The 72,089-nt window shown below is 38.1% G+C and overlaps 1 protein-coding gene across 1 annotated transcript; it reads right to left on the minus strand.

Annotated features, from left to right (window-relative positions):
- Positions 1-41,057: 41,057 nt before the first annotated feature.
- LOC141637422 (uncharacterized) lies at positions 41,058-47,887 on the minus strand. Its single transcript, XM_074446905.1, has 6 exons — positions 47,357-47,887; positions 44,252-46,044; positions 43,582-43,927; positions 42,830-43,514; positions 41,937-42,592; positions 41,058-41,084 (listed from the first exon to the last, which is right to left on the minus strand). The coding sequence occupies exons 1-6, from the start codon at positions 47,885-47,887 to the stop codon at positions 41,058-41,060; spliced, it is 4,038 nt and encodes a 1,345-aa protein (XP_074303006.1).
- Positions 47,888-72,089: the final 24,202 nt, after the last annotated feature.

The raw sequence follows: 72,089 nt of genomic DNA on the forward strand, positions 1-72,089 counted from the left end.
TCACTTGTCTATGTGACTCGTTGAGTGAACCATTTGTCCTCGTTCATTAGTCCTTGTGACTCGTTGTGTAAACCATTTGTCCTTGTTCTTTAGTCCTTGTGACTCGTAGTGTTAAAATAATTGTACTTGTTCATTAGCCCTTGTGACTCGTTGTGTGAACCGTTTGTCCTTATTCATTAGCTTTTGTGACTCATTGTGTGATCCATTTGTCCTTGTTTATTAGTAAATGTGAGTCGTTGTGTGAACCATTTGTTCTTGTTCATTAGTCCTTGTGACTCCGTGTGTTAAACAATTGTACTTGTTCATTAGTCCATGTGACTCGTTGTCTGAACTATTTGTCCTTGTTCATTAGCCCTTGTGACTCGTTGTGTGAACAATTTATCCTGGTTTATTAGTAAATGTGACTCGTTGTGTGAACCATTTGTCCTTGTTCTATAGTCTTTGTTACTCGTTGTGTTAAACAATTGTAATTGTTCATTAGTCCTTGTGACTCGTTGTGTGAACCATTTGTCCTTGTTCATTAGTCTTCGTGACTCGTTATGTTAAGCAATTGTAATTGTTCATTAGTCCATGTGACTCGTTGTGTGAACCATTTGTCCTTGTTCATTAGTCCTTGTGACTCGTTGTGTTAAACAATTGTACTTGTTCATTAGTCCATGTGACTCGTGGTGTGAACCATTTGTCCTTGTTCATTGGTCCTTGTGACTCGTTGTGTAAACCATTTATCCTTGTTCATTAGTCCTTGTGACTCGTTGTGTTAAACAATTATACTTGTTCATTAGTCCAAGTGCCTCGTGTGAACCATTTGTCCATGTTCGTCCTTGTGACATATTGTGTAAACCATTTGTCCTTGTTCATTAGTCCTTGTAACTCATTGTGTTAAACAATTGTACTTGTTCACTTGTCTATGTGACTCGTTGAGTGAACCATTTGTCCTCGTTCATTAGTCCTTGTGACTCGTTGTGTAAACCATTTGTCCTTGTGCCTTAGTCTTTGTGACTCGTTGTGTTAAAATAATTGTACTTGTTCATTAGCCCTTGTGACTCGTTGTGTGAACCGTTTGTCCTTATTCATTAGCTTTTGTGACTCATTGTGTGATCCATTTGTCCTTGTTTATTAGTAAATGTGAGTCGTTGTGTGAACCATTTGTTCTTGTTCATTAGTCCTTGTGACTCCGTGTGTTAAACAATTGTACTTGTTCATTAGTCCATGTGACTCGTTGTGTGAACTATTTGTCCTTGTTCATTAGCCCTTGTGACTCGTTGTGTGAACAATTTATCCTTGTCTATTAGTAAATGTGACTCGTTGTGTGAAACATTTGTCCTTGTTCATTAGTCTTCGTGACTCGTTATGTTAAGCAATTGTAATTGTTCATTAGTCCATGTGACTCGTTGTGTGAAACATTTGTCCTTGTTCATTAGTCTTCGTGACTCGTTATGTTAAGCAATTGTAATTGTTCATTAGTCCATGTGACTCGTTGTGTGAACCATTTGTCCTTGTTCATTAGTCCTTGTGACTCGTTGTGTTAAACAATTGTACTTGATCATTAGTCCATGTGACTCGTTTTGTGAACCATTTGTCCTTGTTCATTAGTCCTTGTGACTCGTTGTGTAACCATTTATCCTTGTTCATTAGTCCTTGTGACTCGTTGTGTTAAACAATTATACTTGTTCATTAGTCCAAGTGCCTCGTGTGAACCATTTGTCCATGTTCGTCCTTGTGACATGTTGTGTAAACCATTTGTCCTTGTTCATTAGTCCTTGTGACTCGTTGTGTTAAACAATTGTACTTGTTCACTTGTCCATGTGACTCGTTGAGTGAACCATTTGTCCTAGTTCATTAGTCCTTGTGACTCGTTGTGTAAACCATTTGTCCTTGTTCTTTAGTCCTTATGACTCGTTGTGTTAAAATAACTGTACTTGTTCACTAGTCCATGTGACTCGTTGTGTGAACTATTTGTCCTTGTTCATTAGCCCTTGTGACTCGTTGTGTGAACAATTTATCCTTGTTTATTAGTAAATGTGACTTGTTGTGTGAACCATTTGTCCTTGTTCATTAGTCTTCGTGACTCGTTATGTTAAGCAATTGTAATTGTTCATTAGTCCATGTGACTCGTTGTGTGAACCATTTGTCCTTGTTCATTAGTCCTTGTGACTCGTTGTGTTAAACAATTGTACTTGTTCATTAGTCCATGTGACTCGTGGAGTGAACCATTTGTCCTTGTTCATTGGTCCTTGTGACTCGTTGTGTAAACCATTTATCCTTGTTCATTAGACCTTGTGACTCGTTGTGTTAAACAATTATACTTGTTCATTAGTCCAAGTGCCTCGTGTGAACCATTTGTCCATGTTCGTCCTTGTGACATATTGTGTAAACCATTTCTCCTTGTTCATTAGTCCTTGTGACTCATTGTGTTAAACAATTGTACTTGTTCACTTGTCTATGTGACTCGTTGAGTGAACCATTTGTCCTCGTTCATTAGTCCTTGTGACTCGTTGTGTAAACCATTTGTCCTTGTTCTTTAGTCCATGTGACTCGTTGTGTTAAAATAATTGTACTTGTTCATTAGCCCTTGTGACTCGTTGTGTGAACCGTTTGTCCTTATTCATTAGCTTTTGTGACTCATTGTGTGATCCATTTGTCCTTGTTTATTAGTAAATGTGAGTCGTTGTGTGAACCATTTGTTCTTGTTCATTAGTCCTTGTGACTCCGTGTGTTAAACAATTGTACTTGTTCATTAGTCCATGTGACTCGTTGTGTGAACTATTTGTCCTTGTTCATTAGCCCTTGTGACTCGTTGTGTGAACAATTTATCCTGGTTTATTAGTAAATGTGACTCGTTGTGTGAACCATTTGTCCTTGTTCTATAGTCTTTGTTACTCGTTGTGTTAAACAATTGTAATTGTTCATTAGTCCTTGTGACTCGTTGTGTAAACCATTTGTCCTTGTTCTTTAGTCCTTGTGACTCGTTGTGTTAAAATAATTGTACTTGTTCACTAGTCCATGTGACTCGTTGTGTGAACTATTTGTCCTTGTTCATTAGCCCTTGTGACTCGTTGTGTGAACAATTTATCCTTGTTTATTAGTAAATGTGACTCGTTGTGTGAAACATTTGTCCTTGTTCATTAGTCTTCGTGACTCGTTATGTTAAGCAATTGTAATTGTTCATTAGTCCATGTGACTCGTTGTGTGAACCATTTGTCCTTGTTCATTAGTCCTTGTGACTCGTTGTGTTAAACAATTGTACTTGATCATTAGTCCATGTGACTCGTTGTGTGAACCATTTGTCCTTGTTTATTAGTCCTTGTGACTCGTTGTGTAAACCATTTATCCTTGTTCATTAGTCCTTGTGACTCGTTGTGTTAAACAGTTATACTTGTTCATTAGTCCAAGTGCCTCGTGTGAACCATTTGTCCATGTTCGTCCTTGTGACATGTTGTGTAAACCATTTGTCCTTGTTCATTAGTCCTTGTGACTCGTTGTGTTAAACAATTGTACTTGTTCACTTGTCCATGTGACTCGTTGAGTGAACCATTTGTCCTCGTTCATTAGTCCTTGTGATTCGTTGTGTAAACCAATTGTCCTTGTTCTTTAGTCTTTGTGACTCGTTGTGTTAAAATAATTGTACTTGTTCACTAGTCCATGTGACTCGTTGTGTGAACTATTTGTCCTTGTTCATTAGCCCTTGTGACTCGTTGTGTGAACAATTTATCCTTGTTTATTAGTAAATGTGACTCGTTGTGTGAACCATTTGTCCTTGTTCATTAGTCTTCGTGACTCGTTATGTTAAGCAATTGTAATTGTTCATTAGTCCATGTGACTCGTTGTGTGAACCATTTGTCCTTGTTCATTAGTCCTTGTGACTCGTTGTGTTAAACAATTGTACTTGTTCATTAGTCCATGTGACTCGTGGTGTGAACCATTTGTCCTTGTTCATTGGTCCTTGTGACTCGTTGTGTAAACCATTTATCCTTGTTCATTAGTCCTTGTGACTCGTTGTGTTAAACAATTATACTTGTTCATTAGTCCATGTGACTCGTTTTGTGAACCATTTGTCCTTGTTCATTAGTCCTTGTGACTCGTTGTGTAACCATTTATCCTTGTTCATTAGTCCTTGTGACTCGTTGTGTTAAACAATTATACTTGTTCATTAGTCCAAGTGCCTCGTGTGAACCATTTGTCCATGTTCGTCCTTGTGACATGTTGTGTAAACCATTTGTCCTTGTTCATTAGTCCTTGTGACTCGTTGTGTTAAACAATTGTACTTGTTCACTTGTCCATGTGACTCGTTGAGTGAACCATTTGTCCTCGTTCATTAGTCCTTGTGACTCGTTGTGTAAACCATTTGTCCTTGTTCTTTAGTCCTTATGACTCGTTGTGTTAAAATAATTGTACTTGTTCACTAGTCCATGTGACTCGTTGTGTGAACTATTTGTCCTTGTTCATTAGCCCTTGTGACTCGTTGTGTGAACAATTTATCCTTGTTTATTAGTAAATGTGACTTGTTGTGTGAACCATTTGTCCTTGTTCATTAGTCTTCGTGACTCGTTATGTTAAGCAATTGTAATTGTTCATTAGTCCATGTGACTCGTTGTGTGAACCATTTGTCCTTGTTCATTAGTCCTTGTGACTCGTTGTGTTAAACAATTGTACTTGTTCATTAGTCCATGTGACTCGTGGAGTGAACCATTTGTCCTTGTTCATTGGTCCTTGTGACTCGTTGTGTAAACCATTTATCCTTGTTCATTAGACCTTGTGACTCGTTGTGTTAAACAATTATACTTGTTCATTAGTCCAAGTGCCTCGTGTGAACCATTTGTCCATGTTCGTCCTTGTGACATATTGTGTAAACCATTTCTCCTTGTTCATTAGTCCTTGTGACTCATTGTGTTAAACAATTGTACTTGTTCACTTGTCTATGTGACTCGTTGAGTGAACCATTTGTCCTCGTTCATTAGTCCTTGTGACTCGTTGTGTAAACCATTTGTCCTTGTTCTTTAGTCCATGTGACTCGTTGTGTTAAAATAATTGTACTTGTTCATTAGCCCTTGTGACTCGTTGTGTGAACCGTTTGTCCTTATTCATTAGCTTTTGTGACTCATTGTGTGATCCATTTGTCCTTGTTTATTAGTAAATGTGAGTCGTTGTGTGAACCATTTGTTCTTGTTCATTAGTCCTTGTGACTCCGTGTGTTAAACAATTGTACTTGTTCATTAGTCCATGTGACTCGTTGTGTGAACTATTTGTCCTTGTTCATTAGCCCTTGTGACTCGTTGTGTGAACAATTTATCCTGGTTTATTAGTAAATGTGACTCGTTGTGTGAACCATTTGTCCTTGTTCTATAGTCTTTGTTACTCGTTGTGTTAAACAATTGTAATTGTTCATTAGTCCTTGTGACTCGTTGTGTAAACCATTTGTCCTTGTTCTTTAGTCCTTGTGACTCGTTGTGTTAAAATAATTGTACTTGTTCACTAGTCCATGTGACTCGTTGTGTGAACTATTTGTCCTTGTTCATTAGCCCTTGTGACTCGTTGTGTGAACAATTTATCCTTGTTTATTAGTAAATGTGACTCGTTGTGTGAAACATTTGTCCTTGTTCATTAGTCTTCGTGACTCGTTATGTTAAGCAATTGTAATTGTTCATTAGTCCATGTGACTCGTTGTGTGAACCATTTGTCCTTGTTCATTAGTCCTTGTGACTCGTTGTGTTAAACAATTGTACTTGATCATTAGTCCATGTGACTCGTTGTGTGAACCATTTGTCCTTGTTTATTAGTCCTTGTGACTCGTTGTGTAAACCATTTATCCTTGTTCATTAGTCCTTGTGACTCGTTGTGTTAAACAGTTATACTTGTTCATTAGTCCAAGTGCCTCGTGTGAACCATTTGTCCATGTTCGTCCTTGTGACATGTTGTGTAAACCATTTGTCCTTGTTCATTAGTCCTTGTGACTCGTTGTGTTAAACAATTGTACTTGTTCACTTGTCCATGTGACTCGTTGAGTGAACCATTTGTCCTCGTTCATTAGTCCTTGTGATTCGTTGTGTAAACCAATTGTCCTTGTTCTTTAGTCTTTGTGACTCGTTGTGTTAAAATAATTGTACTTGTTCACTAGTCCATGTGACTCGTTGTGTGAACTATTTGTCCTTGTTCATTAGCCCTTGTGACTCGTTGTGTGAACAATTTATCCTTGTTTATTAGTAAATGTGACTCGTTGTGTGAACCATTTGTCCTTGTTCATTAGTCTTCGTGACTCGTTATGTTAAGCAATTGTAATTGTTCATTAGTCCATGTGACTCGTTGTGTGAACCATTTGTCCTTGTTCATTAGTCCTTGTGACTCGTTGTGTTAAACAATTGTACTTGTTCATTAGTCCATGTGACTCGTGGTGTGAACCATTTGTCCTTGTTCATTGGTCCTTGTGACTCGTTGTGTAAACCATTTATCCTTGTTCATTAGTCCTTGTGACTCGTTGTGTTAAACAATTATACTTGTTCATTAGTCCATGTGACTCGTTTTGTGAACCATTTGTCCTTGTTCATTAGTCCTTGTGACTCGTTGTGTAACCATTTATCCTTGTTCATTAGTCCTTGTGACTCGTTGTGTTAAACAATTATACTTGTTCATTAGTCCAAGTGCCTCGTGTGAACCATTTGTCCATGTTCGTCCTTGTGACATGTTGTGTAAACCATTTGTCCTTGTTCATTAGTCCTTGTGACTCGTTGTGTTAAACAATTGTACTTGTTCACTTGTCCATGTGACTCGTTGAGTGAACCATTTGTCCTCGTTCATTAGTCCTTGTGACTCGTTGTGTAAACCATTTGTCCTTGTTCTTTAGTCCTTATGACTCGTTGTGTTAAAATAATTGTACTTGTTCACTAGTCCATGTGACTCGTTGTGTGAACTATTTGTCCTTGTTCATTAGCCCTTGTGACTCGTTGTGTGAACAATTTATCCTTGTTTATTAGTAAATGTGACTTGTTGTGTGAACCATTTGTCCTTGTTCATTAGTCTTCGTGACTCGTTATGTTAAGCAATTGTAATTGTTCATTAGTCCATGTGACTCGTTGTGTGAACCATTTGTCCTTGTTCATTAGTCCTTGTGACTCGTTGTGTTAAACAATTGTACTTGTTCATTAGTCCATGTGACTCGTGGAGTGAACCATTTGTCCTTGTTCATTGGTCCTTGTGACTCGTTGTGTAAACCATTTATCCTTGTTCATTAGACCTTGTGACTCGTTGTGTTAAACAATTATACTTGTTCATTAGTCCAAGTGCCTCGTGTGAACCATTTGTCCATGTTCGTCCTTGTGACATATTGTGTAAACCATTTCTCCTTGTTCATTAGTCCTTGTGACTCATTGTGTTAAACAATTGTACTTGTTCACTTGTCTATGTGACTCGTTGAGTGAACCATTTGTCCTCGTTCATTAGTCCTTGTGACTCGTTGTGTAAACCATTTGTCCTTGTTCTTTAGTCCATGTGACTCGTTGTGTTAAAATAATTGTACTTGTTCATTAGCCCTTGTGACTCGTTGTGTGAACCGTTTGTCCTTATTCATTAGCTTTTGTGACTCATTGTGTGATCCATTTGTCCTTGTTTATTAGTAAATGTGAGTCGTTGTGTGAACCATTTGTTCTTGTTCATTAGTCCTTGTGACTCCGTGTGTTAAACAATTGTACTTGTTCATTAGTCCATGTGACTCGTTGTGTGAACTATTTGTCCTTGTTCATTAGCCCTTGTGACTCGTTGTGTGAACAATTTATCCTGGTTTATTAGTAAATGTGACTCGTTGTGTGAACCATTTGTCCTTGTTCTATAGTCTTTGTTACTCGTTGTGTTAAACAATTGTAATTGTTCATTAGTCCTTGTGACTCGTTGTGTAAACCATTTGTCCTTGTTCTTTAGTCCTTGTGACTCGTTGTGTTAAAATAATTGTACTTGTTCACTAGTCCATGTGACTCGTTGTGTGAACTATTTGTCCTTGTTCATTAGCCCTTGTGACTCGTTGTGTGAACAATTTATCCTTGTTTATTAGTAAATGTGACTCGTTGTGTGAAACATTTGTCCTTGTTCATTAGTCTTCGTGACTCGTTATGTTAAGCAATTGTAATTGTTCATTAGTCCATGTGACTCGTTGTGTGAACCATTTGTCCTTGTTCATTAGTCCTTGTGACTCGTTGTGTTAAACAATTGTACTTGATCATTAGTCCATGTGACTCGTTGTGTGAACCATTTGTCCTTGTTTATTAGTCCTTGTGACTCGTTGTGTAAACCATTTATCCTTGTTCATTAGTCCTTGTGACTCGTTGTGTTAAATAATTATACTTGTTCATTAGTCCAAGTGCCTCGTGTGAACCATTTGTCCATGTTCGTCCTTGTGACATGTTGTGTAAACCATTTGTCCTTGTTCATTAGTCCTTGTGACTCGTTGTGTTAAACAATTGTACTTGTTCACTTGTCCATGTGACTCGTTGAGTGAACCATTTGTCCTCGTTCATTAGTCCTTGTGATTCGTTGTGTAAACCAATTGTCCTTGTTCTTTAGTCTTTGTGACTCGTTGTGTTAAAATAATTGTACTTGTTCACTAGTCCATGTGACTCGTTGTGTGAACTATTTGTCCTTGTTCATTAGCCCTTGTGACTCGTTGTGTGAACAATTTATCCTTGTTTATTAGTAAATGTGACTCGTTGTGTGAACCATTTGTCCTTGTTCATTAGTCTTCGTGACTCGTTATGTTAAGCAATTGTAATTGTTCATTAGTCCATGTGACTCGTTGTGTGAACCATTTGTCCTTGTTCATTAGTCCTTGTGACTCGTTGTGTTAAACAATTGTACTTGTTCATTAGTCCATGTGACTCGTGGTGTGAACCATTTGTCCTTGTTCATTGGTCCTTGTGACTCGTTGTGTAAACCATTTATCCTTGTTCATTAGTCCTTGTGACTCGTTGTGTTAAACAATTATACTTGTTCATTAGTCCAAATGCCTCGTGTGAACCATTTGTCCATGTTCGTCCTTGTGACATATTGTGTAAACCATTTGTCCTTGTTCATTAGTCCTTGTAACTCATTGTGTTAAACAATTGTACTTGTTCACTTGTCTATGTGACTCGTTGAGTGAACCATTTGTCCTCGTTCATTAGTCCTTGTGACTCGTTGTGTAAACCATTTGTCCTTGTTCTTTAGTCCTTGTGACTCGTTGTGTTAAAATAATTGTACTTGTTCATTAGCCCTTGTGACTCGTTGTGTGAACCGTTTGTCCTTATTCATTAGCTTTTGTGACTCATTGTGTGATCCATTTGTCCTTGTTTATTAGTAAATGTGAGTCGTTGTGTGAACCATTTGTTCTTGTTCATTAGTCCTTGTGACTCCGTGTGTTAAACAATTGTACTTGTTCATTAGTCCATGTGACTCGTTGTGTGAACTATTTGTCCTTGTTCATTAGCCCTTGTGACTCGTTGTGTAAACAATTTATCCTGGTTTATTAGTAAATGTGACTCGTTGTGTGAACCATTTGTCCTTGTTCTATAGTCTTTGATACTCGTTGTGTTAAACAATTGTAATTGTTCATTAGTCCTTGTGACACGTTGTGTGAACCGTCTGTCCTTGTTCATTAGTCCTTGTGACTCGTTGTGTTAAACAATTGTACTTGCTCATAAGTCCATTTGACTCGTTGGGTTAACCGTTTGTTCTCGTTCATTAGTCCTTGTGACTCGTTGTGTAAACCATTTGTCGTTGTTCATTAGGTCTTGTCACTCGTTGTGTTAAACAATTATACTTGTTCTTTAGTCTAAGTGACTCGTTGTGTGAACTATTTGTCCTTGTTCATTAGTCCTTGTGACTCGTTGTGTTAAACAATTATACTTGTTCATTAGTCCAAGTGCCTCGTTTGAACCATTTGTCCATGTTCATTAGTCCTTGTGACATGTTGTGTAAACCATTTGTCCTTGTTCATTAGTCCTTGTCACTTGTTGTGTTAAACAATTGTACTTGTTCACTTGTCCATGTGACTCGTTGGGTGAACCATTTGTCCTCGTTCATTAGTCCTTGTGACTCGTTGTGTAAACCATTTGTCCTCTTTCTTTAGTCCTTGTGACTCGTTGGGTTAAAATAATTGTACTTGTTCACTAGTCCATGTGACTCGTTGTGTAAACTATTTGTCCTTGTTCATTAGTCCTTGTGACTCGTTGTGTGAACAATTTATGCTTGTTTATTAGTAAATGTGACTCGTTGTGTGAACCATTTGTCCTTGTTCATTAGTCTTCGTGACTCGTTATGTTTAACAATTTTAATTGTTTATTAGTCCATGTGACTCGTTGTGTGAACCATTTGTCCTTGTTCATTAGTTCTTGTGACTTCTTGTTTTAAACAATTAGACTAGTTCATTAGTCCATGTGACTCGTTGTGTGAACTATTTGTCCTTGTTCATTAGTGCTTGTGACTCGTTGTGTTAAACAATTGTACTTGTTCATTAGTCCATGTGATTCGTTGTGTGAACCATTTGTCCTTATTCATTAGCTTTTGTGACTCATTGTGTGATCCATTTGTCCTTGTTTATTAGTAAATGTGACTTGTTGTGTGAACCATTTGTTATTGTTCATTAGTCCTTGTGACTCCGTGTGTTAAACAATTGTATTTGTTCATTAGTCCATGTGACTCGTGGTGTGAGCCATTTGTCCTTGTTCATTAGTCCTTGTGACTCGTTGTGTTAAACAATTGTAATTGTGCATTAGTCAATGTGACTCGTTGTGTGAACCATTTATCTTTGTTCATTAGTCCTTGAGACTCGTTGTGTTAAACAATTGTACTTATTCATTAGTCCATGTGACTCGTTGTGTGAACCATTTCTCCTTGTTCATTAGCCCTCGTGACTCTTTGTGTTAAACAATTGAATTTGTTCAATAGTCCATATGACTCGTGGTATGAGCCATTTGTCCTTGTTCATTAGCCCTTGTGACTCGTTGTGTTAAACAATTGTAATTGTGCATTAGTCCATGTGACTCGTTGTGTGAACCATTTATCTTTGTTCATTAGTCCTTGCGACTCTTTGTGTTAAACAATTGTACTTGTCAATTAGTCCTTGTGACTCGTTGTGTGAACTATTTGTCCTTGTTCATTAGTTTTCGTGACTCGTTATGTTAAACAGTTGTAATTGTCCATTAGTCCATGTGACTCATTGTGTGAACCATTTGTCCTTGTTCATTAGTTCTTGTGACTCCTTGTGTTAAACAATTGTACTTGTTCTTTAGTCCATGTGACTCGTTGTGTTAACCATTTGTCCTTGTTCATTAGCCCTTGTGACTCGTTGTGTGAACCATTTGTCCTTGTTTATTAGTAAATGTGACTCGTTGTGTGAACTATTTGTCCTTGTTCAATAGTCTTTTTGACTCGTTGTGTTAAACAATTGTAATTGTTCATTAGCCCTTGTGACTCGTTGTGTGAACAATTTATCCTTGTTTATTAGTAAATGTGACTCGTTGTGTGAAACATTTGTCCTTGTTCATTAGTCTTCGTGACTCGTTATGTTAAGCAATTGTAATTGTTCATTAGTCCATGTGACTCGTTGTGTGAACCATTTGTCCTTGTTCATTAGTCCTTGTGACTCGTTGTGTTAAACAATTGTACTTGATCATTAGTCCATGTGACTCGTTGTGTGAACCATTTGTCCTTGTTTATTAGTCCTTGTGACTCGTTGTGTAAACCATTTATCCTTGTTCATTAGTCCTTGTGACTCGTTGTGTTAAACAGTTATACTTGTTCATTAGTCCAAGTGCCTCGTGTGAACCATTTGTCCATGTTCGTCCTTGTGACATGTTGTGTAAACCATTTGTCCTTGTTCATTAGTCCTTGTGACTCGTTGTGTTAAACAATTGTACTTGTTCACTTGTCCATGTGACTCGTTGTGTTAACCATTTGTCCTTGTTCATTAGCCCTTGTGACTCGTTGTGTGAACCATTTGTCCTTGTTTATTAGTAAATGTGACTCGTTGTGTGAACTATTTGTCCTTGTTCAATAGTCTTTTTGACTCGTTGTGTTAAACAATTGTAATTGTTCATTAGTCCTTGTGACTCGTTGTGTGAACCGTTTGTCCTTGTTCATTAGTCCTTGTGACTCGTTGTGTTAAACAATTGTACTTGCTCATTAGTCCATTTGACTCGTTGGGTGAACCGTTTGTCCTCGTTCATTAGTCGTTGTGACTCGTTGTGTAAACCATTTGTCCTTGTTCTTTAGTCCTTGTGACTCGTTGTGTTAAAATAATTTTACTTGTTCACTAGTCCATGTGACTCATTGTGTGAACTATTTGTCCTTGTTCATTAGCCCTTGTGACTCGTTGTGTGAACAATTTATCCTTGTTTATTAGTAAATGTGACTCGTTGTGTGAACCATTTGTCCTTGTTCAATAGTCTTTTTGACTCGTTGTGTTAAACAATTGTAATTGTTCATTAGTCCTTGTGACACGTTGTGTGAACCGTCTGTCCTTGTTCATTAGTCCTTGTGACTCGTTGTGTTAAACAATTGTACTTGCTCATAAGTCCATTTGACTCGTTGGGTGAACCGTTTGTTCTCGTTCATTAGTCCTTGTGACTCGTTGTGTAAACCATTTGTCGTTGTTCATTAGGTCTTGTCACTCGTTGTGTTAAACAATTATACTTGTTCTTTAGTCTAAGTGACTCGTTGTGTGAACTATTTGTCCTTGTTCATTAGTCCTTATGACTCGTTGTGTTAAACAATTATACTTGTTCATTAGTCCAAGTGCCTCGTTTGAACCATTTGTCCATGTTCATTAGTCCTTGTGACATGTTGTGTAAACCATTTGTCCTTGTTCATTAGTCCTTGTCACTTGTTGTGTTAAACAATTGTACTTGTTCACTTGTCCATGTGACTCGTTGGGTGAACCATTTGTCCTCGTTCATTAGTCCTTGTGACTCGTTGTGTAAACCATTTGTCCTCTTTCTTTAGTCCATGTGACTCGTTGGGTTAAAATAATTGTACTTGTTCACTAGTCCATGTGACTCGTTGTGTAAACTATTTGTCCTTGTTCATTAGTCCTTGTGACTCGTTGTGTGAACAATTTATGCTTGTTTATTAGTAAATGTGACTCGTTGTGTGAACCATTTGTCCTTGTTCATTAGTCTTCGTGACTCGTTATGTTTAACAATTTTAATTGTTTATTAGTCCATGTGACTCGTTGTGTGAACCATTTGTCCTTGTTCATTAGTTCTTGTGACTTCTTGTTTTAAACAATTAGACTAGTTCATTAGTCCATGTGACTCGTTGTGTGAACTATTTGTCCTTGTTCATTAGTGCTTGTGACTCGTTGTGTTAAACAATTGTACTTGTTCATTAGTCCATGTGATTCGTTGTGTGAACCATTTGTCCTTATTCATTAGCTTTTGTGACTCATTGTGTGATCCATTTGTCCTTGTTTATTAGTAAATGTGACTTGTTGTGTGAACCATTTGTTATTGTTCATTAGTCCTTGTGACTCCGTGTGTTAAACAATTGTATTTGTTCATTAGTCCATGTGACTCGTGGTGTGAGCCATTTGTCCTTGTTCATTAGTCCTTGTGACTCGTTGTGTTAAACAATTGTAATTGTGCATTAGTCAATGTGACTCGTTGTGTGAACCATTTATCTTGGTTCATTAGTCCTTGAGACTCGTTGTGTTAAACAATTGTACTTATTCATTAGTCCATGTGACTCGTTGTGTGAACCATTTCTCCTTGTTCATTAGCCCTCGTGACTCGTTGTGTTAAACAATTGAATTTGTTCAATAGTCCATATGACTCGTGGTATGAGCCATTTGTCCTTGTTCATTAGCCCTTGTGACTCGTTGTGTTAAACAATTGTAATTGTGCATTAGTCCATGTGACTCGTTGTGTGAACCATTTATCTTTGTTCATTAGTCCTTGCGACTCTTTGTGTTAAACAATTGTACTTGTCAATTAGTCCTTGTGACTCGTTGTGTGAACTATTTGTCCTTGTTCATTAGTTTTCGTGACTCGTTATGTTAAACAATTGTAATTGTCCATTAGTCCATGTGACTCATTGTGTGAACCATTTGTCCTTGTTCATTAGTTCTTGTGACTCCTTGTGTTAAACAATTGTACTTGTTCTTTAGTCCATGTGACTCGTTGTGTTAACCATTTGTCCTTGTTCATTAGCCCTTGTGACTCGTTGTGTGAACCATTTGTCCTTGTTTATTAGTAAATGTGACTCGTTGTGTGAACTATTTGTCCTTGTTCAATAGTCTTTTTGACTCGTTGTGTTAAACAATTGTAATTGTTCATTAGTCCTTGTGACTCGTTGTGTGAACCGTTTGTCCTTGTTCATTAGTCCTTGTGACTCGTTGTGTTAAACAATTGTACTTGCTCATTAGTCCATTTGACTCGTTGGGTGAACCGTTTGTCCTCGTTCATTAGTCGTTGTGACTCGTTGTGTAAACCATTTGTCCTTGTTCTTTAGTCCTTGTGACTCGTTGTGTTAAAATAATTTTACTTGTTCACTAGTCCATGTGACTCATTGTGTGAACTATTTGTCCTTGTTCATTAGCCCTTGTGACTCGTTGTGTGAACAATTTATCCTTGTTTATTAGTAAATGTGACTCGTTGTGTGAACCATTTGTCCTTGTTCATTAGTTATTGTGACTTCTTGTGTTAAACAATTAGACTAGTTCATTAGTCCATGTGACTCGTTGTGTGAACCATTTGTCCTTGTTCAATAGTCTTTGTTACTCGTTGATTGTACTTGCTGATTAGTCCATGTGATTCGTTGTGTGAACCATTTGTCCTTATGACTCGTTGTGTGAACCGTTTGTCCTTGTTCATTAGTCCTTGTGACTCGTTGATTGTACTTGTTGATTAGTCCATGTGATTCGTTGTGTGAACCATTTGTCCTTATTCATTAGCTTTTGTGACTCATTGTGTGATCCATCTGTCCTTGTTTATTAGTAAATGTGACTCGTTGTGTGAACAATTTGTTCTTGTTCATTAGTCCTTGTGACTCCGTGTGTTAAACAATTGTACTTGTTCATTAGTCCATGTGACTCGTTGTGTGAACCATTTGTCCTTGTTCGTTAGCCCTTGTGACTCGTTGTGTTTAACAATTGTATTTGTTCATTAGTCCATGTGACTCGTTGTGCGAACCAATTGTCCTTGTTCATTACTCCTTGTGACTCGTTGTGTTAAACAATTGTACATGTTCATTACACCATGTGACTCGTTGTGTGATCCATTTGTCCTTGTTCATTTGGTCTTGTCACTAGTTGTGTTAAACAATTATACTTGTTCTTTAGTCCAAGTGACTCGTTGTGTGAACTATTTGTCCTTGTTCATTAGTCCTTGTGACTCGTTGTGTTAAACAATTATACTTGTTCATTAGTCCAAGTGCCTCGTGTGAACCATTTGTCCATGTTCATTAGTTCTTGTGACATGTTGTGTAAACCATTTGTCCTTGTTCATTAGGTCTTGTCACTCGTTGTGTTAAACAATTATACTTGTTCTTTAGTCCAAGTGACTCGTTGTGTGAACTATATGTCCTTGTTCATTAGTCCTTGTGACTCGTTGTGTTAAAAAATTATACTTGTTCATTAGTCCAAGTGCCTTGTGTGAACCATTTGTCCATGTTCATTAGTCCTTGTGACATGTTGTGTAAACCATTTGTCCTTGTTCATTAGTCCTTGTGACTTGTTGTGTTAAAAACCGTACTTGTTCACTTGTCCATGTGACTCGTTGGGTGAACCATTTGTCCTCGTTAATTAGTCCTTGTGACTAGTTGTGTAAACCATTTGTCCTTGTTCTTTAGTCCTTGTGACTCGTTGTGTTAAAATAATTGTACTTGTTCACTAGTCCATGTGCCTCGTTGTGTGAACTATTTGTCCTTGTTCATTAGCCCTTGTTACTCGTTGTGTGAACAATTTATCCTTGTTTATTAGTAAATGTGAGTCGTTGTGTGAACCATTTGTCCTTGTTCATTAGTTCTTGTGACTTCTTGTGTTAAACAATTAGACTAGTTCATTAGTCTATGTGACTCGTTGTGTGAACCATTTGTCCTTGTTCAATAGTCTTTGTTACTCGTTGTGTTAAACAATTGTAATTGTTCATTAGTCCTTGTGACTCGTTGTGTGAACCGTTTGTCCTTGTTCATTAGTCCTTGTGACTCGTTGATTGTACTTGCTGATTAGTCCATGTTATTCGTTGTGTGAACCATTTGTCCTTATTTATTAGCTTTTGTGACTCATTGTGTGATCCATTTGTCCTTGTTTATTAGTAAATGTGACTCGTTGTGTGAACCATTTGTTCTTGTTCATTAGTCCTTGTGACTCCGTGTGTTAAACAATTGTACTTGTTCATTAGTCCATGTGACTCGTTGTGTGAACCATTTGTCCTCGTTAATTAGTCCTTGTGACTAGTTGTGTAAACCATTTGTCCTTGTTCTTTAGTCCTTGTGACTCGTTGTGTTAAAATAATTGTACTTGTTCACTAGTCCATGTGCCTCGTTGTGTGAACTATTTGTCCTTGTTCATTAGCCCTTGTTACTCGTTGTGTGAACAATTTATCCTTGTTTATTAGTAAATGTGAGTCGTTGTGTGAACCATTTGTCCTTGTTCATTAGTTCTTGTGACTTCTTGTGTTAAACAATTAGACTAGTTCATTAGTCTATGTGACTCGTTGTGTGAACCATTTGTCCTTGTTCAATAGTCTTTGTTACTCGTTGTGTTAAACAATTGTAATTGTTCATTAGTCCTTGTGACTCGTTGTGTGAACCGTTTGTCCTTGTTCATTAGTCCTTGTGACTCGTTGATTGTACTTGCTGATTAGTCCATGTGATTCGTTGTGTGAACCATTTGTCCTTATTTATTAGCTTTTGTGACTCATTGTGTGATCCATTTGTCCTTGTTTATTAGTAAATGTGACTCGTTGTGTGAACCATTTGTTCTTGTTCATTAGTCCTTGTGACTCGTTGTGTTAAACAATTGTACTTGTTCATTAGTCCATGTGACTCGTTGTGTGAACCATTTGTCCTTGTTCGTTAGCCCTTGTGACTCGTTGTGTTTAACAATTGTATTTGTTCATTAGTCTATGTGACTCGTGGTGTGAGCCATTTGTCCTTGTTCATTAGTCCTTGTGACTCGTTGTGTTAAACAATTGTAATTGTGCATTAGTCCATGTGACTCGTTGTGTGAACCATTTATCTTTGTTCATTAGTCTTTGCGACTCGTTGTGTTAAACAATTGTACTTATTCATTAGTCCATGTGACTCGTTGTGTGAACCATTTCTCCTTCTTCATTAGCCCTTGTGACTCGTTGTGTTAAACAAATGCATTTGTTCATTAGTCCATATGACTCGTGGTATGAGCCATTTGTCCTTGTTCATTAGCCCTTGTGACTCGTTGTGTTAAAAAATTGTAATTGTGCATTAGTCCATGTGACTCGTTGTGTGAACCATTTATCTTTGTTCATTAGTCCTTGCGACTCGTTGTGTTAAACAATTGTACTTGTCAATTAGTCCTTGTGACTCGTTGTGTGAACTATTTGTTCTTGTTCATTAGTCTTCGTGACTCGTTATGTTAAACAATTGTAATTGTCCATTAGTCCATGTGACTCGTTGTATGAACCATTTGTCCTTGTTCATTAGTTCTTGTGACTCCTTGTGTTAAACAATTGTACTTGTTCTTTAGTCCATGTGACTCGTTGTGTGAACCATTTGTCCTTGTTCATTAGCCCTTGTGACTCGTTGTGTGAACCATTTGTCCTTGTTTATTAGTAAATGTGACTCGTTGTGTTAACTATTTGTCCTTGTTCATTAGTCCTTGTGACTCGTTGTGTTAAACAATTGTACTTGTTCATTTGTCCATGTGACTCGTTGTGCGAACCAATTGTCCTTGTTCATTACTCCTTGTGACTCGTTGTGTTAAACAATTGTACATGTTCATTACACCATGTGACTCGTTGTGTGATCCATTTGTCCTTGTTCATTTGGTCTTGTCACTAGTTGTGTTAAACAATTATACTTGTTCTTTAGTCCAAGTGACTCGTTGTGTGAACTATTTATCCTTGTTCATTAGTCCTTGTGACTCGTTGTGTTAAACAATTATACTTGTTCATTAGTCCAAGTGCCTCGTGTGAACCATTTGTCGATGTTCATTAGTCCTTGTGACATGTTGTGTAAACCATTTGTCCTTGTTCATTAGGTCTTGTCACTCGTTGTGTTAAACAATTATACTTGTTCTTTAGTCCAAGTGACTCGTTGTGTGAACTATATGTCCTTGTTCATTAGTCCTTGTGACTCGTTGTGTTAAAAAATTATACTTGTTCATTAGTCCAAGTGCCTTGTGTGAACCATTTGTCCATGTTCATTAGTCCTTGTGACATGTTTCGTAAACCATTTGTCTTTGTTCATTAGTCCTTGCGACTCTTTGTGTTAAACAATTGTACTTGTCAATTAGTCCTTGTGACTCGTTGTGTGAACTATTTGTCCTTGTTCATTAGTTTTCGTGACTCGTTATGTTAAACAGTTGTAATTGTCCATTAGTCCATGTGACTCATTGTGTGAACCATTTGTCCTTGTTCATTAGTTCTTGTGACTCCTTGTGTTAAACAATTGTACTTGTTCACTTGTCCATGTGACTCGTTGGGTGAACCATTTGTCCTCGTTCATTAGTCCTTGTGACTCGTTGTGTAAACCATTTGTCCTCTTTCTTTAGTCCTTGTGACTCGTTGGGTTAAAATAATTGTACTTGTTCACTAGTCCATGTGACTCGTTGTGTAAACTATTTGTCCTTGTTCATTAGTCCTTGTGACTCGTTGTGTGAACAATTTATGCTTGTTTATTAGTAAATGTGACTCGTTGTGTGAACCATTTGTCCTTGTTCATTAGTCTTCGTGACTCGTTATGTTTAACAATTTTAATTGTTTATTAGTCCATGTGACTCGTTGTGTGAACCATTTGTCCTTGTTCATTAGTTCTTGTGACTTCTTGTTTTAAACAATTAGACTAGTTCATTAGTCCATGTGACTCGTTGTGTGAACTATTTGTCCTTGTTCATTAGTGCTTGTGACTCGTTGTGTTAAACAATTGTACTTGTTCATTAGTCCATGTGATTCGTTGTGTGAACCATTTGTCCTTATTCATTAGCTTTTGTGACTCATTGTGTGATCCATTTGTCCTTGTTTATTAGTAAATGTGACTTGTTGTGTGAACCATTTGTTATTGTTCATTAGTCCTTGTGACTCCGTGTGTTAAACAATTGTATTTGTTCATTAGTCCATGTGACTCGTGGTGTGAGCCATTTGTCCTTGTTCATTAGTCCTTGTGACTCGTTGTGTTAAACAATTGTAATTGTGCATTAGTCAATGTGACTCGTTGTGTGAACCATTTATCTTTGTTCATTAGTCCTTGAGACTCGTTGTGTTAAACAATTGTACTTATTCATTAGTCCATGTGACTCGTTGTGTGAACCATTTCTCCTTGTTCATTAGCCCTCGTGACTCGTTGTGTTAAACAATTGAATTTGTTCAATAGTCCATATGACTCGTGGTATGAGCCATTTGTCCTTGTTCATTAGCCCTTGTGACTCGTTGTGTTAAAAAATTGTAATTGTGCATTAGTCCATGTGACTCGTTGTGTGAACCATTTATCTTTGTTCATTAGTCCTTGCGACTCTTTGTGTTAAACAATTGTACTTGTCAATTAGTCCTTGTGACTCGTTGTGTGAACTATTTGTCCTTGTTCATTAGTTTTCGTGACTCGTTATGTTAAACAGTTGTAATTGTCCATTAGTCCATGTGACTCATTGTGTGAACCATTTGTCCTTGTTCATTAGTTCTTGTGACTCCTTGTGTTAAACAATTGTACTTGTTCTTTAGTCCATGTGACTCGTTGTGTTAACCATTTGTCCTTGTTCATTAGCCCTTGTGACTCGTTGTGTGAACCATTTGTCCTTGTTTATTAGTAAATGTGACTCGTTGTGTGAACTATTTGTCCTTGTTCAATAGTCTTTTTGACTCGTTGTGTTAAACAATTGTAATTGTTCATTAGTCCTTGTGACTCGTTGTGTGAACCGTTTGTCCTTGTTCATTAGTCCTTGTGACTCGTTGTGTTAAACAATTGTACTTGCTCATTAGTCCATTTGACTCGTTGGGTGAACCGTTTGTCCTCGTTCATTAGTCGTTGTGACTCGTTGTGTAAACCATTTGTCCTTGTTCTTTAGTCCTTGTGACTCGTTGTGTTAAAATAATTTTACTTGTTCACTAGTCCATGTGACTCATTGTGTGAACTATTTGTCCTTGTTCATTAGCCCTTGTGACTCGTTGTGTGAACAATTTATCCTTGTTTATTAGTAAATGTGACTCGTTGTGTGAACCATTTGTCCTTGTTCAATAGTCTTTTTGACTCGTTGTGTTAAACAATTGTAATTGTTCATTAGTCCTTGTGACACGTTGTGTGAACCGTCTGTCCTTGTTCATTAGTCCTTGTGACTCGTTGTGTTAAACAATTGTACTTGCTCATAAGTCCATTTGACTCGTTGGGTGAACCGTTTGTTCTCGTTCATTAGTCCTTGTGACTCGTTGTGTAAACCATTTGTCGTTGTTCATTAGGTCTTGTCACTCGTTGTGTTAAACAATTATACTTGTTCTTTAGTCTAAGTGACTCGTTGTGTGAACTATTTGTCCTTGTTCATTAGTCCTTGTGACTCGTTGTGTTAAACAATTATACTTGTTCATTAGTCCAAGTGCCTCGTTTGAACCATTTGTCCATGTTCATTAGTCCTTGTGACATGTTGTGTAAACCATTTGTCCTTGTTCATTAGTCCTTGTCACTTGTTGTGTTAAACAATTGTACTTGTTCACTTGTCCATGTGACTCGTTGGGTGAACCATTTGTCCTCGTTCATTAGTCCTTGTGACTCGTTGTGTAAACCATTTGTCCTCTTTCTTTAGTCCATGTGACTCGTTGGGTTAAAATAATTGTACTTGTTCACTAGTCCATGTGACTCGTTGTGTAAACTATTTGTCCTTGTTCATTAGTCCTTGTGACTCGTTGTGTGAACAATTTATGCTTGTTTATTAGTAAATGTGACTCGTTGTGTGAACCATTTGTCCTTGTTCATTAGTCTTCGTGACTCGTTATGTTTAACAATTTTAATTGTTTATTAGTCCATGTGACTCGTTGTGTGAACCATTTGTCCTTGTTCATTAGTTCTTGTGACTTCTTGTTTTAAACAATTAGACTAGTTCATTAGTCCATGTGACTCGTTGTGTGAACTATTTGTCCTTGTTCATTAGTGCTTGTGACTCGTTGTGTTAAACAATTGTACTTGTTCATTAGTCCATGTGATTCGTTGTGTGAACCATTTGTCCTTATTCATTAGCTTTTGTGACTCATTGTGTGATCCATTTGTCCTTGTTTATTAGTAAATGTGACTTGTTGTGTGAACCATTTGTTATTGTTCATTAGTCCTTGTGACTCCGTGTGTTAAACAATTGTATTTGTTCATTAGTCCATGTGACTCGTGGTGTGAGCCATTTGTCCTTGTTCATTAGTCCTTGTGACTCGTTGTGTTAAACAATTGTAATTGTGCATTAGTCAATGTGACTCGTTGTGTGAACCATTTATCTTGGTTCATTAGTCCTTGAGACTCGTTGTGTTAAACAATTGTACTTATTCATTAGTCCATGTGACTCGTTGTGTGAACCATTTCTCCTTGTTCATTAGCCCTCGTGACTCGTTGTGTTAAACAATTGAATTTGTTCAATAGTCCATATGACTCGTGGTATGAGCCATTTGTCCTTGTTCATTAGCCCTTGTGACTCGTTGTGTTAAACAATTGTAATTGTGCATTAGTCCATGTGACTCGTTGTGTGAACCATTTATCTTTGTTCATTAGTCCTTGCGACTCTTTGTGTTAAACAATTGTACTTGTCAATTAGTCCTTGTGACTCGTTGTGTGAACTATTTGTCCTTGTTCATTAGTTTTCGTGACTCGTTATGTTAAATGGTTGTAATTGTCCATTAGTCCATGTGACTCATTGTGTGAACCATTTGTCCTTGTTCATTAGTTCTTGTGACTCCTTGTGTTAAACAATTGTACTTGTTCTTTAGTCCATGTGACTCGTTGTGTTAACCATTTGTCCTTGTTCATTAGCCCTTGTGACTCGTTGTGTGAACCATTTGTCCTTGTTTATTAGTAAATGTGACTCGTTGTGTGAACTATTTGTCCTTGTTCAATAGTCTTTTTGACTCGTTGTGTTAAACAATTGTAATTGTTCATTAGTCCTTGTGACTCGTTGTGTGAACCGTTTGTCCTTGTTCATTAGTCCTTGTGACTCGTTGTGTTAAACAATTGTACTTGCTCATTAGTCCATTTGACTCGTTGGGTGAACCGTTTGTCCTCGTTCATTAGTCGTTGTGACTCGTTGTGTAAACCATTTGTCCTTGTTTTTTAGTCCTTGTGACTCGTTGTGTTAAAATAATTTTACTTGTTCACTAGTCCATGTGACTCATTGTGTGAACTATTTGTCCTTGTTCATTAGCCCTTGTGACTCGTTGTGTGAACAATTTATCCTTGTTTATTAGTAAATGTGACTCGTTGTGTGAACCATTTGTCCTTGTTCAATAGTCTTTTTGACTCGTTGTGTTAAACAATTGTAATTGTTCATTAGTCCTTGTGACACGTTGTGTGAACCGTCTGTCCTTGTTCATTAGTCCTTGTGACTCGTTGTGTTAAACAATTGTACTTGCTCATAAGTCCATTTGACTCGTTGGGTGAACCGTTTGTTCTCGTTCATTAGTCCTTGTGACTCGTTGTGTAAACCATTTGTCGTTGTTCATTAGGTCTTGTCACTCGTTGTGTTAAACAATTATACTTGTTCTTTAGTCTAAGTGACTCGTTGTGTGAACTATTTGTCCTTGTTCATTAGTCCTTGTGACTCGTTGTGTTAAACAATTATACTTGTTCATTAGTCCAAGTGCCTCGTTTGAACCATTTGTCCATGTTCATTAGTCCTTGTGACATGTTGTGTAAACCATTTGTCCTTGTTCATTAGTCCTTGTCACTTGTTGTGTTAAACAATTGTACTTGTTCACTTGTCCATGTGACTCGTTGGGTGAACCATTTGTCCTCGTTCATTAGTCCTTGTGACTCGTTGTGTAAACCATTTGTCCTCTTTCTTTAGTCCATGTGACTCGTTGGGTTAAAATAATTGTACTTGTTCACTAGTCCATGTGACTCGTTGTGTAAACTATTTGTCCTTGTTCATTAGTCCTTGTGACTCGTTGTGTGAACAATTTATGCTTGTTTATTAGTAAATGTGACTCGTTGTGTGAACCATTTGTCCTTGTTCATTAGTCTTCGTGACTCGTTATGTTTAACAATTTTAATTGTTTATTAGTCCATGTGACTCGTTGTGTGAACCATTTGTCCTTGTTCATTAGTTCTTGTGACTTCTTGTTTTAAACAATTAGACTAGTTCATTAGTCCATGTGACTCGTTGTGTGAACTATTTGTCCTTGTTCATTAGTGCTTGTGACTCGTTGTGTTAAACAATTGTACTTGTTCATTAGTCCATGTGATTCGTTGTGTGAACCATTTGTCCTTATTCATTAGCTTTTGTGACTCATTGTGTGATCCATTTGTCCTTGTTTATTAGTAAATGTGACTTGTTGTGTGAACCATTTGTTATTGTTCATTAGTCCTTGTGACTCCGTGTGTTAAACAATTGTATTTGTTCATTAGTCCATGTGACTCGTGGTGTGAGCCATTTGTCCTTGTTCATTAGTCCTTGTGACTCGTTGTGTTAAACAATTGTAATTGTGCATTAGTCAATGTGACTCGTTGTGTGAACCATTTATCTTGGTTCATTAGTCCTTGAGACTCGTTGTGTTAAACAATTGTACTTATTCATTAGTCCATGTGACTCGTTGTGTGAACCATTTCTCCTTGTTCATTAGCCCTCGTGACTCGTTGTGTTAAACAATTGAATTTGTTCAATAGTCCATATGACTCGTGGTATGAGCCATTTGTCCTTGTTCATTAGCCCTTGTGACTCGTTGTGTTAAACAATTGTAATTGTGCATTAGTCCATGTGACTCGTTGTGTGAACCATTTATCTTTGTTCATTAGTCCTTGCGACTCTTTGTGTTAAACAATTGTACTTGTCAATTAGTCCTTGTGACTCGTTGTGTGAACTATTTGTCCTTGTTCATTAGTTTTCGTGACTCGTTATGTTAAACAGTTGTAATTGTCCATTAGTCCATGTGACTCATTGTGTGAACCATTTGTCCTTGTTCATTAGTTCTTGTGACTCCTTGTGTTAAACAATTGTACTTGTTCTTTAGTCCATGTGACTCGTTGTGTTAACCATTTGTCCTTGTTCATTAGCCCTTGTGACTCGTTGTGTGAACCATTTGTCCTTGTTTATTAGTAAATGTGACTCGTTGTGTGAACTATTTGTCCTTGTTCAATAGTCTTTTTGACTCGTTGTGTTAAACAATTGTAATTGTTCATTAGTCCTTGTGACTCGTTGTGTGAACCGTTTGTCCTTGTTCATTAGTCCTTGTGACTCGTTGTGTTAAACAATTGTACTTGCTCATTAGTCCATTTGACTCGTTGGGTGAACCGTTTGTCCTCGTTCATTAGTCGTTGTGACTCGTTGTGTAAACCATTTGTCCTTGTTCTTTAGTCCTTGTGACTCGTTGTGTTAAAATAATTTTACTTGTTCACTAGTCCATGTGACTCATTGTGTGAACTATTTGTCCTTGTTCATTAGCCCTTGTGACTCGTTGTGTGAACAATTTATCCTTGTTTATTAGTAAATGTGACTCGTTGTGTGAACCATTTGTCCTTGTTCATTAGTTATTGTGACTTCTTGTGTTAAACAATTAGACTAGTTCATTAGTCCATGTGACTCGTTGTGTGAACCATTTGTCCTTGTTCAATAGTCTTTGTTACTCGTTGATTGTACTTGCTGATTAGTCCATGTGATTCGTTGTGTGAACCATTTGTCCTTATGACTCGTTGTGTGAACCGTTTGTCCTTGTTCATTAGTCCTTGTGACTCGTTGATTGTACTTGTTGATTAGTCCATGTGATTCGTTGTGTGAACCATTTGTCCTTATTCATTAGCTTTTGTGACTCATTGTGTGATCCATCTGTCCTTGTTTATTAGTAAATGTGACTCGTTGTGTGAACAATTTGTTCTTGTTCATTAGTCCTTGTGACTCCGTGTGTTAAACAATTGTACTTGTTCATTAGTCCATGTGACTCGTTGTGTGAACCATTTGTCCTTGTTCGTTAGCCCTTGTGACTCGTTGTGTTTAACAATTGTATTTGTTCATTAGTCCATGTGACTCGTTGTGCGAACCAATTGTCCTTGTTCATTACTCCTTGTGACTCGTTGTGTTAAACAATTGTACATGTTCATTACACCATGTGACTCGTTGTGTGATCCATTTGTCCTTGTTCATTTGGTCTTGTCACTAGTTGTGTTAAACAATTATACTTGTTCTTTAGTCCAAGTGACTCGTTGTGTGAACTATTTGTCCTTGTTCATTAGTCCTTGTGACTCGTTGTGTTAAACAATTATACTTGTTCATTAGTCCAAGTGCCTCGTGTGAACCATTTGTCCATGTTCATTAGTTCTTGTGACATGTTGTGTAAACCATTTGTCCTTGTTCATTAGGTCTTGTCACTCGTTGTGTTAAACAATTATACTTGTTCTTTAGTCCAAGTGACTCGTTGTGTGAACTATATGTCCTTGTTCATTAGTCCTTGTGACTCGTTGTGTTAAAAAATTATACTTGTTCATTAGTCCAAGTGCCTTGTGTGAACCATTTGTCCATGTTCATTAGTCCTTGTGACATGTTGTGTAAACCATTTGTCCTTGTTCATTAGTCCTTGTGACTTGTTGTGTTAAAAACTACTTGTTCACTTGTCCATGTGACTCGTTGGGTGAACCATTTGTCCTCGTTAATTAGTCCATGTGACTAGTTGTGTAAACCATTTGTCCTTGTTCTTTAGTCCTTGTGACTCGTTGTGTTAAAATAATTGTACTTGTTCACTAGTCCATGTGCCTCGTTGTGTGAACTATTTGTCCTTGTTCATTAGCCCTTGTTACTCGTTGTGTGAACAATTTATCCTTGTTTATTAGTAAATGTGAGTCGTTGTGTGAACCATTTGTCCTTGTTCATTAGTTCTTGTGACTTCTTGTGTTAAACAATTAGACTAGTTCATTAGTCTATGTGACTCGTTGTGTGAACCATTTGTCCTTGTTCAATAGTCTTTGTTACTCGTTGTGTTAAACAATTGTAATTGTTCATTAGTCCTTGTGACTCGTTGTGTGAACCGTTTGTCCTTGTTCATTAGTCCTTGTGACTCGTTGATTGTACTTGCTGATTAGTCCTTGTGATTCGTTGTGTGAACCATTTGTCCTTATTTATTAGCTTTTGTGACTCATTGTGTGATCCATTTGTCCTTGTTTATTAGTAAATGTGACTCGTTGTGTGAACCATTTGTTCTTGTTCATTAGTCCTTGTGACTCCGTGTGTTAAACAATTGTACTTGTTCATTAGTCCATGTGACTCGTTGTGTGAACCATTTGTCCTTGTTCGTTAGCCCTTGTGACTCGTTGTGTTTAACAATTGTATTTGTTCATTAGTCCATGTGACTCGTGGTGTGAGCCATTTGTCCTTGTTCATTAGTCCTTGTGACTCGTTGTGTTAAACAATTGTAATTGTGCATTAGTCCATGTGACTCGTTGTGTGAACCATTTATCTTTGTTCATTAGTCTTTGCGACTCGTTGTGTTAAACAATTGTACTTATTCATTAGTCCATGTGACTCGTTGTGTGAACCATTTCTCCTTCTTCATTAGCCCTTGTGACTCGTTGTGTTAAACAAATGCATTTGTTCATTAGTCCATATGACTCGTGGTATGAGCCATTTGTCCTTGTTCATTAGCCCTTGTGACTCGTTGTGTTAAAAAATTGTAATTGTGCATTAGTCCATGTGACTCGTTGTGTGAACCATTTATCTTTGTTCATTAGTCCTTGCGACTCGTTGTGTTAAACAATTGTACTTGTCAATTAGTCCTTGTGACTCGTTGTGTGAACTATTTGTTCTTGTTCATTAGTCTTCGTGACTCGTTATGTTAAACAATTGTAATTGTCCATTAGTCCATGTGACTCGTTGTATGAACCATTTGTCCTTGTTCATTAGTTCTTGTGACTCCTTGTGTTAAACAATTGTACTTGTTCTTTAGTCCATGTGACTCGTTGTGTGAACCATTTGTCCTTGTTCATTAGCCCTTGTGACTCGTTGTGTGAACCATTTGTCCTTGTTTATTAGTAAATGTGACTCGTTGTGTTAACTATTTGTCCTTGTTCATTAGTCCTTGTGACTCGTTGTGTTAAACAATTGTACTTGTTCATTTGTCCATGTGACTCGTCATGCGAACCAATTGTCCTTGTTCATTACTCCTTGTGACTCGTTGTGTTAAACAATTGTACATGTTCATTACACCATGTGACTCGTTGTGTGATCCATTTGTCCTTGTTCATTTGGTCTTGTCACTAGTTGTGTTAAACAATTATACTTGTTCTTTAGTCCAAGTGACTCGTTGTGTGAACTATTTATCCTTGTTCATTAGTCCTTGTGACTCGTTGTGTTAAACAATTATACTTGTTCATTAGTCCAAGTGCCTCGTGTGAACCATTTGTCGATGTTCATTAGTCCTTGTGACATGTTGTGTAAACCATTTGTCCTTGTTCATTAGGTCTTGTCACTCGTTGTGTTAAACAATTATACTTGTTCTTTAGTCCAAGTGACTCGTTGTGTGAACTATATGTCCTTGTTCATTAGTCCTTGTGACTCGTTGTGTTAAAAAATTATACTTGTTCATTAGTCCAAGTGCCTTGTGTGAACCATTTGTCCATGTTCATTAGTCCTTGTGACATGTTGTGTAAACCATTTGTCTTTGTTCATTAGTCCTTGCGACTCTTTGTGTTAAACAATTGTACTTGTCAATTAGTCCTTGTGACTCGTTGTGTGAACTATTTGTCCTTGTTCATTAGTTTTCGTGACTCGTTATGTTAAAATTTTGTAATTGTCCATTAGTCCATGTGACTCATTGTGTGAACCATTTGTCCTTGTTCATTAGTTCTTGTGACTCCTTGTGTTAAACAATTGTACTTGTTCTTTAGTCCATGTGACTCGTTGTGTTAACCATTTGTCCTTGTTCATTAGCCCTTGTGACTCGTTGTGTGAACCATTTGTCCTTGTTTATTAGTAAATGTGACTCGTTGTGTGAACTATTTGTCCTTGTTCAATAGTCTTTTTGACTCGTTGTGTTAAACAATTGTAATTGTTCATTAGTCCTTGTGACTCGTTGTGTGAACCGTTTGTCCTTGTTCATTAGTCCTTGTGACTCGTTGTGTTAAACAATTGTACTTGCTCATTAGTCCATTTGACTCGTTGGGTGAACCGTTTGTCCTCGTTCATTAGTCGTTGTGACTCGTTGTGTAAACCATTTGTCCTTGTTCTTTAGTCCTTGTGACTCGTTGTGTTAAAATAATTTTACTTGTTCACTAGTCCATGTGACTCATTGTGTGAACTATTTGTCCTTGTTCATTAGCCCTTGTGACTCGTTGTGTGAACAATTTATCCTTGTTTATTAGTAAATGTGACTCGTTGTGTGAACCATTTGTCCTTGTTCAATAGTCTTTTTGACTCGTTGTGTTAAACAATTGTAATTGTTCATTAGTCCTTGTGACACGTTGTGTGAACTGTCTGTCCTTGTTCATTAGTCCTTGTGACTCGTTGTGTTAAACAATTGTACTTGCTCATAAGTCCATTTGACTCGTTGGGTGAACCGTTTGTTCTCGTTCATTAGTCCTTGTGACTCGTTGTGTAAACCATTTGTCGTTGTTCATTAGGTCTTGTCACTCGTTGTGTTAAACAATTATACTTGTTCTTTAGTCTAAGTGACTCGTTGTGTGAACTATTTGTCCTTGTTCATTAGTCCTTGTGACTCGTTGTGTTAAACAATTATACTTGTTCATTAGTCCAAGTGCCTCGTTTGAACCATTTGTCCATGTTCATTAGTCCTTGTGACATGTTGTGTAAACCATTTGTCCTTGTTCATTAGTCCTTGTCACTTGTTGTGTTAAACAATTGTACTTGTTCACTTGTCCATGTGACTCGTTGGGTGAACCATTTGTCCTCGTTCATTAGTCCTTGTGACTCGTTGTGTAAACCATTTGTCCTCTTTCTTTAGTCCATGTGACTCGTTGGGTTAAAATAATTGTACTTGTTCACTAGTCCATGTGACTCGTTGTGTAAACTATTTGTCCTTGTTCATTAGTCCTTGTGACTCGTTGTGTGAACAATTTATGCTTGTTTATTAGTAAATGTGACTCGTTGTGTGAACCATTTGTCCTTGTTCATTAGTCTTCGTGACTCGTTATGTTTAACAATTTTAATTGTTTATTAGTCCATGTGACTCGTTGTGTGAACCATTTGTCCTTGTTCATTAGTTCTTGTGACTTCTTGTTTTAAACAATTAGACTAGTTCATTAGTCCATGTGATTCGTTGTGTGAACTATTTGTCCTTGTTCATTAGTGCTTGTGACTCGTTGTGTTAAACAATTGTACTTGTTCATTAGTCCATGTGATTCGTTGTGTGAACCATTTGTCCTTATTCATTAGCTTTTGTGACTCATTGTGTGATCCATTTGTCCTTGTTTATTAGTAAATGTGACTTGTTGTGTGAACCAATTGTTATTGTTCATTAGTCCTTGTGACTCCGTGTGTTAAACAATTGTATTTGTTCATTAGTCCATGTGACTCGTGGTGTGAGCCATTTGTCCTTGTTCATTAGTCCTTGTGACTCGTTGTGTTAAACAATTGTAATTGTGCATTAGTCAATGTGACTCGTTGTGTGAACCATTTATCTTGGTTCATTAGTCCTTGAGACTCGTTGTGTTAAACAATTGTACTTATTCATTAGTCCATGTGACTCGTTGTGTGAACCATTTCTCCTTGTTCATTAGCCCTCGTGACTCGTTGTGTTAAACAATTGAATTTGTTCAATAGTCCATATGACTCGTGGTATGAGCCATTTGTCCTTGTTCATTAGCCCTTGTGACTCGTTGTGTTAAACAATTGTAATTGTGCATTAGTCCATGTGACTCGTTGTGTGAACCATTTATCTTTGTTCATTAGTCCTTGCGACTCTTTGTGTTAAACAATTGTACTTGTCAATTAGTCCTTGTGACTCGTTGTGTGAACTATTTGTCCTTGTTCATTAGTTTTCGTGACTCGTTATGTTAAACAGTTGTAATTGTCCATTAGTCCATGTGACTCATTGTGTGAACCATTTGTCCTTGTTCATTAGTTCTTGTGACTCCTTGTGTTAAACAATTGTACTTGTTCTTTAGTCCATGTGACTCGTTGTGTTAACCATTTGTCCTTGTTCATTAGCCCTTTGGACTCGTTGTGTGAACCATTTGTCCTTGTTTATTAGTAAATGTGACTCGTTGTGTGAACTATTTGTCCTTGTTCAATAGTCTTTTTGACTCGTTGTGTTAAACAATTGTAATTGTTCATTAGTCCTTGTGACTCGTTGTGTGAACCGTTTGTCCTTGTTCATTAGTCCTTGTGACTCGTTGTGTTAAACAATTGTACTTGCTCATTAGTCCATTTGACTCGTTGGGTGAACCGTTTGTCCTCGTTCATTAGTCGTTGTGACTCGTTGTGTAAACCATTTGTCCTTGTTCTTTAGTCCTTGTGACTCGTTGTGTTAAAATAATTTTACTTGTTCACTAGTCCATGTGACTCATTGTGTGAACTATTTGTCCTTGTTCATTAGCCCTTGTGACTCGTTGTGTGAACAATTTATCCTTGTTTATTAGTAAATGTGACTCGTTGTGTGAACCATTTGTCCTTGTTCATTAGTTATTGTGACTTCTTGTGTTAAACAATTAGACTAGTTCATTAGTCCATGTGACTCGTTGTGTGAACCATTTGTCCTTGTTCAATAGTCTTTGTTACTCGTTGATTGTACTTGCTGATTAGTCCATGTGATTCGTTGTGTGAACCATTTGTCCTTATGACTCGTTGTGTGAACCGTTTGTCCTTGTTCATTAGTCCTTGTGACTCGTTGATTGTACTTGTTGATTAGTCCATGTGATTCGTTGTGTGAACCATTTGTCCTTATTCATTAGCTTTTGTGACTCATTGTGTGATCCATTTGTCCTTGTTTATTAGTAAATGTGACTCGTTGTGTGAACAATTTGTTCTTGTTCATTAGTCCTTGTGACTCCGTGTGTTAAACAATTGTACTTGTTCATTAGTCCATGTGACTCGTTGTGTGAACCATTTGTCCTTGTTCGTTAGCCCTTGTGACTCGTTGTGTTTAACAATTGTATTTGTTCATTAGTCCATGTGACTCGTTGTGCGAACCAATTGTCCTTGTTCATTACTCCTTGTGACTCGTTGTGTTAAACAATTGTACATGTTCATTACACCATGTGACTCGTTGTGTGATCCATTTGTCCTTGTTCATTTGGTCTTGTCACTAGTTGTGTTAAACAATTATACTTGTTCTTTAGTCCAAGTGACTCGTTGTGTGAACTATTTGTCCTTGTTCATTAGTCCTTGTGACTCGTTGTGTTAAACAATTATACTTGTTCATTAGTCCAAGTGCCTCGTGTGAACCATTTGTCCATGTTCATTAGTTCTTGTGACATGTTGTGTAAACCATTTGTCCTTGTTCATTAGGTCTTGTCACTCGTTGTGTTAAACAATTATACTTGTTCTTTAGTCCAAGTGACTCGTTGTGTGAACTATATGTCCTTGTTCATTAGTCCTTGTGACTCGTTGTGTTAAAAAATTATACTTGTTCATTAGTCCAAGTGCCTTGTGTGAACCATTTGTCCATGTTCATTAGTCCTTGTGACATGTTGTGTAAACCATTTGTCCTTGTTCATTAGTCCTTGTGACTTGTTGTGTTAAAAAATTGTACTTGTTCACTTGTCCATGTGACTCGTTGGGTGAACCATTTGTCCTCGTTAATTAGTCCTTGTGACTAGTTGTGTAAACCATTTGTCCTTGTTCTTTAGTCCTTGTGACTCGTTGTGTTAAAATAATTGTACTTGTTCACTAGTCCATGTGCCTCGTTGTGTGAACTATTTGTCCTTGTTCATTAGCCCTTGTTACTCGTTGTGTGAACAATTTATCCTTGTTTATTAGTAAATGTGAGTCGTTGTGTGAACCATTTGTCCTTGTTCATTAGTTCTTGTGACTTCTTGTGTTAAACAATTAGACTAGTTCATTAGTCTATGTGACTCGTTGTGTGAACCATTTGTCCTTGTTCAATAGTCTTTGTTACTCGTTGTGTTAAACAATTGTAATTGTTCATTAGTCCTTGTGACTCGTTGTGTGAACCGTTTGTCCTTGTTCATTAGTCCTTGTGACTCGTTGATTGTACTTGCTGATTAGTCCATGTGATTCGTTGTGTGAACCATTTGTCCTTGTTTATTAGTAAATGTGACTCGTTGTGTGAACCATTTGTTCTTGTTCATTAGTCCTTGTGACTCCGTGTGTTAAACAATTGTACTTGTTCATTAGTCCATGTGACTCGTTGTGTGAACCATTTGTCCTTGTTCGTTAGCCCTTGTGACTCGTTGTGTTTAACAATTGTATTTGTTCATTAGTCCATGTGACTCGTGGTGTGAGCCATTTGTCCTTGTTCATTAGTCCTTGTGACTCGTTGTGTTAAACAATTGTAATTGTGCATTAGTCCATGTGACTCGTTGTGTGAACCATTTATCTTTGTTCATTAGTCTTTGCGACTCGTTGTGTTAAACAATTGTACTTATTCATTAGTCCATGTGACTCGTTGTGTGAACCATTTCTCCTTCTTCATTAGCCCTTGTGACTCGTTGTGTTAAACAAATGCATTTGTTCATTAGTCCATATGACTCGTGGTATGAGCCATTTGTCCTTGTTCATTAGCCCTTGTGACTCGTTGTGTTAAAAAATTGTAATTGTGCATTAGTCCATGTGACTCGTTGTGTGAACCATTTATCTTTGTTCATTAGTCCTTGCGACTCGTTGTGTTAAACAATTGTACTTGTCAATTAGTCCTTGTGACTCGTTGTGTGAACTATTTGTTCTTGTTCATTAGTCTTCGTGACTCGTTATGTTAAACAATTGTAATTGTCCATTAGTCCATGTGACTCGTTGTATGAACCATTTGTCCTTGTTCATTAGTTCTTGTGACTCCTTGTGTTAAACAATTGTACTTGTTCTTTAGTCCATGTGACTCGTTGTGTGAACCATTTGTCCTTGTTCATTAGCCCTTGTGACTCGTTGTGTGAACCATTTGTCCTTGTTTATTAGTAAATGTGACTCGTTGTGTTAACTATTTGTCCTTGTTCATTAGTCCTTGTGACTCGTTGTGTTAAACAATTGTACTTGTTCATTTGTCCATGTGACTCGTTGTGCGAACCAATTGTCCTTGTTCATTACTCCTTGTGACTCGTTGTGTTAAACAATTGTACATGTTCATTACACCATGTGACTCGTTGTGTGATCCATTTGTCCTTGTTCATTTGGTCTTGTCACTAGTTGTGTTAAACAATTATACTTGTTCTTTAGTCCAAGTGACTCGTTGTGTGAACTATTTATCCTTGTTCATTAGTCCTTGTGACTCGTTGTGTTAAACAATTATACTTGTTCATTAGTCCAAGTGCCTCGTGTGAACCATTTGTCGATGTTCATTAGTCCTTGTGACATGTTGTGTAAACCATTTGTCCTTGTTCATTAGGTCTTGTCACTCGTTGTGTTAAACAATTATACTTGTTCTTTAGTCCAAGTGACTCGTTGTGTGAACTATATGTCCTTGTTCATTAGTCCTTGTGACTCGTTGTGTTAAAAAATTATACTTGTTCATTAGTCCAAGTGCCTTGTGTGAACCATTTGTCCATGTTCATTAGTCCTTGTGACATGTTGTGTAAACCATTTGTCCTTGTTCATTAGTCCTTGTGACTTGTTGTGTTAAAAAATTGTACTTGTTCACTTGTCCATGTGACTCGTTGGGTGAACCATTTGTCCTCGTTAATTAGTCCTTGTGACTAGTTGTGTAAACCATTTGTCCTTGTTCTTTAGTCCTTGTGACTCGTTGTGTTAAAATAATTGTACTTGTTCACTAGTCCATGTGCCTCGTTGTGTGAACTATTTGTCCTTGTTCATTAGCCCTTGTTACTCGTTGTGTGAACAATTTATCCTTGTTTATTAGTAAATGTGACTCGTTGTGTGAACCATTTGTCCTTGTTCATTAGTTCTTGTGACTTCTTGTGTTAAACAATTAGACTAGTTCATTAGTCCATGTGACTCATTGTGTGAACCATTTGTCCTTGTTCAATAGTCTTTGTTACTCGTTGTGTTAAACAATTGTAATTGTTCATTAGTCCTTGTGACTCGTTGTGTGAACCGTTTGTCCTTGTTCATTAGTCCTTGTGACTCGTTGATTGTACTTGCTGATTAGTCCATGTGATTCGTTGTGTGAACCATTTGTCCTTATTCATTAGCTTTTGTGACTCATTGTGTGATCCATTTGTCCTTGCTTATTAGTAAATGTGACTCGTTGTGTGAACCATTTGTTCTTGTTCATTAGTCCTTGTGACTCCGTGTGTTAAACAATTGTACGTGTTCATTAGTCCATGTGACTCGTTGTGTGAACCATTTATCTTTGTTCATTAGTCCTTGCGACTCGTTGTGTTAAACAATTGTACTTGTCAATTAGTCCTTGTGACTCGTTGTGTGAACTATTTGTTCTTGTTCATTAGTCTTCGTGACTCGTTATGTTAAACAATTGTAATTGTCCATTAGTCCATGTGACTCGTTGTATGAACCATTTGTCCTTGTTCATTAGCCCTTGTGACTCGTTGTGTTAGAAAATTGTAATTGTGCATTAGTCCATGTGACTCGTTGTGTGAACCATTTATCTTTGTTCATTAGTCCTTGCGACTCGTTGTGTTAAACAATTGTACTTGTCAATTAGTCCTTGTGACTCGTTGTGTGAACTATTTGTTCTTGTTCATTAGTCTTCGTGACTCGTTATGTTAAACAATTGTAATTGTCCATTAGTCCATGTGACTCGTTGTATGAACCATTTGTCCTTGTTCATTAGTTCTTGTGACTCCTTGTGTTAAACAATTGTACTTGTTCTTTAGTCCATGTGACTCGTTGTGTGAACCATTTGTCCTTGTTCATTAGCCCTTGTGACTCGTTGTGTGAACCATTTGTCCTTGTTTATTAGTAAATGTGACTCGTTGTGTTAACTATTTGTCCTTGTTCATTAGTCCTTGTGACTCGTTGTGTTAAACAATTGTACTTGTTCATTTGTCCATGTGACTCGTTGTGCCAACCAATTGTCCTTGTTCATTACTCCTTGTGACTCGTTGTGTTAAACAATTGTACATGTTCATTACACCATGTGACTCGTTGTGTGATCCATTTGTCCTTGTTCATTTGGTCTTGTCACTAGTTGTGTTAAACAATTATACTTGTTCTTTAGTCCAAGTGACTCGTTGTGTGAACTATTTGTCCTTGTTCATTAGTCCTTGTGACTCGTTGTGTTAAACAATTATACTTGTTCATTAGTCCAAGTGCCTCGTGTGAACCATTTGTCGATGTTCATTAGTCCTTGTGACATGTTGTGTAAACCATTTGTCCTTGTTCATTAGGTCTTGTCACTCGTTGTGTTAAACAATTATACTTGTTCTTTAGTCCAAGTGACTCGTTGTGTGAACTATATGTCCTTGTTCATTAGTCCTTGTGACTCGTTGTGTTAAAAAATTATACTTGTTCATTAGTCCAAGTGCCTTGTGTGAACCATTTGTCCATGTTCATTAGTCCTTGTGACACGTTGTGTAAACCATTTGTCCTTGTTCATTAGTCCTTGTGACTTGTTGTGTTAAAAAATTGTACTTGTTCACTTGTCCATGTGACTCGTTGGGTGAACCATTTGTCCTCGTTAATTAGTCCTTGTGACTAGTTGTGTAAACCATTTGTCCTTGTTCTTTAGTCCTTGTGACTCGTTGTGTTAAAATAATTGTACTTGTTCACTAGTCCATGTGCCTCGTTGTGTGAACTATTTGTCCTTGTTCATTAGCCCTTGTTACTCGTTGTGTGAACAATTTATCCTTGTTTATTAGTAAATGTGAGTCGTTGTGTGAACCATTTGTCCTTGTTCATTAGTTCTTGTGACTTCTTGTGTTAAACAATTAGACTAGTTCATTAGTCTATGTGACTCGTTGTGTGAACCATTTGTCCTTGTTCAATAGTCTTTGTTACTCGTTGTGTTAAACAATTGTAATTGTTCATTAGTCCTTGTGACTCGTTGTGTGAACCGTTTGTCCTTGTTCATTAGTCCTTGTGACTCGTTGATTGTACTTGCTGATTAGTCCATGTGATTCGTTGTGTGAACCATTTGTCCTTATTCATTAGCTTTTGTGACTCATTGTGTGATCCATTTGTCCTTGTTTATTAGTAAATGTGACTCGTTGTGTGAACCATTTGTTCTTGTTCATTAGTCCTTGTGACTCCGTGTGTTAAACAATTGTACTTGTTCATTAGTCCATGTGACTCGTTGTGTGAACCATTTGTCCTTGTTCGTTAGCCCTTGTGACTCGTTGTGTTTAACAATTGTATTTGTTCATTAGTCCATGTGACTCGTGGTGTGAACCATTTGTCCTTGTTCATTAGTCCTTGTGACTCGTTGTGTTAAACAATTGTAATTGTGCATTAGTCCATGTGACTCGTTGTGTGAACCATTTATCTTTGTTCATTAGTCCTTGCGACTCGTTGTGTTAAACAATTGTACTTATTCATTAGTCCATGTGACTCGTTGTGTGAACCATTTCTCCTTCTTCATTAGCCCTTGTGACTCGTTGTGTTAAACAAATGCATTTGTTCATTAGTCCATATGACTCGTGGTATGAACCATTTGTCCTTGTTCATTAGCCCTTGTGACTCGTTGTGTTAAAAAATTGTAATTGTGCATTAGTCCATGTGACTCGTTGTGTGAACCATTTATCTTTGTTCATTAGTCCTTGCGACTCGTTGTGTTAAACAATTGTACTTGTCAATTAGTGCAACAAAATTTGTTGCATTGTGATTCATTTTTAAGCCAAAAGAAACAGTCCAAGGAGCGGTTCACAATTGAATGCATTTCATCGCTTTTTGAAGTGTCATTACATCAAGTCTAACTTCCAAGCTCTATATCTCAAGTTTTACTCATGCAAATACAATGATTCTTATGTCATTAGAAAGCTTGGGATCTTAGAAAAGCGATGGATTTTGAATCACCTCCATATCAGGTCTATAGCTTGAGATATGGCTGATGCAAACAGACTGCGCATTTCTGGACAGCCCATGACCTACGTGCACTAAAAGTTCAATAACTCGAGATTTACTCAACGTCTAAGGTTGATTCTTTTTGGAGGTGAAAGTTAGCTCCCTTAGCTTTCAAATGAGCTATCATGGGCCCTGATATTCGTCCTGAGCTAAGAGATATGCCTCTTCCAAAATGCGTCTGATTTCCTAAGATGCTCTCCAAACCCGGTTTTGAACCGTCACCAACAATCGAGGTCCAACTTCAATTCCGTCTAAGAAGTCATGCCTCCAACCGCCCTATTTCACAATCTTTGGTGAGTTTAGGATGTTTTTGTGTAGGATCTTTTATCTCCAAGGGTTACCATTCAGAAATTATTTGAAGAACTAAAGCAAAGGTACAAGGGGACCCGGTTTTGAACAATGAGCTAAATGTCGCTATCAATCTTTCCTCTTTTGATCCAACAAAGCTCAAGAGACTTTTTGGGAGCTGAATAGGAGTCATACACGGTTCCACAAGCCTCCAATCAGTCCATATAATCATAAATAAGAAGTTGAGCTACAAACAAGGAAGAATGGACTATTAGTTTACTTTATCATTTCTTTGCTTTATGTCATTTTCAATTTCAGCATTGTAAGAGCCCTAGGCTGCTGTTTTTATGTCCTTTTAGCTGCTCATTTTGTGGCCCTTAGATGTAACTTGTAATCAAGGGTCAAGATTGTAAGCCTTGGTCTATATAAACCAAGTTAGACATATGAGAAAATCAGATTGGAGTTAATGAAAATTATGAGTTTTATGAGGTTTCTCAAAACCCTTGATTAGTTCTTTGCTTAGTGCTAGAACAACTCCATTACTTAGTGCACTAAAACTATCAGATTTGAGTTGATATAAGACACGAAATTCACAAATGACAAACAAAGAAAACTCAGCTTGTTTAGGACTCAAGGTATGACTTAATTCGAACACAAAGCAATGAATTAAGCCTAGGACTTGTCCAAGCACTTAGCAAAGGACTTATCCAACCTCCTAGCACTAAGCAAGGGAGTTTTATCAAGCACAAAGCAAAGATAAAGAAGAAAGAAAGCAGGTTGCTTCTTAGGGTTTTTTCATTCAAAATAATCTGATTTTGTCTAAGGGTTGTGCTTGCTTTTATAGGACAAGCAAGACAATCTCCTCCCTTCATCTAAGATAGCATCCTATGGCCACAAAAAGAGCTGCTAATACCACCAAACACGGCAGCCAAGGACCTTACAAGAAATCAGAAAAGAAAAGGACATAAAGCATAAAAGATAGAAAGTAAACTAATAGTACAACAATCCCTTGTTTACTAGCTCAAGTCTTGTTTATGCACACTTGGACTCACTTGGAAGACTTTGGCAATGCTGCAAATACTCTCCTAAGGGCCCTTGAGCTATGTTTGATCAAAAGAGGAATGTTGATAGCGACATAATGCACAGAAAACGAAGCCTGCTCCAGCCATGTTCCTGATTGCGCGCTGTTTTAAAAGCTTGGCAAACTCAATGATAGGAAAAGCTTTGGGATACAAGTTCCTACACAAAAACGTCCCAAACTCACCAAAGATTAATCCCATGCTGGAAAAAGGCACGACTTCTTAGACGGAATTCATGTTAGACCTCAATCTTGTGCAAGGTCCAAAACCGGGTTCAAAAGAGGAATTCTCGGCTGAATTCTCTTCAATCTCCCCTTCTTGAAAAGGATTTGCCCTCAAATCCTGGCCATTATCATATTCAATCTCTTCATAATAAGGACTTAAATCCCCAACATTGAATGTGCCATGGACCTCATAATCTCCGGGCAAGTTAATCTTGTAGGCATTGGACCCAATCTTTTCGAGGACTTCGAATGGACCATCCGCTCTTGGCATGAGCTTGTTCTTCCTTTTGGCTGGAAATCTTTCTTTTCTTAGGTTAATCCAAACAAGATCCCCTACTTCAAAGTTTGTGGCTTGCTTAGGACCCTTGGCCCTTGCTTTGTATGCTTCATTTGTTTTCTCAATTTGCTTCTTAACTTGAGCATGGATTTGTAGCATTTGCTCAACTCTTTTCTTAGCATCGAAATCAATCTTTTTCCTTTGGATGGGTGCCAAATCAGTGGGCATGAGGGGATTGGCGCCATAAACAACTTCAAATGGAGACTTGCCCGTGCTTGAAGAAGGAGCCCTATTGAAGGCAAACTCGGCTTGAGCTAGTTTGAGATCCCAATCCTTCAATGATTTAGAAACCGTGCACCTTAGGATTCTCCCTAGAGTCTTGTTAGTCACCTCCGTTTGTCCATCAGTTTGGGGGTGATGGGAGGTGCTAAATAAGAGCCTAGTCTTGAGTAGCTTCCACAAGGACCTCCAAAAATGGCTCATGAACTTTGAATCCCTATCCGAGACAATAGACTTGGGAACTCCATGGAGCTTAACCACCTCTTTGAAGTATAAATCAGCCACACTAGATGCATCCTCCGTTTTCTTACAAGCAATGAAGTGAGCCATCTTGCTAAACCTATCCACAACAACCATGATGGAGTCCTTGCCTCTTTGAGTTCTTGGCAAAGCAACTATGAAATCCATGCTAATGTCTTCCCATGGCTGGTTTGGGACGGGTAAAGGGGTATAGGGGCCTGTTTTGAAGTAGGACTTGGATTGTTGACATGGAGCACACCTCTTGATAACATCTTGGACATCCCCAAGCATCTTAGGCCAATAGAAATGCTCTTGGAGTATGTCATAGGTCTTTTGAATGCCAAAGTGCCCGGCAAGACCATTGGAGTGTGCTTCTCGTACCAACAAGCTTCTATAGGGACTCCTTGGCACACACAAACGGTTTCCACGAAACAAGAACCCCTCTTGGACCAAGTAATGACCCCCTTAGCTTGTCCATTTTGCAATGACCCCACTCCTCCTTGAAATCTGGATCCTCTTGGTAAAACTCTTTCATGTGCTCAAACCCAAGCACTCTTTGTTCCATGTAACTCAACATAATGAACCTCCTTGATAGAGCATCCGCAACCACGTTATCCTTCCCTTCTATGTACTTGCTTGCAAAGTTGAATGATTGTAAGAACTCAACCCATTTGGCATGTCTATGGTTGAGCTTATGCTACCCATTGATGTACTTAAGAACCTCATGATCCGAATGAAGAACAAAGGGCCTTGGCTTGAGGTAATGGCTCCAATGAGTTAAGGCTCTTACAATGGCATAAAACTCTTTGTCATAAGTTGAGTAATTTAGCTTGGCACCACTCAATTTCTCACTAAAGTAAGCAATTGGCTTGTGCTCTTGAACAAGGACAGCCCCAATGCCAATGCCACTAGCATCACACTCAACTTCAAATAACTTATCAAAATTTGGCAAAGCAAGAATAGGAGACTCACATAGCTTTTCCTTGATGGTGTTGAAGGAAGTTTCAGCCTTATCTCCCCATTTGAACTCCCCCTTCTTCATACATTCAGTTATAGGAGCCATGAGAGTGCTAAAATCCTTGATAAACCTCCTATAGAATGATGCTAACCCATGAAAGCTCCTCACATCCGTGATATTCCTAGGAATAGGCCATGACTTGATTGCTTTAACCTTCTCTTGATCAACTAATATGCCACGGTCAGAAATGATGAAACCCAAGAATTGGACTTCACTTTGCATAAAAGAACACTTCTCAAGCTTCCCATACAACTTGTGTTCCCTAAGAGTGTCAAACAATATTTGTAAATGATTGAGGTGCTCTTCTTTGTTAGGTGATGTAAAACAGTATGGAAAAACGAGATTGAACAGATCGTTGAACTGTTCGGTTGAGTTTGTTATTTCTGAGATTGTGTATGTCGTGGTAATTGGTAAATTTGCAGCGGAAATTGTGTTGTTTGGACTGATTATTTCGTGATTATGAATGTAACTGGATAGTATGGTGAATTCCTAGTCCTAACCTCGCAAGGTGTCAAACGCAGATTCACGCAATCAACCTCGCAAGGAAGATCTAGAGATTAAGCTCGCAAACCTAATCAGAATAATGCTCACAAATGTAAACAATTTTATTGCTGGAAATTCGATGATCATCCTCTGATCATACACGGCATAATATAGTCCTAAACGAGGTCACAATTCGACCCAAACCCTAGCTTGCAAATCAAGCTATCTTTCCCTTTCCTAAACTAACTAGGAAAGTTATTCCCCTTTCCTAAACTAACTAGGAAAGTAATTAAAAACTAATATTAGAATACAATCAGATTTTAGGGTATTCTAATCAAACTAGGATTAGGAAAATCTAGCTTTCCTAACTTTATTAGAAATAGTAATTAACTAACTTATTATACCTACACGATTTAGGAAACCGTGTATCCTAATCATCCTAGGAGCCGTGATATGCAGCCCTAGAGCCGTGTTATGCGGCTCCCATGCCTTCCCATTTTAGCATCAACACATTACTCGATCCAAGCTCAAATCCTTTTACTAGTTGAGTTACATTTCGACTAATAAGGATCTCATTTGCTTGTTCCGAACATGCTCCTGCATCATTCTCTCCTTCTTTTTGAGAATTTGCCCTCAAATCCTCGTCTTCCAGATACGGTGATAGGTCGCCTACATTGAATGTCGCGCTCACCCCACCATATTCACTCGGCAACTCCAGCTTGTACGCGTTAGAACCATAACATTCGAGGATCTTGAATGGACCATCTGCTCGCGGCATCAACTTATTCTTCCTTTTGGATGGAAATCGTTCCTTCCTCAAATGTAACCACACAAGATCACCCTCCTTGAAAACAGGCTGCTTTCGATGTTTATTAGCCTTCTCTTTGTATTTAGCATTTGCCTTCTCAATTTGAGCTCGAACTTGCTCACATACTCGGAGAAATGCAGCTTGTCTTTCTTTGGCTTCGAAACTTAACACATCTTTCTTTGGAATGGGCACTAAATCGATTGGCAGGTATGGATTCACGCCATAAACAATCTCGAATGGAGCTCGTCCTGTCGTCATTGATGGTGTACGATTATAAGCAAATTCAGCATGCGCCAATTTGATATCCCAATCCTTTGTGCTTTTACTAACCAATCCTCGCAGTAGACTCCCTAGAGTACGGTTGGTTACCTCGGTCTGACCATCTGTTTGTGGATGGTGTGATGTACTGAAAAGAAGTTTAGTCCCCATCAAACGCCATAACGTCTTCCAGAAGTAACTAAGAAACTTCACATCTCGATCTGAAACAATAGTAAGAGGTATCCCATGTAATCGAACGATCTCTCTATAGTACAAATCAGCCACTTTAGTTGCATCATCAGTCTTGTGACACGGAATAAAATGCGCCATCTTCGAGAATCGATCAACTACCACCATAATCGAGTCCTTACCCCTTTGAGTTCTCGGCAAACCAAGGATAAAATCCATGCTCACCTCATTCCATGGCTGTACAGGTACGGGCAGAGGTGTATACAAACCTTTGGTGAACGTACTCTTAGCCTTTTGGCATACCACGCATTTCGCCACGATTTCTTGCACGTCCTTATTCATTCTTGGCCAGTAGAAGTGTTCACTTAGGATGTCACTTGTCTTATTAACTCCAAAGTGTCCAGCAATAGCTCCGCCATGAGCTTCTCGTACCAACAACTCCCTAATCGACCCATTCGGAATGCATAGCCGATTACCCTTGAAGAGATAGCCATCCTGAACAGTATACAAACCTGTTGGATCAATGATTTCCTTTGAAAATTCTGGATCAGACTTGTACAGTTCCTTGATATGTTCGAAACCAAGAATCCTTGCATCCAACTCAATCAACAATGAATGCCTTCGTGATAATGCATCAGCCACGACATTAGAACTTCCCGTCTTGTACTTTGAAGAAAACGTGAATGATTGCAAGAATTCCACCCATTTGGCATGTCTTTGATTTAACTTTTGCTGTCCATGGATGTGTTTAAGAGCCTCGTGATCAGAATGTAAAATAAACGGCTTCGGACGCAGATAATGACTCCAATGGTCCAATGCTCTCACGATTGCATAAAACTCTTTGTCGTAAGTTGAATAGTTCAACCTTGCACCGTTTAATTTCTCGCTGAAATATGCAATAGGCCTCTTTTCTTGTATTAACACGGCACCAATTCCAACACCACTCGCATCACACTCGACTTCAAACAATTTATTAAAATCAGGTAGTGCTAAACAGTCCGGAGCATAGCTTGCGTTTTACCTCTTCAAACGCCTTTTGGGCGCTGTTAGTCCACACGAACTCTCCCTTCTTGGTTAGCTCTGTAATTGGAGCCACAATCGAGCTAAAACCCTGGATGAACCGTCTATAAAATGATGCTAAACCATGAAAGCTTCGCACCTCTGTAGTTGATTTCGGAACTGGCCAGGCTTGAATAGCATCGACCTTGGATGGGTCCATACTTACTCCGTCTTTTCCCACAATATAACCAAGAAAGACAACACTCGAGACCATAAAAGTACATTTTTCCAACTTACCATAAAGCTTCTGATCTCGCAACACTTCAAACACAGCTCGCAAATGTCGTTTGTGCGACTCTTCATCTTTGCTATAAATCAGGATGTCGTCAAGATAGACCACCACAAATTTGTTAAGGAACGGCCTTAACACTTCATTCATCAACCTCATAAACGAACTAGGAGCATTGCACAACCCAAACGGCATCACAAGCCATTCGTATAATCCTTGCTTCGTTTTAAACGCGGTCTTCCACTCATCCCCTTCTCGAATCCTCATTTGATGGTAGCCACTCCTCAAATCCAGTTTAGAAAAGACACACGAACCAGAAAGTTCGTCAAGCATATCATCAAGTCTTGGCATAGGAAAGCGATATTTGATTGTAATGTTATTCACCGCTCTACTATCAATGCACATTCTCCAAGTCCCTTCCTTCTTTGGCACTAATAACGCAGGCACCGCACAAGGACTTAAACTCTCTTGAACATATCCTCTATCTATCAATTCTTGGACTCGTCTCTGCAACTCCTTTGCTTCCTCTGGATTACAACGATAGGCCGGCTTATTAGGCAATGCCGCCCCTGGAATCAGATCTATTTGGTGTTCAATACCACGTAAAGGAGGTAACCCATCCGGTAACTCATCCGGAAACACATCCCGGAACTCTTCTAATAGCTCCTGTACCCCACGGTCATCACACACACCAACGGACCCCAATTCACGAACCAGCAGCACATAAGTTCGTTCTCCACGAGCTAAAGCCTCTTCAACCTCCCGAGCCTCCATAAACATACTCCCCTTCTTTGTTTTAGACTCTTTAATCTTGTTAGGTGACATAGGTTTCAGATTATATCTCACATTACCCTTCATCACGCTATACACATTGGCTCTCCCGTCATGTTCAACCTTTCTATCGAATTGCCAAGGCCTACCCAACAGAATGTGGCATGCATTCATAGGAATTATATCGCACCACACCTCATCAGTATAGGGTCCTAAACTCAACGAAACTAAGGCTTGTTTCTTAACTTGAATCCCATTCTCCCCATTCAGCCAATGCAATTTATATGGTTTAACTCGGTCTTTAGTTTGCAATTTTAGTTCATCAACAAGGTCCCTTGCTACTACATTAGCACACGATCCACTATCAATAATAAGATTGCAAATTTTACTGTTTACCTTGCACCGAGTATGGAAGATTTGCTCCCGTTGTTCATTCTCAGCTGAACCCGTTTCCATATGCAAATTACGCAGCACTAAACACTCCTCGTCACTCAACGGATCCAAATCATAGACTAATCCTTCACCCTCAGTTTCAACATTCCCTTGGACTGTTTCTTCTCTGAGCGTGACAAATACGGGGATCAAATCACATAATTCTTGAGCTGTTAGGGCTCGTTTCTGAGGACATTCGTTTGCTATATGTCCATAGCCTTGACACTTGAAGCAACGTCTCAAAGAACTCCCCTTTGGCTCGGCAACACCCTTTCCTTTGTCCTTGGGTTCTTCTTTCGGGATTTCTTTAGCCTTGCTAGGAGCTGGCCTGGAATATGAATTCGTTCCCGAACTTTGTCCCTTGGAGTAAGCATGAGGTTTTTGTGCCTTATCATGTTTCTCGAACTTCCATGCTAATCGACACACATCATTAAAACCTTCATAATTCTGGATCTCGACTCTTTTAGCAATTGCGGGTGTTAGGCCCTTGATGAATCTCGCCACCCTTAGCTCTTCTTTCTCCTCAAGATCGTATACAATCGACATCTTCTCGAATTCTTTGATGTATTCAGTCACCGTCATGCTTCCTTGTTCTAAAGATTGGAGCTTTAAGTAGTTATCTTGTTCATAATCCCTTGGCAGGAATCGTCTCATCAAGTGCTTCTTTAATTTGATCCAAGATTCGATCTTGTCCTTGCCTTCCTTTCTCCTTTGTTTTTTCAGATTTTCGTACCATAAAGATGCATACTTTGTAAGCTTCAAGATTGCAACTTTAAATTGCTTCTTGTCATCGTATTCTTTATACTCGAAAACCCTTTCAGCTTGTCTTACCCAATCCAGAAATTTTTCCGGATCCATCTCGCCATCAAAGTCAGGAATATCGAGTTTTAAACCTCGATCATCATCGTTCTTATTTTTTGACTTCCTCTTTGGCTGCTCGTCCTCTTCTTCAGATTCGGATGGAGTGTCCGATTCTTTTTTCTTCTCTTTAGCCTTCAACATGCTTGCTATATTTTTTAACACATAAGCCATCTGAGCCATCTCCAACTTCAGCTCGTTATGACCATCTTCCCATGTTTTCGGACCTTCTTCACCGTCTTTAACCATGATTAGCAACGTCCCAAGACAGATCTATTAAGGAATAAATCTGAACTTAGCTCTGGTAACCAATTTGATGTAAAACAGTATGGAAAAACGAGATTGAACAGATCGTTGAACTGTTCGGTTGAGTTTGTTATTTTACGAGATTGTGTATGTCGTGGTAATTGGTAAATTTGCAGCGGAAATTGTGTTGTTTGGACTGATTATTTCGTGATTATGAATGTAACTGGATAGTATGGTGAATTCCTAGTCCTAACCTCGCAAGGTGTCAAACGCAGATTCACGCAATCAACCTCGCAAGGAAGATCTAGAGATTAAGCTCGCAAACCTAATCAGAATAATGCTCACAAATGTAAACAATTTTATTGCTGGAGATTCGATGATCATCCTCTGATCATACACGGCATAATATAGTCCTAAACGAGGTCACAATTCGACCCAAACCCTAGCTTGCAAATCAAGCTATCTTTCCCTTTCCTAAACTAACTAGGAAAGTTATTCCCCTTTCCTAAACTAACTAGGAAAGTAATTAAAAACTAATATTAGAATACAATCAGATTTTAGGGTATTCTAATCAAACTAGGATTAGGAAAATCTAGCTTTCCTAACTTTATTAGAAATAGTAATTAACTAACTTATTATACCTACACGATTTAGGAAACCGTGTATCCTAATCATCCTAGGAGCCGTGATATGCAGCCCTAGAGCCGTGTTATGCGGCTCCCATGCCTTCCCATTTTAGCATCAACACATTACTCGATCCAAGCTCAAATCCTTTTACTAGTTGAGTTACATTTCGACTAATAAGGATCTCATTTGCTTGTTCCGAACATGCTCCTGCATCATTAGGACTATACACCAAGATGTCATCAAAGTATACAACAACAAAACTGCCCAAGTGAGGCCTAAGCACTTCATTCATAAGCCTCATGAAAGTGCTTGGTGCATTAGAAAGACCAAATGGCATGACAAGCCATTCATACAACCCATGCTTTGTTTTGAATGCGGTTTTCCACTCATCTCCTTCTTTGATTCTTACTTGATGATAACCTTGCCTTAAATCAATCTTTGAAAACAGTTTGGCTCCACTAAGCTCATCTAGGATGTCATCAAGCCTTGGTATAGGAAACCTATACTTGATGGTTATGTTGTTGATGGCTCTACTATCGGTGCACATCCTCCATGACCCATCTTTCTTGGGCACAAGCAAGGCTGGAACGGCACAAGGGCTAAGGCTCTCCCTCACAAAACCCTTGCTCATGAGCTCTCCAATTTGTTGTTGCAATTCTTGGCTAGCTTTAGGATCACTTCTATAGGCTGCCTTGTTGGGTAGAGTAGCTCCCGGAATGAAATCAATTTGATGTTCAATTCCTCTAAGAGGAGGCAAACCACTAGGAAGCTCATTTGGAAACACATCACCATAGGTTTTGAGTAGGCGTTGGACCTCACTAGGCAGCCCCTTCTCTTGCTCTCCCACCACTTCCTTGGCTATAAGCACATACACGTCCCTATCCTCCTTGAACTCTTGCAACATTTCTGCCCCATTGATTAGCAACACTTCCTTAGATGGTTCAAGCATGGAGGGTGTTGGAATATGCTTGAGAACAGGTGGTAAAGGTGCTAGGATGACCTTTCTTGAGCCAAATTTGAAGGTGTAGGTGTTGTCTTTACCATGATGAACCGAGTCCCTATCAAACTCCCACGGTCTCCCAAGTAGCAAGTGACAAGCATCCATTGGAAGAACATCACAAAGAGCTTCATCTACATAGTTTTTGCCAATGGAAAAAGGAACCAAGCATTGCTTATCAACCCTCACTTCAGCCCCTTTGTTGAGCCACCTTAGCTTATAAGGACTAGGATGGTCTTGTGTAGGTAATGATAGTTTGTCAATGAGAGTACTAGATGCAACATTGGTACAACTCCCTCCATCAATGATAAGATTACAAACCCTTCCTTTAATGGTGCACCTAGACCTGAAAATTTGTTGTCTTTGGTCCATTTCCAAGGGTTGGGGTTGGGTATGCATCACTCTCCAAGTAACCAAGCTAAGACCCGCATCCGGCATAACCACATCATCCTCCTCATGGTCCGTTCCTTCCCTTTCCTCATCACACACAAGAATCTCATCATCTCCCCAATGAACCACTTCAAAGCTACTAAGGGCTCTCTTGGTTGGGCATTCTTTGGCAAAGTGACCATAACCTTGGCATTGGTAACATTTTTTGAGAGGCATGGTCTTTTTTTGTGAGGTTTCGGCTGCTTTTCCCTTGTCAAGTATGGTGGTTTTGTTTTGAGAGGGTGGTTCATTGATTTTGAAACTGGTTGGGGGTTTAAAGGTGGCTGTTTTGGTGGTTGGTTTGGTGGTTGTAGCCTTCCCTTTACCCATTTTCTCAACCCTTAAAGCCAAATTAACGGCTTCATCAAAGGACCATACTTGTTGCATTCTAACCCTATGAGCAATCTTAGTATCTAACCCTTCAACAAATCTAGCAATTTTCTGTTCGGGCTTCTCATTGAGTTCACATTGCAAAGTAAGTTGTTCAAAGTCTCTAAGATATGACTCAAGTGGTTGTTGGTCTTGTTTAAGTTGTGTGAGCTTAATGAAAATGTCTTGAGTGTACTCTTTAGGTATAAACTTCTCATTAAGCTTCTTTTTCAGTTTTAACCAAGACTTAATAGGTTCCTTACCATCCCTTCTTCTCTGATTTTTAAGTTCTCATACCAAAGGGAGGCATAGCCTTTGAGTTTCAAGATTGCAACTTTAAAAGCTTTGCCATCAGAATAACCTTTAAACTCAAAGACTCTTTCAATGGTCCTAAACCAATCTAACAAATCCTCGGGGTTTAAACTACCATGAAAATCAGGAATTTCTACCTTTAAGTCTTTGTTGGGCTCTCCATGAAAGGCCTCGGCCATGGACTCCTCCGAATCAGAAAGCTCCTCTTCCTCATGGCCACCATGAGCTCGTCCTCTCCCCATGAAGCCACGGCCTCTACCCCTGCCTCTAGGTGGTCGTCCTCCTCTTGGTGGTGGTGTTGGAATATTAGCCATGATAACATTGAGAGATTCTAGCAACAAATCACATTTTTCAGAAAGTTGAGTAACATGTGTTTCAATTCCAGCAATCCTTTCTTCACTCATGGTTGTTTTTTGTGTTTTTAATGTGGTTAGGGTATAATGAACTCACAAAGAAAGGATTTTTGTTGTTAACCAAAGCTCTGATAACCAATTTGCACTAAAACTATCAGATTTGAGTTGATATAAGACACGAAATTCACAAATGACAAACAAAGAAAACTCAGCTTGTTTAGGACTCAAGGTATGACTTAATTCGAACACAAAGCAATGAATTAAGCCTAGGACTTGTCCAAGCACTTAGCAAAGGACTTATCCAACCTTCTAGCACTAAGCAAGGGAGTTTTATCAAGCACAAAGCAAAGATAAAGAAGAAAGAAAGCAGGTTGCTTCTTAGGGTTTTTTCATTCAAAATAATCTGATTTTGTCTAAGGGTTGTGCTTGCTTTTATAGGACAAGCAAGACAATCTCCTCCCTTCATCTAAGATAGCATCCTATGGCCACAAAAAGAGCTGCTAATACCACCAAACACGGCAGCCAAGGACCTTACAAGAAATCAGAAAAGAAAAGGACATAAAGCATAAAAGATAGAAAGTAAACTAATAGTACAACAATCCCTTGTTTACTAGCTCAAGTCTTGTTTATGCACACTTGGACTCACTTGGAAGACTTTGGCAATGCTGCAAATACTCTCCTAAGGGCCCTTGAGCTATGTTTGATCAAAAAAGGAATGTTGATAGCGACATAATGCACAGAAAACGAAGCCTGCTCCAGCCATGTTCCTGATTGCGCGCTGTTTTAAAAGCTTGGCAAACTCAATGATAGGAAAAGCTTTGGGATACAAGTTCCTACATAAAAACGTCCCAAACTCACCAAAGATTAATCCCATGCTGGAAAAAGGCACGACTTCTTAGACGGAATTCATGTTAGACCTCAATCTTGTGCAAGGTCCAAAACCGGGTTCAAAAGAGGAATGCTCGGCTGAATTCTCTTCACTTAGTGTTTGGGGTCGTGTATCTTGGTTTGCTTTGTGATCTGACCAAGTGCATAAGGGGATTAGTTCTTGCTTTGTGATCTTAAACAACATCCCGAGTCTTGAGATTGCTTTGTGATCTTCTCAAGTCATATCCCGAGTCTTGTTATTGTTTTGTGTCAAAACAGTCCCAAAGTTTCTGTTTTGTTGCCTTAAGTTATTGTGGGAATTGTTATTTGAATGTTTAGTTCATAAGCATTTAAGTTACAATCTTATTTCCATTGCTTTCTTTCAAAGTTATCAAGCTATTTAGGATCTTATATTCGTCCAAAACAGGCTGTTTCGTGCCTTGCTTTGGTTGAATCGTTTATTAGCTTCTAAATGTGTCCTTATATAGCTTGTTGGTCCTTAAAACAATCCATCTAAGTGTCCAAATCGAGTCCTTTGTTGAGTCTAATTCTGTCCAAGTTAGTTCTTGTTTTCGAGTCTTATATGTCCAAAAATCAAGTCCTAAGAGTTTTACTCCAAATTGGTTATCAGAGCTTTGGTTGAGTGTTCATCTTTCCTAACTACATCTAAAACTACAAAAACAACCCAATGAGTGAAGAGAGGTTTTCAAAGTTTTGGTTTGTTTTTTGAAAATCAGTTTTACTTAAGTTGTTGTGATTCTGATTTTTCATGGGAAAATCAGTAGCTATTGGTGTTGTATCCTATGTTCCATGCTCAAAGATGAAGCCTTGTGATCTTGGTTCCATTTCCAAGTCATTAGAAGCAGCTATGGTGAAGTTGCAAGCTCTAACAAAAGGGTATGAAGGTGATGTGCATACAAGGAGTGCAACAAGTACCCATGGGGTTCCAAGGGAACCAAAACCTCCTGATTTGTACCAAGGAGAACACCTCCTGCCCTATGAGTGTTCTAATTCCTCTCCTACCCTTAGAAGCAAAGGTAACACACCATTACTTCCTTCCTTTAATGGTGAAAACAGTAGAGCATTTGTGTCTTGGTTGTTTGATGTTGAATGCTATTTCGAGAACAAGTGTTTTTCTGATAAAGAGAAGTGTAAACTGGTTGTGTCTTCTTTAAAGGGTGTTGCTTTGTTGTGGTATAATACTCTTACATTTTTAAGGAGGATGGAAGGGAAGGGTAGAATATGTTCTTGGTTTAAACTTGAAAGGAACATGAGATTAAAGTTTCTACCTTCTTCTACCATGGATAATTTGTTGGCTGAACTTAAGACCCTTAAACAAAATTCCTTGAGTGTTCATGAGTATGCTAGATTATTTGAGGAATTATACTTTGTGTGTGACAATGAAGTAAGTTCTTTTCTAAAGGGAATCAGATTTTACAATGGCTTGAAATCTGAAATTGCTAGGAGGATTAAATTAGAAATGATGCATTCATATGGTGAATTGCTTGAGTTGGCTTTGTGTGTGGAGAAGAGCTTAGCAAGGCCTGAAAACCATAAGGCTTTAGCTAAAAGGGAATGTTTAGCGGTAACCAAAACAGTTGGGATAGAGGAGAGTTTAGACCAAGGAATTGTCATGCCATGCTTAAACATTGCTTGTCCTAAGTCTAAGTCCCTTGAGCCAAAGGTCATGAGCACTTATGCTAAAATGAATAGCTCATGTAGTGCTATCTTTGAGAACCCATGTCTTGAAACAAAAACCCCTTCAACTCACTACATGAGCCTACTAGTGAGAAGAAGAGTAGCTATACCCTTACCCATGGAGCCATCAATGATCAAGCTACTGATTTGGGGCCTAGAGAAGTGATTGTTGACCAAGGACTACTTAGCCTTCAAACCATGGAGTTTGGACAGTCCATGATCATGTTCAATGGTGGGACTTGTTCGGATTCAAGCAAGGGTAAAGCAAGAGGAGAGTCTTGGGTTGTTCCATACTCGAGTGTACCAAATCCGACCTCCTACATCAGCCATGGTTCTTGCTTCAAAAGCTACATCTTGGGAGTATGCCAACCGAGTAAGGAGCAACCTCAAACATCCTTAGAGCCTGATTTGTCCAAGAACTTTGGTGACAAGAGAGTAACAACACCTCTCTTGCCATACACAATTCTGGTCTATGATCCGGGAGGAAGTCATGATAATCCATCTCTTGAGGTGTGTGTGGTCTTATTGTGAAGAGGTTGAAGATGACAATGTCGAGAATTTGAGGGCAAATTCTTTTGAAGAAAGGGAGTTTGCAACAAAATTTGTTGCATTGTGATTCATTTTTAAGCCAAAAGAACAGTCCAAGGAACGGTTCACAATTGAATGCATTTCATCACTTTTTGAAGTGTCATTACATCAAGTCTAACTTCCAAGCTCTATATCTCAAGTTTTACTCATGCAAATACAATGATTCTTATGTCATTAGAAAGCTTGGGATCTTAGAAAAACGATGGATTTTGAATCACCTCCATATCAGGTCTATAGCTTGAGATATGGCTGATGCAAACAGACTGCGCATTTCTGGACAGCCCATGACCTACGTGCACTAAAAGTTCAATAACTTGAGATTTACTCAACGTCTAAGGTTGATTCTTTTTGGAGGTGAAAGTTAGCTCCCTTAGCTTTCAAATGAGATATCATGGGCCCTGATATTCGTCCTGAGCTAAGAGATATGCCTCTTCCAAAATGCGTCTGATTTCCTAAGATGCTCTCCAAACCCGGTTTTGAACCGTCACCAACAATCGAGGTCCAACTTCAATTCCGTCTAAGAAGTCATGCCTCCAACCGCCCTATTTCACAATCTTTGGTGAGTTTAGGATGTTTTTGTGTAGGATCTTTTATCTCCAAGGGTTACCATTCAGAAATTATTTGAAGAACTAAAGCAAAGGTACAAGGGGACCCGGTTTTGAACAATGAGCTAAATGTCGCTATCATTCTTTCCTCTTTTGATCCAACAAAGCTCAAGAGACTTTTTGGGAGCTGAATAGGAGTCATACACGGTTCCACAAGCCTCCAATCAGTCCATATAATCATAAATAAGAAGTTGAGCTACAAACAAGGAAGATTGGACTATTAGTTTACTTTATCATTTCTTTGCTTTATGTCATTTTCAATTTCAGCATTGTAAGAGCCCTAGGCTGCTGTTTTTATGTCCTTTTAGCTGCTCATTTTGTGGCCCTTAGATGTAACTTGTAATCAAGGGTCAAGATTGTAAGCCTTGGTCTATATAAACCAAGTTAGACATATGAGAAAATCATATTGGAGTTAATGAAAATTATGAGTTTTATGAGGTTTCTCAAAACCCTTGATTAGTTCTTTGCTTAGTGCTAGAACAACTCCATTACTTAGTGTTTGGGGTCGTGTATCTTGGTTTGCTTTGTGATCTGACCAAGTGCATAAGGGGATTAGTTCTTGCTTTGTGATCTTGAACAACATCCCGAGTCTTGAGATTGCTTTGTGATCTTCTCAAGTCATATCCCGAGTCTTGTTATTGTTTTGTGTCAAAACAGTCCCAAAGTTTCTGTTTTGTTGCCTTAAGTTATTGTGGGAATTGTTATTTGAATGTTTAGTTCATAAGCATTTAAGTTACAATCTTATTTCCTTTGCTTTCTTTCAAAGTTATCAAGCTATTTAGGATCTTATATTCGTCCAAAACAGGCTGTTTCGTGCCTTGCTTTGGTTGAATCGTTTATTAGCTTCTAAATGTGTCCTTATATAGCTTGTTGGTCCTTAAAACAATCCATCTAAGTGTCCAAATCGAGTCCTTTGTTGAGTCTAATTCTGTCCAAGTTAATTCTTGTTTTCGAGTCTTATATGTCCAAAAATCAAGTCCTAAGAGTTTTACTCCAATTAGTCCTTGTGACTCGTTGTGTGAACTATTTGTTCTTGTTCATTAGTCTTCGTGACTCGTTATGTTAAACAATTGTAATTGTCCATTAGTCCATGTGACTCGTAGTATGAACCATTTGTCCTTGTTCATTAGTTCTTGTGACTCCTTGTGTTAAACAATTGTACTTGTTCTTTAGTCCATGTGACTCGTTGTGTGAACCATTTGTCCTTGTTCATTAGCCCTTGTGACTCTTTGTGTGAACCATTTGTCCTTGTTTATTAGTAAATGTGACTCGTTGTGTGAACTATTTGTCCTTGTTCATTAGTCCTTGTGACTCGTTGTGTTAAACAATTGTACTTGTTCATTTGTCCATGTGACTCGTTGTGCGAACCAATTGTCCTTGTTCATTACTCCTTGTGACTCGTTGTGTTAAACAATTGTACATGTTCATTACACCATGTGACTCGTTGTGTGATCCATTTGTCCTTGTTCATTTGGTCTTGTCACTAGTTGTGTTAAACAATTATACTTGTTCTTTAGTCCAAGTGACTCGTTGTGTGAACTATTTGTCCTTGTTCATTAGTCCTTGTGACTCGTTGTGTTAAACAATTATACTTGTTCATTAGTCCAAGTGCCTCGTGTGAACCATTTGTCGATGTTCATTAGTCCTTGTGACATGTTGTGTAAACCATTTGTCCTTGTTCATTAGGTCTTGTCACTCGTTGTGTTAAACAATTATACTTGTTCTTTAGTCCAAGTGACTCGTTGTGTGAACTATATGTCCTTGTTCATTAGTCCTTGTGACTCGTTGTGTTAAAAAATTATACTTGTTCATTAGTCCAAGTGCCTTGTGTGAACCATTTGTCCATGTTCATTAGTCCTTGTGACATGTTGTGTAAACCATTTGTCCTTGTTCATTAGTCCTTGTGACTTGTTGTGTTAAAAAATTGTACTTGTTCACTTGTCCATGTGACTCGTTGGGTGAACCATTTGTCCTCGTTAATTAGTCCTTGTGACTAGTTGTGTAAACCATTTGTCCTTGTTCTTTAGTCCTTGTGACTCGTTGTGTTAAAATAATTGTACTTGTTCACTAGTCCATGTGCCTCGTTGTGTGAACTATTTGTCCTTGTTCATTAGCCCTTGTTACTCGTTGTGTGAACAATTTATCCTTGTTTATTAGTAAATGTGACTCGTTGTGTGAACCATTTGTCCTTGTTCATTAGTCCTTGTGACTCGTTGATTGTACTTGCTGATTAGTCCATGTGATTCGTTGTGTGAACCATTTGTCCTTATTCATTAGCTTTTGTGACTCATTGTGTGATCCATTTGTCCTTGTTTATTAGTAAATGTGACTCGTTGTGTGAACCATTTGTTCTTGTTCATTAGTCCTTGTGACTCCGTGTGTTAAACAATTGTACTTGTTCATTAGTCCATGTGACTCGTTGTGTGAACCATTTGTCCTTGTTCATTAGTCCTTCTGACTTGTTGTGTTAAAAAATTTTACTTGTTCACTTGTCCATGTGACTCGTTGGGTGAACGATTTGTCCTCGTTAATTAGTCCTTGTGACTAGTTGTGTAAACCATTTGTCCTTGTTCTTTAGTCCTTGTGACTCGTTGTGTTAAAATAATTGTACTTGTTCACTAGTCCATGTGCCTCGTTGTGTGAACTATTTGTCCTTGTTCATTAGCCCTTGTTACTCGTTGTGTGAACAATTTATCCTTGTTTATTAGTAAATGTGACTCGTTGTGTGAACCATTTGTCCTTGCTCATTAGTCTTCGTGACTCGTTATGTTAAGCAATTGTAATTGTTCATTAGTCCATGTGACTCGTTGTGTGACCATTTGTCCTTGTTCATTAGTCCTTGTGACTCGTTGTGTTAAACAATTATACTTGTTCATTAGTCCATGTGACTCGTTGTGTGAACCATTTGTCCTTGTTCGTTAGTCCTTGTGACTCGTTGTGTAAACCATTTATCCTTGTTCATTAGTCCTTGAGACTCGTTGTGTTAAACAATTATCCTTGTTCCTTAGTCCAAGTGCCTCGTGTGAACCATTTGTCCATGTTTGTCCTTGTGACATGTTGTGTAAACCATTTGTCCTTGTTCATTAGTCCTTGTGACTCGTTGTGTTAAACAATTGTACTTGTTCACTTGTCCATGTGACTCGTTGAGTGAACCATTTGTCTTCGTTCATTAGTCCTTGTGACTCGTTGTGTAAACCATTTGTCCTTGTTCTTTAGTCCTTGTGACTCGTTGTGTTAAAATAATTGTACTTGTTCACTAGTCCATGTGACTCGTTGTGTGAACTATTTGTCCTTATTCATTAGCCCTTGTGACTCGTTGTGTGAACAATTTATCCTTGTTTATTAGTAAATGTGACTCGTTGTGTGAACCATTTGTCCTTGTTCAATAGTCTTTGTGACTCGTTGTGTTAAACAATTGTAATTGTTCATTAGTCCTTGTGACTCGTTGTGTGAACCGTTTGTCCTTGTTCATTAGTCTTTGTGACTCGTTGTGTTAAACAATTGTACTTGCTCATTAATCCATTTGACTCGTTGGGTGAACCGTTTGTCCTCGTTCATTAGTCCTTGTGACTCGTTGTGTAAACTATTTGTCCTTGTTCATTAGGTCTTGTCACTCGTTGTGTTAAACAATTATACTTGTTCTTCAGTCCAAGTGACTCGTTGTGTGAATTATTTGTCCTTGTTCATTAGTAAGACTCGTTGTGTTAAACAATTATACTTGTTCATTAGTCCAAGTGCCTCGTGTGAACCATTTGTCCCTGTTCATTAGTCCTTGTGACATGTTGTGTAAACCATTTGTCCTTGTTCATTAGTTCTTGTGACTTGTTGTGTTAAACAATTGTACTTGTTCACTTGTCCATGTGACTCGTTGGGTGAACCATTTGTCCTCGTTCATTAGTCCTTGTGACTCGTTGTGTAACCATTTGTCCTTGTTCTTTAGTCCTTGTGACTCGTTGTGTTAAAATAATTGTACTTGTTCACTAGTCCATGTGACTCGTTGTGTGAACTATTTGTCCGTGTTCATTAGCCCTTGTGACTCGTTGTGTGAACAATTTATCCTTGTTTATTAGTAAATGTGATTCGTTGTGTGAACCATTTGTCCGTGTTCATTAGTCTTCGTGACTCGTTATGTTAAGCAATTGTAATTGTTTATTAGTCCATGTGACTCGTTGTGTGAACCATTTGTCCTTGTTCATTAGTTCTTGTGACTTCTTGTGTTAAACAATTAGACTAGTTCATTAGTCCATGTGACTCGTTGTGTGAACCATTTGTCCTTGTTCAATAGTCTTTGTTACTCGTTGTGTTAAACAATTGTAATTGTTCATTAGTCCTTGTGACTCGTTTTGTGAACCGTTTGTCCTTGTTCATTAGTCCTTGTGACTCGTTGATTGTACTTGCTGATTAGTCCATGTGATTCGTTGTGTGAACCATTTGTCCTTATTCATTAGCTTTTGTGACTCATTGTGTGATCCATTTGTCCTTGTTTATTAGTAAATGTGACTCGTTGTGTGAACCATTTGTTCTTGTTCATTAGTCCGTGTGACTCCGTGTGTTAAACAATTGTACTTGTTCATTAGTCCATGTGACTCGTTGTGTGAACCATTTGTCCTTGTTCGTTAGCCCTTGTGACTCGTTGTGTTTAACAATTGTATTTGTTCATTAGTCCATGTGACTCGTGGTGTGAGCCATTTGTCCTTGTTCATTAGTCCTTGTGACTCGTTGAGTTAAACAATTGTAATTGTGCATTAGTCCATGTGACTCGTTGTGTGAACCATTTATCTTTGTTCATTAGTCCTTGCGACTCGTTGTGTTAAACAATTGTACTTATTCATTAGTCCATGTGACTCGTTGTGTGAACCATTTCTCCTTCTTCATTAGCCCTTGTGACTCGTTGTGTTAAACAAATGCATTTGTTCATTAGTCCATATGACTCGTGGTATGAGCCATTTGTCCTTGTTCATTAGCCCTTGTGACTCGTTGTGTTAAAAAATTGTAATTGTGCATTAGTCCATGTGACTCGTTGTGTGAACCATTTATCTTTGTTCATTACTCCTTGCGACTCGTTGTGTTAAACAATTGTACTTGTCAATTAGTCCTTGTGACTCGTTGTGTGAACCATTTCTCCTTCTTCATTAGCCCTTGTGACTCGTTGTGTTAAACAAATGCATTTGTTCATTAGTCCATATGACTCGTGGTATGAGCCATTTGTCCTTGTTCATTAGCCCTTGTGACTCGTTGTGTTAAAAAATTGTAATTGTGCATTAGTCCATGTGACTCGTTGTGTGAACCATTTATCTTTGTTCATTAGTCCTTGCGACTCGTTGTGTTAAACAATTGTACTTGTCAATTAGTCCTTGTGACTCGTTGTGTGAACTATTTGTTCTTGTTCATTAGTCTTCGTGACTCGTTATGTTAAACAATTGTAATTGTCCATTAGTCCATGTGACTCGTTGTATGAACCATTTGTCCTTGTTCAATAGTTCTTGTGACTCCTTGTGTTAAACAATTGTACTTGTTCTTTAGTCCATGTGACTCGTTGTGCGAACCAATTGTCCTTGTTCATTACTCCTTGTGACTCGTTGTGTTAAACAATTGTACATGTTCATTACACCATGTGACTCGTTGTGTGATCCATTTGTCCTTGTTCATTTGGTCTTGTCACTAGTTGTGTTAAACAATTATACTTGTTCTTTAGTCCAAGTGACTCGTTGTGTAAACTATTTATCCTTGTTCATTAGTCCTTGTGACTCGTTGTGTTAAACAATTATACTTGTTCATTAGTCCAAGTGCCTCGTGTGAACCATTTGTCCATGTTCATTAGTCCTTGTGACATGTTGTGTAAACCATTTGTCCTTGTTCATTAGGTCTTGTCACTCGTTGTGTTAAACAATTATACTTGTTCTTTAGTCCAAGTGACTCGTTGTGTGAACTATATATCCTTGTTCATTAGTCCTTGTGACTCGTTTTGTTAAAAAATTATACTTGTTCATTAGTCCAAGTGCCTTGTGTGAACCATTTGTATTTCATTAGTCCTTGTGACATGTTGTGTAAACCATTTGTCCTTGTTCATTAGTCCTTGTGACTTGTTGTGTTAAAAAATTGTACTTGTTCACTTGTCCATGTGACTCGTTGGGTGAACCATTTGTCCTCGTTAATTAGTCCTTGTGACTAGTTGTGTAAACCATTTGTCCTTGTTCTTTAGTCCTTGTGACTCGTTGTGTTAAAATAATTGTACTTGTTCACTAGTCCATGTGCCTCGTTGTGTGAACTATTTGTCCTTGTTCATTAGCCCTTGTTACTCGTTGTGTGAACAATTTATCCTTGTTTATTAGTAAATGTGACTCGTTGTGTGAACCATTTGTCCTTGCTCATTAGTCTTCGTGACTCGTTATGTTAAGCAATTGTAATTGTTCATTAGTCCATGTGACTCGTTGTGTGACCATTTGTCCATGTTCATTAGTCCTTGTGACTCGTTGTGTAAACCATTTATCCTTGTTCATTAATCCTTGAGACTCGTTGTGTTAAACAATTATGCTTGTTCATTAGTCCAAGTGCCTCGTGTGAACCATTTGTCCATGTTCGTCCTTGTGACATGTTGTGTAAACCATTTGTCCTTGTTCATTAGTCCTTGTGACTCGTTGTGTTAAACAATTGTACTTGTTCACTTGTCCATGTGACTCGTTGAGTGAACCATTTGTCTTCGTTCATTAGTCCTTGTGACTCGTTGTGTAAACCATTTGTCCTTGTTCTTTAGTCCTTGTGACTCGTTGTGTTAAAATAATTGTACTTGTTCACTAGTCATTGTGACTCGTTGTGTGAACTATTTGTCCTTATTCATTAGCCCTTGTGACTCGTTGTGTGAACAATTTATCCTTGTTTATTAGTAAATGTGACTCGTTGTGTGAACCATTTGTCCTTGTTCAATAGTCTTTGTGACTCGTTGTGTTAAACAATTGTAATTGTTCATTAGTCCTTGTGACTCGTTGTGTGAACCGTTTGTCCTTGTTCATTAGTCTTTGTGACTCGTTGTGTTAAACAATTGTACTTGCTCATTAATCCATTTGACTCGTTGGGTGAACCGTTTGTCCTCGTTCATTAGTCCTTGTGACTCGTTGTGTAAACTATTTGTCCTTGTTCATTAGGTCTTGTCACTCGTTGTGTTAAACAATTATACTTGTTCTTCAGTCCAAGTGACTCGTTGTGTGAATTATTTGTCCTTGTTCATTAGTAAGACTCCTTGTGTTAAACAATTATACTTGTTCATTAGTCCAAGTGCCTCGTGTGAACCATTTGTCCATGTTCATTAGTCCTTGTGACATGTTGTGTAAACCATTTGTCCTTGTTCATTAGTTCTTGTGACTTGTTGTGTTAAACAATTGTACTTGTTCACTTGTCCATGTGACTCGTTGGGTGAACCATTTGTCCTCGTTCATTAGTCCTTGTGACTCGTTGTGTAAACCATTTGTCCTTCTTCTTTAGTCCTTGTGACTCGTTGTGTTAAAATAATTGTACTTGTTCACTAGTCCATGTGACTCGTTGTGTGAACTATTTGTCCTTGTTCATTAGCCCTTGTGACTCGTTGTGTGAACAATTTATCCTTGTTTATTATTAAATGTGACTCGTTGTGTGAACCATTTGTCCGTGTTCATTAGTCTTCGTGACTCGTTATGTTAAGCATTTGTAATTGTTCATTAGTCCTTGTGACTCGTTGTGTGAACCGTTTGTCCTTGTTCATTAGTCTTTGTGACTCGTTGTGTAAACCATTTGTCCTTGTTCATTAGTCCATGTGATTCGTTGTGTGAACCATTTGTCCTTGTTTATTAGTAAATCTAACTCGTTGTGTGAAACATTTGTTCTTGTTCATTAGTCCTTGTGAGACTCCTTGTGTTTGTTAAACAATTGTACTTGTTCATTAGTCCATGTGACTCGTTGTGTGAACCATTTGTCCTTGTTCATTAGCCCTTGTGACTCGTTGTGTGAACCATTTGTCCTTGTTTATTAGTAAATGTGACTCGTTGTGTGAACTATTTGTCCTTGTTCATTAGTCTTCGTGACTCGTTATGATAAACAATTGTAATTGTTCATTAGTCCATGTGACTCGTTGTGTGAACCATTTGTCCTTGTTCATTAGTTCTTGTGACTTCTCGTATTAAACAATTAGACTAGTTCATTAGTCCATGTGACTCGTTGTGTGAACCATTTGTCCTTGTTCAATAGTCTTTGTTACTCGTTGTGTTAAACAATCGTAATTGTTCATTAGTCCTTGTGACTCGTTGTGTGAACCGTTTGTCCTTGTTCATTAGTCCTTGTGACTCGTTGATTGTACTTGTTCATTAGTCCATGTGATTCGTTGTTCGATCCATTTGTCCTTATTCATTAGCTTTTGTGACTCATTGTGTGATCCATTTGTCCTTGTTTATTAGTAAATGTGACTCATTGTGTGAACCATTTGTTCTTGTTCATTAGTTCTTGTGACTCCGTGTGTTAAATAATTGTACTTGTTCATTAGTCCATGTGACTCGTTGTGTGAACCATTTGTCCTTGTTCGTTAGCCCTTGTGACTCGTTGTGTTTAACAATTGTATTTGTTCATTAGTCCATGTGACTCGTGGTGTGAGCCTTTTGTCCTTGTTCATTAGTCCTTGTGACTCGTTGTGTTAAACAATTGTAATTGTGCATTAGTCCATGTGACTCGTTGTGTGAACCATTTATCTTTGTTCATTAGTCCTTGCGACTCGTTGTGTTAAACAGTTGTACTTATTCATTAGTCCATGTGACTCGTTGTGTGAACCATTTCTCCTTGTTCATTAGCCCTTGTGACTCGTTGTGTTAAACAATTGAATTTTTTCATTAGTCCATATGACTCGCGGTATGAGCCATTTGTCTTTGTTCATTAGCCCTTGTGACTCGTTGTGTTAAACAATTGTAATTGTGCATTAGTCCATGTGACTCGTTGTGTCAACCATTTATCTTTGTTCATTAGTCCTTGCGACTCGTTGTGTTAAACAATTGTACTTGTCAATTAGTCCTTGTGACTCGTTGTGTGAACTATTTGTTCTTGTTCATTAGTCTTCGTGACTCGTTATGTTAAACAGTTGTAATTGTCCATTAGTCCATGTGACTCGTTGTGTGAACCATTTGTCCTTGTTCATTAGTTCTTAAGACTCCTTGTATTAAACAATTGTACTTGTTCTTTAGTCCATGTGACTCGTTGTGTGAACCATTTGTCCTTGTTCATTAACCCTTGTGACTCGTTGTGTGAACCATTTGTCCTTGTTTATTAGTAAATGTGACTCGTTGTGTGAACTATTTGTCCTTGTTCATTAGTCCTTGTGACTCGTTGTGTTAAACAATTGTACTTGTTCATTTGTACATGTGACTCGTTGTGCGAACCAATTGTCCTTGTTCATTACTCCTTGTGACTCGTTGTGTTAAACAATTGTACATGTTCATTACACCATGTGACTCGTTGTGTGATCCATTTGTCCTTGTTCATTAGGTCTTGTCACTAGTTGTGTTAAACAATTATACTTGTTCTTTAGTCCAAGTGACTCGTTGTGTGAACTATTTGTCCTTGTTCATTTGTCCTTGTGACCCGTTGTGTTAAACAATTATACTTGTTCATTAGTCCAAATGCCTCGTGTGAATCATTTGTCCATGTTCATTAGTCCTTGTGACATGTTGTGTAAACCATTTGTCGTTGTTCATTAGTCCTTGTGACTCGTTGTGTTAAACAATTGTACTTGTTCACTTGTCCATCTGACTCGTTGGGTGAACCATTTGTCCTCGTTCATTAGTCCTTGTGACTCGTTGTGTAAACCATTTCTCCTTGTTCTTTAGTCCTTGTGACTCGTTGTGTTAAAATAATTGTACTTGTTCACTAGTCCATGTGACTCGTTGTGTGAACTATTTGTCCTTGTTCATTAGCCCTTGTGACTCGTTGTGTGAACAATTTATCCTTGTTTATTAGTAAATGTGACTCGTTGTGTGAACCATTTGTCCTTGTTCATTAGTCTTCGTGACTCGTTATGTTAAGCAATTGTAATTGTTCATTAGTCCATGTGACTCGTTGTGTGAACCATTTGTCCTTGTTCATTAGTCCTTGTGACTCGTTGTGTTAAACAATTGTACTTGTTCATTAGTCCATGTGACTAAGCGTGAACCATTTGTCCTTGTTCATTAGTCCTTGTGACTCGTTGTGTAAACCATTTATCCTTATTCATTAGTCCTTGAGACTCGTTGTGTTAAACAATTATGCTTGTTCATTAGTCCAAGTGCCTCGTGTGAACCATTTGTCCATGTTCGTGCTTGTGACATGTTGTGTAAACCATTTGTCCTTGTTCATTAGTCCTTGTGACTCGTTTTGTTAAACAATTGTACTTGTTCACTTGTCCATGTGACTCGTTGAGTGAACCATTTGTCTTCGTTCATTAGTCCTTGTGACTCGTTGTGTAAACCATTTGTCCTTGTTCTTTAGTCCTTGTGATTCGTTGTGTTAAAATAATTGTACTTGTTCACTAGTCCATGTGAATCGTTATGTGAACTATTTGTCCTTATTCATTAGCCCTTGTGACTCGTTGTGTGAACAATTTATCCTTGTTTATTAGTAAATGTGACTCGTTGTGTGAACCATTTGTCTTTGTTCAATAGTCTTTGTGACTCGTTGTGTTAAACAATTGTAATTGTTCATTAGTCCTTGTGACTCGTTGTGTGAACCATTTGTCCTTGTTCATTAGTCCTTGTGACTCGTTGTGTTAAACAATTGTACTTGTTCATTAGTCCAAGTGCCTCGTGTGAACCATTTGTCCATGTTCATTAGTCCTTGTGACATGTTGTGTAAACCATTTGTCCTTGTTCATTAGTCCTTGTGACTTGTTGTGTTAAACAATTGTACTTGTTCACTTGTCCATGTGACTCGTTGGGTGAACCATTTGTCCTCGTTCATTAGTCCTTGTGACTCGTTGTGTAAACCATTTGTCCTTGTTCTTTAGTCCTTGTGACTCGTTGTGTTAAAATAATTGTACTTGTTCACTAGTCCATGTGACTCGTTGTGTGAACTATTTGTCCTTGTTCATTAGCCCTTGTGACTCGTTGTGTGAACAATTTATCCTTGTTTATTAGTAAATGTGACTCGTTGTGTGAACCATTTGTCCTTGTTCATTAGTCTTCGTGACTCGTTATGTTAAGCAATTGTAATTGTTCATTAGTCCATGTGACTCGTTGTGTGAACCATTTGTCCTTGTTCATTAGTCCTTGTGACTCGTTGTGTTAAACAATTGTACTTGTTCATTAGTCCATGTGACTCGTTGTGTGAACCATTTGTCCTTGTTCATTAGTCTTTGTGACTCGTTGTATAAACCATTTATCCTTGTTCATTAGTCCTTGTGACTCGTTGTGTGAACCATTTGTCGTTGTTCATTAGGTCTTGTCACTCGTTGTGTTAAACAATTATACTTGTTCTTTAGTCCAAGTGACTCGTTGTGTGAACTATTTGTCCTTGTTCATTAGTCCTTGTGACTCGTTGTGTTAAACAATTATACTTATTCATTAGTCCAAGTGCCTCGTTTGAACCATTTGTCCATGTTCATTAGTCCTTGTGACATGTTGTGTAAACCATTTGTCCTTGTTCATTAGTCCTTGTCACTTGTTGTGTTAAACAATTGTACTTGTTCACTTGTCCATGTGACTCGTTGGGTGAACCATTTGTCCTCGTTCATTAGTCCTTGTGACTCGTTGTGTAAACCATATGTCCTTGTTCTTTAGTCCTTGTGACTCGTTGTGTTTAAATAATTGTACTTGTTCACCAGTCCATGTGACTCGTTGTGTGAACTATTTGTCCTTGTTCATTAGCCCTTGTGACTCGTTGTGTGAACAATTTATCCTTGTTTATTAGTAAATGTGACTCGTTGTGTGAACCATTTGTCCTTGTTCATTAGTCTTCGTGACTCGTTATGTTAAGCAATTATAATTGTTCATTAGTCCATGTGACTCGTTGTGTGACCATTTGTCCATGTTCATTAGTCCTTGTGACTCGTTGTGTAAACCATTTATCCTTGTTCATTAGTCCTTGAGACTCGTTGTGTTAAACAATTGTACTTGTTCACTTGTCCATGTGACTCGTTGAGTGAACCATTTGTCTTCGTTCATTAGTCCTTGTGACTCGTTGTGTAAACCATTTGTCCTTGTTCTTTAGTCCTTGTGACTCGTTGTGTTAAAATAATTGTACTTGTTCACTAGTCAGTGTGACTCGTTGTGTGAACTATTTGTCCTTATTCATTAGCCCTTGTGACTCGTTGTGTGAACAATTTATCCTTGTTTATTAGTAAATGTGACTCGTTGTGTGAACCATTTGTCCTTGTTCAATAGTCTTTGTGACTCGTTGTGTTAAACAATTGTAATTGTTCATTAGTCCTTGTGACTCGTTGTGTGAACCGTTTGTCCTTGTTCATTAGTCTTTGTGACTCGTTGTGTTAAACAATTGTACTTGCTCATTAATCCATTTGACTCGTTGGGTGAACCGTTTGTCCTCGTTCATTAGTCCTTGTGACTCGTTGTGTAAACTATTTGTCCTTGTTCATTAGGTCTTGTCACTCGTTGTGTTAAACAATTATACTTGTTCTTCAGTCCAAGTGACTCGTTGTGTGAATTATTTGTCCTTGTTCATTAGTAAGACTCCTTGTGTTAAACAATTATTCTTGTTCATTAGTCCAAGTGCCTCGTGTGAACCATTTGTCCATGTTCATTAGTCCTTGTGACATGTTGTGTAAACCATTTGTCCTTGTTCATTAGTTCTTGTGACTTGTTGTGTTAAACAATTGTACTTGTTCACTTGTCCATGTGACTCGTTGGGTGAACCATTTGTCCTCGTTCATTAGTCCTTGTGACTCGTTGTGTAAACCATTTGTCCTTGTTCTTTAGTCCTTGTGACTCATTGTGTTAAAATAATTGTACTTGTTCACTAGTCCATGTGACTCGTTGTGTGAACTATTTGTCCTTGTTCATTAGCCCTTGTGACTCGTTGTGTGAACCATTTGTCCTTGTTTATTAGTAAATCTAACTCGTTGTGTGAACCATTTGTTCTTGTTCATTAGTCCTTGTGAGACTCCTTGTGTTTGTTAAACAATTGTACTTGTTCATTAGTCCATGTGACTCGTTGTGTGAACCATTTGTCCTTGTTCATTAGCCCTTGTGACTCGTTGTGTGAACCATTTGTCCTTGTTTATTAGTAAATGTGACTCGTTGTGTGAACTATTTGTCCTTGTTCATTAGTCTTCGTGACTCGTTATGATAAACAATTGTAATTGTTCATTAGTCCATGTGACTCGTTGTGTGAACCATTTGTCCTTGTTCATTAGTTCTTGTGACTTCTCGTATTAAACAATTAGACTAGTTCATTAGTCCATGTGACTCGTTGTGTGAACCATTTGTCCTTGTTCAATAGTCTTTGTTACTCGTTGTGTTAAACAATTGTAATTGTTCATTAGTCCTTGTGACTCGTTGTGTGAACCGTTTGTCCTTGTTCATTAGTCCTTGTGACTCGTTGATTGTACTTGTTCATTAGTCCATGTGATTCGTTGTTCGATCCATTTGTCCTTATTCATTAGCTTTTGTGACTCATTGTGTGATCCATTTGTCCTTGTTTATTAGTAAATGTGACTCATTGTGTGAACCATTTGTTCTTGTTCATTAGTTCTTGTGACTCCGTGTGTTAAATAATTGTACTTGTTCATTAGTCCATGTAACTCGTTGTGTGAACCATTTGTCCTTGTTCATTAGTCCTTGTGACTCGTTGTGTTAAACAATTATACTTGTTCATTAGTCCAAGTGCCTCGTGTGAACCATTTGTCCATGTTCATTAGTCCTTGTGACATGTTGTGTAAACCATTTGTCCTTGTTCATTAGTCCTTGTGACTTGTTGTGTTAAACAATTGTACTTGTTCACTTGTCCATGTGACTCGTTGGGTGAACCATTTGTCCTCGTTCATTAGTCCTTGTGACTCGTTGTGTAAACCATTTGTCCTTGTTCTTTAGTCCTTGTGACTCGTTGTGTTAAAATAATTGTACTTGTTCACTAGTCCATGTGACTCGTTGTGTGAACTATTTGTCCTTGTTCATTAGCCCTTGTGACTCGCTGTGTGAACAATTTATCCTTGTTTATTAGTAAATGTGACTCGTTGTGTGAACCATTTGTCCTTGTTCATTAGTCTTCGTGACTCGTTATGTTAAGCAATTGTAATTGTTCATTAGTCCATGTGACTCGTTGTGTGAACCATTTGTCCTTGTTCATTAGTCCTTGTGACTCGTTGTGTTAAACAATTGTACTTGTTCATTAGTCCATGTGACTCGTTGTGTGAACCATTTGTCCTTGTTCATTAGTCTTTGTGACTCGTTGTATAAACCATTTATCCTTGTTCATTAGTCCTTGTGACTCGTTGTGTGAACCATTTGTCGTTGTTCATTAGGTCTTGTCACTCGTTGTGTTAAACAATTATACTTGTTCTTTAGTCCAAGTGACTCGTTGTGTGAACTATTTGTCCTTGTTCATTAGTCCTTGTGACTCGTTGTGTTAAACAATTATACTTATTCATTAGTCCAAGTGCCTCGTTTGAACCATTTGTCCATGTTCATTAGTCCTTGTGACATGTTGTGTAAACCATTTGTCCTTGTTCATTAGTCCTTGTCACTTGTTGTGTTAAACAATTGTACTTGTTCACTTGTCCATGTGACTCGTTGGGTGAACCATTTGTCCTCGTTCATTAGTCCTTGTGATTCGTTGTGTAAACCATATGTCCTTGTTCTTTAGTCCTTGTGACTCGTTGTGTTTAAATAATTGTACTTGTTCACCAGTCCATGTGACTCGTTGTGTGAACTATTTGTCCTTGTTCATTAGCCCTTGTGACTCGTTGTGTGAACAATTTATCCTTGTTTATTAGTAAATGTGACTCGTTGTGTGAACCATTTGTCCTTGTTCATTAGTCTTCGTGACTCGTTATGTTAAGCAATTGTAATTGTTCATTAGTCCATGTGACTCGTTGTGTGACCATTTGTCCATGTTCATTAGTCCTTGTGACTCGTTGTGTAAACCATTTATCCTTGTTCATTAATCCTTGAGACTCGTTGTGTTAAACAATTATGCTTGTTCATTAGTCCAAGTGCCTCGTGTGAACCATTTGTCCATGTTCGTCCTTGTGACATGTTGTGTAAACCATTTGTCCTTGTTCATTAGTCCTTGTGACTCGTTGTGTTAAACAATTGTACTTGTTCACTTGTCCATGTGACTCGTTGAGTGAACCATTTGTCTTCGTTCATTAGTCCTTGTGACTCGTTGTGTAAACCATTTGTCCTTGTTCTTTAGTCCTTGTGACTCGTTGTGTTAAAATAATTGTACTTGTTCACTAGTCAGTGTGACTCGTTGTGTGAACTATTTGTCCTTATTCATTAGCCCTTGTGACTCGTTGTGTGAACAATTTATCCTTGTTTATTAGTAAATGTGACTCGTTGTGTGAACCATTTGTCCTTGTTCAATAGTCTTTGTGACTCGTTGTGTTAAACAATTGTAATTGTTCATTAGTCCTTGTGACTCGTTGTGTGAACCGTTTGTCCTTGTTCATTAGTCTTTGTGACTCGTTGTGTTAAACAATTGTACTTGCTCATTAATCCATTTGACTCGTTGGGTGAACCGTTTGTCCTCGTTCATTAGTCCTTGTGACTCGTTGTGTAAACTATTTGTCCTTGTTCATTAGGTCTTGTCACTCGTTGTGTTAAACAATTATACTTGTTCTTCAGTCCAAGTGACTCGTTGTGTGAATTATTTGTCCTTGTTCATTAGTAAGACTCCTTGTGTTAAACAATTATTCTTGTTCATTAGTCCAAGTGCCTCGTGTGAACCATTTGTCCATGTTCATTAGTCCTTGTGACATGTTGTGTAAACCATTTGTCCTTGTTCATTAGTTCTTGTGACTTGTTGTGTTAAACAATTGTACTTGTTCACTTGTCCATGTGACTCGTTGGGTGAACCATTTGTCCTCGTTCATTAGTCCTTGTGACTCGTTGTGTAAACCATTTGTCCTTGTTCTTTAGTCCTTGTGACTCGTTGTGTTAAAATAATTGTACTTGTTCACTAGTCCATGTGACTCGTTGTGTGAACTATTTGTCCTTGTTCATTAGCCCTTGTGACTCGTTGTGTGAACCATTTGTCCTTGTTTATTAGTAAATCTAACTCGTTGTGTGAACCATTTGTTCTTGTTCATTAGTCCTTGTGAGACTCCTTGTGTTTGTTAAACAATTGTACTTGTTCATTAGTCCATGTGACTCGTTGTGTGAACCATTTGTCCTTGTTCATTAGCCCTTGTGACTCGTTGTGTGAACCATTTGTCCTTGTTTATTAGTAAATGTGACTCGTTGTGTGAACTATTTGTCCTTGTTCATTAGTCTTCGTGACTCGTTATGATAAACAATTGTAATTGTTCATTAGTCCATGTGACTCGTTGTGTGAACCATTTGTCCTTGTTCATTAGTTCTTGTGACTTCTCGTATTAAACAATTAGACTAGTTCATTAGTCCATGTGACTCGTTGTGTGAACCATTTGTCCTTGTTCAATAGTCTTTGTTACTCGTTGTGTTAAACAATTGTAATTGTTCATTAGTCCTTGTGACTCGTTGTGTGAACCATTTGTCCTTGTTCAATAGTCTTTGTTACTCGTTGTGTTAAACAATTGTAATTGTTCATTAGTCCTTGTGACTCGTTGTGTGAACCGTTTGTCCTTGTTCATTAGTCCTTGTGACTCGTTGATTGTACTTGTTCATTAGTCCATGTGATTCGTTGTTCGATCCATTTGTCCTTATTCATTAGCTTTTGTGACTCATTGTGTGATCCATTTGTCCTTGTTTATTAGTAAATGTGACTCATTGTGTGAACCATTTGTTCTTGTTCATTAGTTCTTGTGACTCCGTGTGTTAAATAATTGTACTTGTTCATTAGTCCATGTGACTCGTTGTGTGAACCATTTGTCCTTGTTCGTTAGCCCTTGTGACTCGTTGTGTTTAACAATTGTATTTGTTCATTAGTCCATGTGACTCGTGGTGTGAGCCTTTTGTCCTTGTTCATTAGTCCTTGTGACTCGTTGTGTTAAACAATTGTAATTGTGCATTAGTCCATGTGACTCGTTGTGTGAACCATTTATCTTTGTTCATTAGTCCTTGCGACTCGTTGTGTTAAACAGTTGTACTTATTCATTAGTCCATGTGACTCGTTGTGTGAACCATTTCTCCTTGTTCATTAGCCCTTGTGACTCGTTGTGTTAAACAATTGAATTTTTTCATTAGTCCATATGACTCGCGGTATGAGCCATTTGTCCTTGTTCATTAGCCCTTGTGACTCGTTGTGTTAAACAATTGTAATTGTGCATTAGTCCATGTGACTCGTTGTGTCAACCATTTATCTTTGTTCATTAGTCCTTGCGACTCGTTGTGTTAAACAATTGTACTTGTCAATTAGTCCTTGTGACTCGTTGTGTGAACTATTTGTTCTTGTTCATTAGTCTTCGTGACTCGTTATGTTAAACAGTTGTAATTGTCCATTAGTCCATGTGACTCGTTGTGTGAACCATTTGTCCTTGTTCATTAGTTCTTAAGACTCCTTGTATTAAACAATTGTACTTGTTCTTTAGTCCATGTGACTCGTTGTGTGAACCATTTGTCCTTGTTCATTAACCCTTGTGACTCGTTGTGTGAACCATTTGTCCTTGTTTATTAGTAAATGTGACTCGTTGTGTGAACTATTTGTCCTTGTTCATTAGTCCTTGTGACTCGTTGTGTTAAACAATTGTACTTGTTCATTTGTCCATGTGACTCGTTGTGCGAACCAATTGTCCTTGTTCATTACTCCTTGTGACTCGTTGTGTTAAACAATTGTACATGTTCATTACACCATGTGACTCGTTGTGTGATCCATTTGTCCTTGTTCATTAGGTCTTGTCACTAGTTGTGTTAAACAATTATACTTGTTCTTTAGTCCAAGTGACTCGTTGTGTGAACTATTTGTCCTTGTTCATTTGTCCTTGTGACCCGTTGTGTTAAACAATTATATTTGTTCATTAGTCCAAATGCCTCGTGTGAATCATTTGTCCATGTTCATTAGTCCTTGTGACATGTTGTGTAAACCATTTGTCGTTGTTCATTAGTCCTTGTGACTCGTTGTGTTAAACAATTGTACTTGTTCACTTGTCCATGTGACTCGTTGGGTGAACCATTTGTCCTCGTTCATTAGTCCTTGTGACTCGTTGTGTAAACCATTTCTCCTTGTTCTTTAGTCCTTGTGACTCGTTGTGTTAAAATAATTGTACTTGTTCACTAGTCCATGTGACTCGTTGTGTGAACTATTTGTCCTTGTTCATTAGCCCTTGTGACTCGTTGTGTGAACAATTTATCCTTGTTTATTAGTAAATGTGACTCGTTGTGTGAACCATTTGTCCTTGTTCATTAGTCTTCGTGACTCGTTATGTTAAGCAATTGTAATTGTTCATTAGTCCATGTGACTCGTTGTGTGAACCATTTGTCCTTGTTCATTAGTCCTTGTGACTCGTTGTGTTAAACAATTGTACTTGTTCATTAGTCCATGTGACTAACTGTGAACCATTTGTCCTTGTTCATTAGTCCTTGTGACTCGTTGTGTAAACCATTTATCCTTATTCATTAGTCCTTGAGACTCGTTGTGTTAAACAATTATGCTTGTTCATTAGTCCAAGTGCCTCGTGTGAACCATTTGTCCATGTTCGTGCTTGTGACATGTTGTGTAAACCATTTGTCCTTGTTCATTAGTCCTTGTGACTCGTTGTGTTAAACAATTGTACTTGTTCACTTGTCCATGTGACTCGTTGAGTGAACCATTTGTCTTCGTTCATTAGTCCTTGTGACTCGTTGTGTAAACCATTTGTCCTTGTTCTTTAGTCCTTGTGACTCGTTGTGTTAAAATAATTGTACTTGTTCACTAGTCCATGTGAATCGTTGTGTGAACTATTTGTCCTTATTCATTAGCCCTTGTGACTCGTTGTGTGAACAATTTATCCTTGTTTATTAGTAAATGTGACTC

Source organism: Silene latifolia, unplaced genomic scaffold (genome assembly GCF_048544455.1).
Source record: "Silene latifolia isolate original U9 population unplaced genomic scaffold, ASM4854445v1 scaffold_106, whole genome shotgun sequence".
Taxonomy (NCBI): Eukaryota; Viridiplantae; Streptophyta; class Magnoliopsida; order Caryophyllales; family Caryophyllaceae; genus Silene; species Silene latifolia.

Bases quoted from the DNA above. Each gene is read 5' to 3' on its own strand.
- LOC141637422 (XM_074446905.1), bottom strand. From the start codon at position 47,887: ATGGATGCTTGTCACTTGCTACTTGGGAGACCGTGGGAGTTTGATAGG. The intron at 46,045-47,356 runs GTGCCCAAGAAA...AGCATGTTGAAG, and splicing joins GTGCCGTTCCAGCCTTGCTT to GCTAAAGAGAAGAAAAAAGA. The intron at 42,593-42,829 runs GTTTGTATACAC...CTATTGTTTCAG, and splicing joins TAAGAGTACGTTCACCAAAG to ATCGAGATGTGAAGTTTCTT.